This window comes from Rhodamnia argentea, chromosome 7 (genome assembly GCF_020921035.1).
Source record: "Rhodamnia argentea isolate NSW1041297 chromosome 7, ASM2092103v1, whole genome shotgun sequence".
NCBI classification, from domain to species: Eukaryota; Viridiplantae; Streptophyta; class Magnoliopsida; order Myrtales; family Myrtaceae; genus Rhodamnia; species Rhodamnia argentea.
The window spans coordinates 24,711,453-24,782,647 of record NC_063156.1 but is presented as its reverse complement, the minus strand read 5'-3'; the positions used below and the strand labels follow the sequence as shown (position 1 = coordinate 24,782,647).

At 39.8% G+C, this 71,195-nt stretch overlaps 6 protein-coding genes across 7 annotated transcripts; 1 reads left to right on the top strand and 5 right to left on the bottom strand.

Moving 5' to 3' along the window:
- Nucleotides 1-2,992: 2,992 nt before the first annotated feature.
- On the bottom strand, nt 2,993-10,501 carry LOC115728572 (serine/threonine-protein phosphatase 5-like). The gene is made up of 5 exons (XM_048283219.1): nt 10,194-10,501; nt 9,827-9,894; nt 9,642-9,705; nt 7,822-7,921; nt 2,993-3,466 (listed from the first exon to the last, which is right to left on the bottom strand). The coding sequence occupies exons 1-5, from the start codon at nt 10,311-10,313 to the stop codon at nt 3,345-3,347; spliced, it is 474 nt and encodes a 157-aa protein (XP_048139176.1). The 5' UTR covers nt 10,314-10,501; the 3' UTR covers nt 2,993-3,344.
- Nucleotides 10,502-11,329: 828 nt separating this feature from the next.
- LOC115728571 (probable leucine-rich repeat receptor-like protein kinase At1g35710) lies at nt 11,330-15,813 on the bottom strand. Its single transcript, XM_030658891.2, has 3 exons — nt 12,327-15,813; nt 11,488-11,876; nt 11,330-11,365 (listed from the first exon to the last, which is right to left on the bottom strand). The coding sequence occupies exons 1-3, from the start codon at nt 15,811-15,813 to the stop codon at nt 11,360-11,362; spliced, it is 3,882 nt and encodes a 1,293-aa protein (XP_030514751.2). The 3' UTR covers nt 11,330-11,359.
- A 14,475-nt stretch (nt 15,814-30,288) lies between these two features.
- On the bottom strand, nt 30,289-41,259 carry LOC115728569 (MDIS1-interacting receptor like kinase 2-like). 2 transcript variants are annotated; one of them, XM_030658888.2, is made up of 3 exons: nt 39,467-41,259; nt 38,594-38,982; nt 30,289-30,532 (listed from the first exon to the last, which is right to left on the bottom strand). In XM_030658888.2, the coding sequence occupies exons 1-3, from the start codon at nt 40,377-40,379 to the stop codon at nt 30,482-30,484; spliced, it is 1,353 nt and encodes a 450-aa protein (XP_030514748.2). In that variant the 5' UTR covers nt 40,380-41,259; the 3' UTR covers nt 30,289-30,481. The 2 variants fall into 2 exon arrangements, with proteins under 2 accessions (XP_030514748.2, XP_048139165.1); XM_048283208.1 differs by lacking the exon at nt 30,289-30,532 and adding an exon at nt 38,368-38,475.
- Nucleotides 40,496-42,088, bottom strand: LOC115728574 (MDIS1-interacting receptor like kinase 2-like). The gene has a single exon (XM_048282650.1). It carries the CDS (start codon nt 42,086-42,088, stop codon nt 40,496-40,498), a length of 1,593 nt encoding a protein of 530 aa, XP_048138607.1.
- A 4,812-nt stretch (nt 42,089-46,900) lies between these two features.
- LOC115727882 (MDIS1-interacting receptor like kinase 2-like) lies at nt 46,901-50,974 on the bottom strand. Its single transcript, XM_048282648.1, has 2 exons — nt 48,136-50,974; nt 46,901-47,685 (listed from the first exon to the last, which is right to left on the bottom strand). Exons 1-2 carry the CDS (start codon nt 50,972-50,974, stop codon nt 47,261-47,263), a joined length of 3,264 nt encoding a protein of 1,087 aa, XP_048138605.1. The 3' UTR covers nt 46,901-47,260.
- An 18,191-nt stretch (nt 50,975-69,165) lies between these two features.
- On the top strand, nt 69,166-70,018 carry LOC115728745 (auxin-induced in root cultures protein 12-like). The gene has a single exon (XM_030659115.2). It carries the CDS (start codon nt 69,166-69,168, stop codon nt 69,832-69,834), a length of 669 nt encoding a protein of 222 aa, XP_030514975.2. The 3' UTR covers nt 69,835-70,018.
- The last annotated feature ends 1,177 nt before the right edge of the window (nt 70,019-71,195 follow it).

The following is a 71,195-nucleotide window of genomic DNA, read 5'->3' as shown; positions in this document are numbered from 1 at the left end:
GCACTTTTCGGTAGGAACAGAAGAATAAGCCAACTCTACAAGCGAAGAATCAACTGTTTTTTCAATCTCGATCATAAGTTGTATTCAGGTTGACAATATTGCTTCCCATGACAGGACGTGTATTGACTACAAGTACATATTTTTGCTTAATCTACAGTTACAAAACCGATTTGAGTATGGGAGTTTATGCTTTGGCAAAGTTCAAAAACTTTTGCTCGACGCTTCAGATACGAGCATTTTCTAGGTAAAATGAACTTAATATCTTTGAAATATATTTATTATGATGTTTTTCTCATTTGCCAATTCTCACTTACAAGGAAAATCTAAAAGCCTCACATCTATATTAAACTAGACAGCTCTAGATAAGTATAACAAATTTCTATAAGACGATTAAATTATTAACAAATTGCACTAAACAAGTAGAAGTTTATTATAGAAGCATGACATCGAATGCCACAAAAATTGAGCAAAAAATTGCAAAGTATTTGGAGCAATGTACCCGATGGTACCAGCAATAGCCGTCCAATTTGATGAATCTGGTCTCAACAGTCTTGTAGTGCCAAAATCGGAAACATGAGCCTCATAATCACGATCCAATAGAATGTTGCTACCGGTCAAGTCTTGATGGATCAACGGAGGAGAACATCCGTGATGCATATAGGACAATGCATCCGCAACTCCTCGAATCACATTTATCCTCTTATCCCATCCAAATTCTATTGCTATTTTATCATCGCTCAAAGTTTTTCTCAAGCTTCCTCTTTCCATGTACTCATACACCAAAAAACAATGTTGGGCATGAGAGCAGAACCCATAAAATTTCACAATATTGCGATGGCGTATATTTGTCAATGCTTGAATTTCCCTTTGAAATGGTACCAAATCAACGATCTTAGGATCTTCATGGGATGACGAGGTTTGCTTGATAGCAAACGTTTGACCTTCCGATATCTCGGCTTTATAAACAATTCCATATGCCCCTTCACCCACATAGTACTTGGAGTCAAATCCTTCTGTGGCTTCAATGATTCGATCATAGAAAACTTTGCCATCATAACTCAAAATAAAAACACTACCAATATTAACACACTCTATTAAAAATAAATGCATAGTAGGATAATAAATACCAGATAAAGTATTAGTAGCATTATTAAAATTTTTTAAAAAATCTAAATTTTTTTTGCAAACCTCCCAATATTGCGGAAGTAAAGTAATTTCGGGAATATTTTGCGAAATAAACATACATAATAAATCTTTGTAATCAAAAGTTTGACGAAGCAACTCTAGGTAGAATTCCAATGAGTCGGAATATCTTTTAGAAATCTTTTTGCCCTTCTCCCATGTTGTTTACAAAATTTTCCCCATGCTTTCATAAAATGGGGCACAACTCCATAAAAATTTAATTGCACCCTTTATTGGGGCGAGAGAAGTGTCAAGAGTTCGTAAACCATCTTGTACACAAAAATTTAAAACATGGCAAGCACATCTAATGTGAAAAAATTGTCCGCCAAAAGAGGATTTGCAAATATTTTCTAATTCGGGAATGGAAGCGGTATTTGCGGCGGCATTATCAAAACCAATTGAAAATATTTTATTTATCAAATTATATTCTTCTAAAACTTGCCTAATTATTCTATAAATATTATGAGCCGAATGTCTTTCATTAAAAACTCGAAATGCAATAAGTCTTTTTTGAATGGTTCAATCGTCATCTATCCAGTGACACGTGACAACCATATAAGAATAAATTTGCCAAGGATCACTCCAAATATCGCTACCTATATGCATACGTCCATTGAATTCCGCAAAAAATTTTGCTAAATATTTTTTTCCTTTTTTATAAAGATGAAAAAGTTTGCATTTAAGAGTACTTTTTGGAATAATTGGTGCTTGCGGAACCAACACAGTATTTATTAAATATTTCAAATTAAAATTTTCACCAGTAGTAAACGGAGCATGATTAAGGGCAACATATTCAGCTAATGTTTGTTTATAAAATGCATCGATGTAACGGAACAAAGGATGATGATTAGAATTGGTGTACCCGGAAATTTGTTGTTGCGTATTGTCGATCCTTGCTTGGGTTGGATGTTTTTTCGTTAGATGCTGACGGAATGTTCCGTAGCCGTCTTCTTTCGTAAATTTATATGTTTGCGAACAATATTTACAATTTATATTATACTTACCTTCACCTTCATCATGTACCTATTGAAGTGTAGTCACAAGTCGAGTGTACTCTCTCGACCCTTCTGTTTCGCCTCATTTGCCGTTGACGTTTCTTCGACACCGGTGGGAGGATGAAGACTTTCTTGTGTTGGGATGTGCTTGACATTCGGAATCGGGACAATGTTGATATTATCGTCGTTGTCTTCCCAACACGCATACTCACGATGATCATATTCAGGAATAGGATACTCGGAATCTCCCATAGTCATCTTGCCCTTTCCAGCATTTCTGTTTCCACTTGCCATTTTTGAGAGAATTAATTGGAAATCCGATTGAGAGAATTGAGGCGGGATTGAGAGAATTGAGCGAATTGAGAGAATTTGAGAGAATTGAGAGAATTTGAGAGTTTGAGAGAATTGTTGAGAGGATTTATGAGAAAAATGAAAGGGGGAGGATATGTATTTATAAACAAGAATTAAAAATAAATCAATTTTTTTTTTAAACCAACATGCAACGGCTCTTCCGGGCGGCGGGCTCGGGGTGGGGGGGGCAAAGAGCCGTTACCGGGCCTTTTTCCTCTTTTTTTTTTTAATTAAACAGGTCGGAACCGGCGGTTCCGGGCCGGTTCCCACAATTATGGAACCGTGGACCCGGTCAACGGGCCGGTTTCGGGCCCTAGTTCCAATTTGGCCATATCTACTTGCATCCCTCCTCCTCCTCCTCCTCCTTCTTTTTTTTAAATTTGAAGATAATTTTTCACTTTATTTTAAATAAAATTAGCCACTTAATATTAAAAATTTAATTTAAAATGTCACGTATTAATGGTTAAACTTTCCACCTCCCTCTTTATTCAGAAAGGGACATTAAAACCAATTAATCTAAGCCAACGTAATTCCGCATATGTCAAATGTCTTATTTTTACCGCAATGGACCAAATAACAAGAAAGATTATTAATGCACTGCAATAAACACCCGGCCCAAACGATGGAGGCCATTGCTTCCTCAAAAACTTGTACGGCAATACCAAAAGTTAATCAAGGGAATACCCATAGATCCCATGAAATTTGTGAAACAGGATAAATAACAATATACCCCTCCTCTACTGAATTGATTGCCAATTTGACATTTTGAGCTAATCACATGATGCTTGTTTCAAATGTCTCGACAAATAACAGCTCTTAATTATTCGAGGGAAACACAACCAGAGGAGCAATTGAAAAACCACATACTCTTCCAATTCCTTGAACCCTGCGGTGTATTCTTGTTTTTGCAGCAAGGCCAGTCCCAGCATATAGTGAGCTTGCCAGATAGATTTAGTTAGCTCCACAATGTCCGAAAGATCTGATTTTAAATACAAAAGTTCCTAAGTCACACTCCTCGAATTTATTACATGCATCCCACATCTCCAAACAAACTCAATTTGACTCTCGAAATGTTTGAGGACATCCGTAAAATGTGTTCCAAGGAAATAAAGACAATGATTGGGACTCCACTATAATACCAATTTAACTCAGGCTGCCCAATGCACATGACCCTTGCCTCAATTCAATGCCATTTCAATATGTGGCAAGACAAAGCATGTGAAATGTGGCCTCCGGATCGCATTTGTGCCAAGAAGCACACCGGTTGTTCTTCAACCTATTTCCAACACATCCTTCCGCAGATCTCCCCAAGCCAACTATTTGGAATCCAACTCTACACTACCAACGCTTCGCCACAACGTTGAAAACATAACAGTGGAATGAAAATAAAACATCCGTTCTCTTTTATGCAGCGCATATATTAGCAATCGCAAGCATAAATGATTTCTTAAATCGAACGATAAGCCATCACAAGTGCTCTCTCTCTCTCTCTCTCTCTCTCTCTCTCTCTCTCTCTCTCTCTCTCTCTCTCTCTCTCTCTCTCTCTCTCTCTCTCTCACATCATCATCATCATCATCATCATCATTATTACCATCATCCTCGACATTTAACTAATGCAAAATAAGCGGGGAAGTTTGCCCGACCTCTAGAGAAACTCGAACTCTACAAGATATCAACGTGGGCGGTGGAGCCCTTGATTTGCAATTGAAAACTGACATCTTTCGTATCATTACAATCTCAAAGGATCACCATCAATAAAAACAACGGAAGAGACGACAATCCAACTCATATTTGTTACCACAAATGGAAATGACCTTACATAGTCATTCCAATTCTACAATCACACTCCAAAGAGCCCAAACTCCAAATTTTTCCACATGAAACATAATGATACCGCATACCCGATAAAGGATGAAGTTGCCAACTAGGCAACAATAACATTTTTGATAGGTATGAAGCATCGACTATCTAATTATATAATGTCACGCCCCGACTCTCGAGCACGCGGCATCCCTACCAAATCACCTCAGGCTGCAGTGGATAACGTCCCAGGCACGCTATCGACCGAAAATTTTACAACACGCATGCGGAAACGTATGAACTCCCAATCAGACAAAACAACAGAGATAGTAATAAGGAATATCCATAACAATCAAATACCAAAATACAACTGTCAATACCATATCAAAAGTAGATGGTAATTAATTCTACGGAACTACTGTCATATACAACCCCATTCTTTGGGGCGGCCCTCTAAGACCATAAAAAAGGGACTAAAGGTCAAGCGGGATTAACATCACTTATATTCCCAAAAGAAACTACATCACTATGGCCTTCAGCCTCAACTAAAAAAAAAAAAGAACCCTATACTCCATCATTTCGAACCCGAAAAAAAAAAGTTAACCACGACGGGGTGAGATAAATCTCGCTAAGTCAACGCCTAAGCTTGCCTAAGGTGTTGATTCGTCTAGAATCTCCCGTCAATCAACCATATATTGCAAAGCAATCAATCTCAATTACGGACAACTTACTAGCCAAGAGACCATACATAATGCGACATGAACATAGTATAACAATCATATCGAGTCTGACTCAATTATCAAGGCACTCGGTCATTTACGATGTATCATGTCATTATTCGGACATTGGACACCACACGAAGTCCATTTGTTATTGACGATGATCGGCGCAATTAGCGCGTTCAACTTGCACAACCGACGAGGCTCACACTACAGTTAGCAATGTTATCCGGTAGAACCAGGCATCGTCCCATATCCTCTCAACGACGGCAACTACAAGCGGTGACCGTACTAGCCACGACGAGTAGGCATTCCAGTGAGGAGCATCGGTCCGTCACAAGCTGCAACCGGCATCCGACAATCTATGAACCCCGTACCAGTAGAACATGGAGATTCGTGCAACTAACAAGTCGCGTGGCTTCGTGCTCTAAGCACGGTACGAGCTCGTCAGACTTTGCATCATCGTCCCATCATATGACCATTCAATCTATCCAACAACCATTCCATTTTTATCTTCAAGTATAGCCACATGCTCATGTAGTCATGATCAAAGTTCAGCCTTCGGCCATATTTATGCTAAATTATGTGTTCAATGCCAAACATGACCATATGAACACTCAAGCTCATCCACTAGACTTCGCAAGTAATACGAGATAATTAATCCCCAATCAAGCATTCAATCAATCAACAGTCAATCAACTCACTCAATCGGACAATCGATATAGACATTCGACTCAAACGAGTTGACCAATTTAAGCGTGGACATTCGTTTGAGTCATACACATTTAAGCTCAATTCCAAAGTAATCACTAATAGCTAATTCGATTAATCAATCCAATCCAATTATCCATAGAATCCTAGCTAATCAGACTAACTTAACCAATTAGGGCCATTGAACCTAAATCAAGTTTCTAACCTAAACCGGCCCTAATCGAACTACCTAAACACCTAATAATCTAATTAAACTAATCTTAATGTAATTAGCAACTTAACCAAGGATTAGAGGTCAACTCACCGTCAATTGGGCGAGGCGAGTACAACGGTGGTCCTTGAAAATCCTCGGGCACGAACGTCGGACTTGGCTCGGACACTTGGCTCACGGCTAAATTTCTTGGACAAATGGCCTAAATTCTTGGCTCGTGGTCTAGGCTCACAGGCGCAATTTTTCGGCCAACTTGGCCCACGGACCAGGCTCTCGGCCAACTTTACAGGACATGGCCCGGGTCAGATTAGGCCACGGCCCAGCTCGCAGGCTCACAGACAGGCCCAAATAGGGAATGGCCAGGACAGAGCAGGCGGAAAACAGGGAACGTCGGGGCTGAAGCGGCTGTTTTCGTGGCTAAGGGTGTTCAAACAGATGTTGGGGGTGGCTGGACTTCGACCAGGGAGGGCTGTGGTGGTTGGAGGTGGTCTGGACAGCGACGGCAAGGCGGAACAGTCCGGGTTTTCCAAAACCGGGCAGATTGAGCAGTCCGGACGGCGACGTGTACAGTTTCAATTTTGGGGACTGATCTGGGGGTTTTCTTTAACTGGTAACGTCGTAGAGAGGTAGAGGAAGGTGTGTACAGAATTTCGGGTGGTTTCGGGTCCGTTTGCTATGTGAACAAGCTTTGTTTCTCCAAGTCAGACTTTAAAAACTGTGCTGTACAGCAGCAGGGCAGGGGCTGTTTTGGGTTGTTCTGCAAAGTTTCGGGACTTCAGGCGGCTATACGATGGTGCAGGGTGGTCGAGGATAGAATGGAGGATGCTGTGGCGGTCGGAGATGGGCAGAGGAAGACGGCGGAGTGGTGAACAACGGCTGGAAACAGAACCGGGCGAAACAGGGGCTAAAACAGAGCAGACTGGAAGTAGCAGCTGTTTCCACTACTCCGACGGTTCTGTGGCGGGTTCCGGCAGTCGGAGGTGGTGGCTGGAGTTCAGAGGAAGGTTGAGGTGGTTGGAGGACGTGGTGGTGACGGCTGATGATGCGTGAAGGCCGTTGGAACAGCAGCAGACGCAGCAGGATAGAGTAAGGGCTGTTGCGGGACTTCCGGCCTCTCGCGGCTGTTCCGGGCTTGTTGGACGTTGTTCGCTGGCGTGTGGTGGTCGGGATGGTGCAGGGGAGTTGGCAGGAGGTCTGTGAGGTATGGCGGTGGGGCTGGTGCGCTGGTTTTCAGAAAATGAGAGAGAGAGAGTGGGCAGTGGGCGTGTGAAAAAAAGCCTAGAGGGAGGGAATAGAGGGGAGAGAGAGGCGGTTGGCTTGGGGTCAAGGCCTGAGGTGTGGCCGGCCATTTTGACTAGGAAGAGCTTATTTGATAAGTTGGAGCCCACCTCTATTAATTGCATTGTCCCCTTATCCATAACTCTAAGGGCAAAATTGTAATTTCTTAAAATTTTAGAGACATTTTCGTCAATTGCCTTCCTAAGGATGCTCTTGTCATCTGGCCATTCTAAGAAGGGCGATTTCATCCAATCCCATCTTAGTTGGGCTAGAATAAGACTTACATATAGAAATTTCCAATTCTAAAACAAAGCGATCGATCGATCGATCGAATCCTAAACTAATACGATCGACGATTCGGGAAATTAGGAATTTCCATAGCCAGATTTCCATGAATTCAATTTCAAACAATAGATTGGAGTCCACAGACATCCCGTAAATTATATTCTATCACCAAAAAGGGTTCGAATTTTTCAGGGCGTCACATATAATCCCTTAGCAATTTGTACGCACTATTTTGTTGCTACGTAAAACAAGAGTCCAATGGTTCTCATATTTAGTACATTTTCCTCACCTCTTCCTGAGGTCCAAGTTTCGAATTCTTGATCTCTCTCCTTCCCAGGAAGGGAGATGGCACTAAGGCAAAGCCTCATGGCCAATCTCTGTGCTTTATTCCGTGTAAGAAATTGTAGCAAACAGCGCGAATACACAACTTACTGATCCCAAACACTTAAACCATGTCTCTCTCTAGACTAACGATTCCCAGATATAGCGTATCTTTAGCTAACTGAAGCAACTTTCTCCGCCAAATAGAACTACTTGGTGTGGAAACAAAATTCGCACATTGGTAATAACAGCAAAATGGAACATAGAGGCAGTAATGTCACCAACACTGATGTCGCATGATGCTGCAACATCAGTGGCAGGTGATCGCTGTCTTTTTGTTAATATTCACCTATCACGGTGACCAAATAACTTCATCTCTTTTATGGTAGCCAAACCCTTTCTCAAATTAAATTACAAATTCGGTAGAGAGAGAGAGAGAGAGAGAAGAAACTACAGCCGAAGACATTCGAATTGCAGGACTGGAGAAAACTGCTAAGCCCTTTAAGCATGTTTCTCCCTAAATAAGAGAAATACTTCAAAGTTAGACCGGTGTGAACCACTTTGACACGTTGCATTTTTAATTCAACATTTGTCGAGATATATGTATTTTCAACAATAACGTTGATGGGAACGCTTGGCCTAACAGTAGAAGGTGTGCAAGAGCCATGTGTCAAAAGTTCGAGCCATGCCAGAATGGTTGGCTTCTCTACTTATATCAATAGGCCAAGAAACGGTTCGTGGCTTAGTGGGAAATTCTATGCATGGTATGTCTGGGGACTCCACAGACTATGCCCATTGATAACGATTGCTTTTCATAGAAAACCATGTTGAACCTGTTAGAGCTGGCCCCCCACCCCAACCTAAAAACGGAAAAACTGCACTACTAAATGCAGCCTAAAAAAGAAAAATCTGGATTTCACAGACTACACCCACTCATTACGGTTGCCTTTTATACAAAACCATGTCGAACCAGTGAGATCTGGCCCCCCACCCTAGAGGTGGCCAAATGGACCCGTGGGCCCGGAACCGGCCCGTTGACCGGGCCCACAGTTCCGGGCCGGTTCCGACCTGTTTTAAAAAAAAAAAAGAGGAAAGAGGCCGGGTGAAAAGAGCAATTGGGCCTTGGAACCGGTCGTTCCGAACCGGAACCGGCCCGGAACCGGCGGTTCCAAACCCGAAACCAGAACCGGCCCTTCAAGAGCCGGTTCCGGTTCCACCTTTTTTAGGAACCGGAACCGGCCACCTGTACCCCACCCCAACCAAGAGAAATAAAAAAAAAACTGTACTTCTAAATGCCCCAATGTGACTGGTCAAACCCCATCAACCTGATACCACATTTCTCTCAACAATGCATGTGGCAAAGTGGTTTGATAACGAAGAAACCTCAAACAAATTGATGGTCACTCTTCAGAACCAGCGGAAAGGGATCCAACTTTCAGTCTTCCTTAATGGAGGTTTATACTCTAATTCCCATTCCACCAGCAGAAAAGCCATCAATCAAGTCCATGCAAACCACAAATTACTCAGCCAATTAGCTTGCATTATCTTGTAGAAAACACAATACCACGCTTCTTTTCTGCTATGGCCTGGATCAGGAGCAATCCTGGCTTCATTTATAGTCAAGCTGATCGCAAAAATGTTCTTTCCATTCCATATAAAACTGTTGCAAAACGAGAACCAAACCAACAAACAATAACAAGAAACAATGCATGACAGTTTTGCAGATAACACTAGTACATCATTTTCCCCAAAGTAAAATGCACGAAGGGATAACTCCCACTCGCAAACCTTGACAGAATCATGATCGAGCTGAAGAGCTTTTCTGCTATCCTCCTCGACTTTCTGCCAATAACTAAAAAAAAAACACGCAAACGAGTCAAAGCTTGTATCTCGGCCAAAGGCAAGAAAATCAACTGTCAGCGGAATTTAGCAGAGATAAGTGGAAGAGAAAGAGAGTTAGAACTCGTACATACTTCCGCTTGCGATGGCAAAGGGCACGGTTCGTCCAGTACACAGGCACGGTCGGGCATAGCGTTATGGCCTTCGCATTCAGCAAACAGTACCGATAATGAAGAACAGACAAGGAAGGAAAGAACGAGAGAAACTCAGCGATCAACTGGAAGTCTCAATTGGACCAAAAAAAAAAAAAAAAAACTCGAAGTCTCAAACTTTATGCTGCAGAATGAAAATACAAACAGACCATTTTCCTCCCAAATCAAAGATGCAAAGGTCGAACCCATGCGAACCCTAAAACACAGGTTGGCAGGAAAAAAAATAAAAAACGAACAAGAGATCTCATTTCGAAAATGGGAAAAAATTGAATCGCGATGAGTTTGGCACCTTGGTGTAAGTATCAATGGCGGCTCCGAAACGACTCCTCCGGTAACACTCGTTCCCGTCCTTCCTCAACCTCTCCGCTTGCCTCGCCGCCACCGCTAACGTCTCCGCATCAGGCCTCATCTCTCTCTCTGAGTCGAGTACGATTCTACACCTCTGCCGCTCTCGTGTAATTCGGGGTTCCTAGCTCTAGAAGCTTCTCTTTAGGAAACGAACGAAAGCGACGGGATTGAGAAATGGATTTGCTCGTTTTCTTTGTCGCTGTCGAGACGAGAGAGAGACAGAGACGAGGACACCTGAGACGACGGAAAATTCACGAGCAAATTGAGACGAGAAAAAATTCATCTTCTTCTTTTCTTTTTTTGGACCAACGAGTTAATTCAATAATCCATACGGATTAGCTGAGTTCAATTGAAGTGATCATTAAGATCACATGTCGAGGACGTTGGCTTGGTGAAGGTCGGGTTTGATTGGGCCAACTAGGCTTCACCTAAGTTAACGAGCATTTTGATTGGCTGGTGAGGAGATTTTTGAATGTGAAGTTCCATTAATGCCCCTTCATTAAGAGACCCTCCCTTGCTGTTGTCCGTTACTCTTTTGAGTGAAAATACAACCATAGTATTCCACTACTACAAGAAAACAACACAATTCAGATGCACCTGGATTCGGAATAAAAAAAAAAAAACGTGCGATTACATTTTTCTTATTTAACACAATTTTTCAACCGACATAGATTTTATTTCCTAAGAAAAATGGGAAAAATAGAAGAAGCATGCCTGACATGCAGAGATTAAATTAAGGATGTAAAGATCGGTTGGACGGGAAAATTATGGTTACTATAGCATTTGACCATGATGACTATAATCCTTTGTTTTTTTTCAATTCGGTAAGTAGAATCAAGAAGAAAATAAAATGGATTACTTATATTTGTATTTGATTGCAAATTATTTAGAGGACGATCGATGACCACAAACATAAAAACTACAGAATCATATAATACACGCACATTATCTTCTATTAAAATGAAAGGAAAAAGGAAACAGGAAAGAGGGGGAAAAAAAAAGAGCCTTAGCTAGAGTGCCATAAATGAAAATGAAGGAAAGAAAGGAAGAAAAAAGCTACCCCATAATTATTTCTGGTGTCGCGACTTCAAACTATAAACATCGCACCTAGCTCTGCAGTGGAAAAGAAAAAAAAATCACAAGTTAGGATTGGTGAGAACTCAAATATATTCAAAAGCAATCGTCATCGTAATTGAAAATTAGACACAATAACACGTGAAAACTTCAAATCTTACCATCTCCTGAAATGCTCCAAATTTTTTTATATTGGGATCACGAAGTTGCTCTAAGTTGATTGCAGAGAGTGGCATATCCAGGGGTACTTGAGAGCGAAGCTCACGCGAGACTTGTCCCATTGTAGGTCGAAGCTTCGGATTGGCTTGCAAGCACTTGAATGCTAGCTTGGCAATCAAGACCACGTCCTGCGCATCTTGAAGGCCAAGTCTCAAAGGTGAGAGACGTTGATCCAGCACACCCTTCAACATCACCAAATTAGTTTGGGCGGATGATGAACATTCTCGAGAGACATAACCTCTTGGATGCTTTCCCATGATTGTCTCTAATGCGACGACTCCAAAGCTATATACATCACACTTTTCGGTTGGAACTGAAGAATAAGCTAGCTCTGCAAGCGGAAGATCCACTGTTATTTTAATCTCAATCATAAGTTGTATTCAAGTTGACAACATTACTTCCCATGATAGGATGTGCGACGATTAGAAGTACAGGTTTATGCTAAATCTACCCTTACAACAATGATTTGAGAATAGGAGTTTATGCTTTGGCAAAGTTCGAATGTTTTTGCTTGACACTTAAAATAAAAGCATCTTCTACGTAACGCGAACTTAATATCCTTGAAATGGATTGATTATGTTGTTGTCCTCATATGCCAATTCTTACTTATGAAGAAAATCGAAAAGCTTTTCATCAAAAGTGAACTTGAAAGCCCTGAATAAGTATAACAAATTTCTAGTAGACGATTAAATAAATAATGAGCAGAAATAAAATAGTAAAGTTATATTATAGAAGCATGACACCGAATGCCATCAAAATTGAACGAAAAATTGCACAATACCTGGAGCAATATACCCAATGGTACCAGCAATAGCCGTCCAGTTCGATGAATCCGGCTTCAACAATCGTGCAGTACCAAAATCAGAAACATGAGCCTCATAATCACGATCCAATAGAATGTTGCTACTGGTCAAGTCTCGATGAATCAACGGAGGAGAACATTCATGATGCATATAGGACAATGCATCCGCAACTCCTCGGACCACATTTATCCTCTTATCCCATCCAAATTCTATTGCTATTTGATGATCGTTCAAAGTTGTTCTCAAGCTGCCTCTTTCCAAGTACTCATACACCAAAAAGCAGCGTTGGGCATGAGAACAGAAGCCATAAAATTTTACGATATTGCGATGGCGTATGCTTGTCAATGCTTGAATTTCCCTTTCAAATGGTGCCAAATCAACGATCTCAGGATCTTCCTGGGATGACGAGGTTTGCTTGACAGCAAACGTTTGACCTTTTGATATCTCGGCTTTATAAACAATTCCATATGCTCCTTCACCCACATAGTACTTGGAGTCAAATCCTTCTGTGGCCTCAATGATTCGATCATAGAAAACTTTGCCATCATAACCCAAAATACTCATGAAATCCAAATCATTTCCCCGTTTATTGTCCTCTCTCTTCTTAATCCTTCTATGACGATTATTGACAATTACTGGAAAGACCAAGGCGCAAGAGAAAAGGAGAAACCCCAAGAATGAGAGAACTAGGATAAAGGCGAAACTAACTCCAACATGTCGATTGTGCTTCTCGCTCCTGGTGGAATTGCATTTCGGCAAACCAACAACGTTTCCACAGAGCCCTTTGTTATGTTGAATTGCCTCGAATGGAGCCTCATTGAAAGCTTTGACATTTGGGAGAGGACCTTCCAGGTCATTGTAGGATACATCGATAGAAGTCAGGGCCGACATATCACCAAAAGACTGTGGGATGGAACCAGACAGGCTATTGTGGGAGATATTTAGAATTTGCAAGTTTCTCAGTTTTGCAAGCTCTCCTGGTATATTTTCTGACAAAATATTATAACTGAGATCAAGAACCTCGAGGACTTGTGTGTTGCCTATCTCAGGAGGAATGCTTCTCTGAAATTTGTTTATGCTCAAGTTCAAGCTCCACAAGCTTTTGCATGAGCCTAACTGCACTGGTATCGATCCGCTCAAATTGTTTAATGCCAAGTTCAGTTGTGTCAGATGGGATAAAAGTCCAATCTCAGTGGGGACATTTCCCATGATCGAGTTGTTGCTTAAATCGAGTTCTAATAGCATCGACAGGCTTCCCAATTCCCTTGGAATCTCTCCGCTTAAATAATTTGAAGAAAGGTCCAGTAGCTGTAATTGAGCCATCCGTCCAAATATCGCGGGTATCTCACCAGAAATGTCGTTATTTGATATCCTCAAGCTCGTTAGATTACGACAATGCTCCCATTTCCACGAAAGTTCGCCGTTCAAATGATTGCTGCTCAAGTCCATGTACTCTAGACGTGGATATATTCCGAAAGCTTCTGTTATGTTTCCAGTAAGTTGGTTTCTGTCGAGCCTCAATCTGATTAATGTGCTGCAGTTCTCTAGGCTTGTGGGGATGGGACCCGTGAAATGATTATTGAGAACGGAGAAATTTTGCAATGATCTCCCAAGACATACATCTTCTGGTAGTTCCCCCTCTAGTTCATTGTTATACAGCTGCAAATCAGTCAACTCTGTTAACTTATTGAATTCAGGAGGCAAGGAACCAAAGAATTTGTTGTTGCCAAGGTTCAGTATAGTGAGATTGGTCAGGCTTCCAATTTCCGAAGGTATCGGTCCTGAAAGTTCATTTTGATCGAGGTAAAGAAGAGATAAACTTGTCAAGTTTCCGATGGAACGAGGAATTGAGCCGGAGAGTTTGTTTCTTTGTAGACTAAGTTCGACAAGAGAAGTGAGCCTCCCGATTTCTGAAGGTATGGGTCCCGAAAGTTCATTTTTAAAGAGGTAAAGAAGAGATAAACTTGTCAAGTTTCCGATGGAACAAGGAATTGAGCCGGTGAGTTCGCTTTCTGATAGTTCAAGCTCGATGAGAGAAGCCAGCCTCCCAATTTCTGAAGGTATGGATCCCGAAAGTCCATTTGAAAAGAGGTGAAGAGAAGATAAACTTGTCAAGTTTCCGATGGAACAAGGAATTGAGTCGGAGAGCTTGTTTTCTGACATGTCAAGTTTGACAAGAGAAGTGAGCCTCCCGATTTCTGAAGGTATGGGTCCCGAAAGTTCATTTTTAAAGAGGTAAAGAAGAGATAAACTTGTCAAGTTTCCGATGGAACGAGGAATTGAGCCGGTGAGTTCGCTTTCTGATAGTTCAAGCTCGATGAGAGAAGCCAGCCTCCCAATTTCTGAAGGTATGGATCCCGAAAGTCCATTTGAAAAGAGGTGAAGAAAAGATAAACTTGTCAAGTTTCCGATGGAACGAGGAATTGAGTCGGAGAGCTTGTTTTCTGACAGGTCAAGTTTGACAAGAGAAGTGAGCCTCCCGATTTCTGAAGGTATGGGTCCCGAAAGTTCATTTTGATAGAGATAAAGAAGAGATAAACTTGTCAAGTTTCCGATGGAACGAGGAATTGAGCCGGTGAGTTCGCTTTCTGATAGTTCAAGCTCGATGAGAGAAGCCAGCCTCCCAATTTCTGAAGGTATGGATCCCGAAAGTCCATTTTGAAAGAGGTAAAGAAGAGATAAATTTGTCAAGTTTCCGATGGAATGAGGAATTGAGTTGGAGAGTTTGTTTTTTGATAGGTCAAGCTCGATAAGAGAAGTCAGCCTCCCGATTTCCGAAGGTATGGGTCCTGAAAGTTCGTTTTGCCATAAGTAAAGATATTTCAAATTCCTCAAGTCACTAATCTCTCTTGAAATTGGACCGGAAAAGTTATTGCGTGAAAGGCCTAATTCGGTTAAATTGCCTAATTTTCCAAGAGGAGGAGGAATGGGCCCAGAAAGCTGATTTGCACATAGGTACAAAGAATGAAGACTCTCCAGCGTACCTATACTTGGAGGAATGTCCCCGGACAGTTCATTGTTGCAAAGATCTAGATAGTTGAGTTTGGAAAGGTTACCGATACTCGAGGGAATGGAGCCATGGATTGAGTTGTTGCTAAGTTCAATGATGACCACACTGGTTAAGCGCGAAAAGTCGAGGCCGTCTAGAGTTCCTCCCAAACCAAGATCGGAAAGATTTAGATGGGCGATGGCTCCGTGGTCGTCGCAAGTGACACCAGTAAAGCGGCAAGCATTGTTCCCGTGCCATGAAGAGAGGAGAGATTGGCTATGGTTGTCAAGAGAGTATTTCCAATTCAGGAGAGCCTCTGCTTCATCCTTGTTCTCAGTCGCATTGATAGCGAAAACAGGAATGGAGGAAGCAGAAGCGCCTGCACCAGGAAATGAAGTGGTGCCAACCAAGAAGAGCGAGAAGAAGAGGAGGACAGCTAAAGGAGACTGGGCGGACAACAGAAAGGAAGAAGCCATGATTTGGGTTTTGGTTGGGGTGGGTTCAGGTGTACATAATGTTAACAAGATGGATGACTATACTTATATAGAGGGGAAGACCACTCCCGAAGCCTCCTCTATCGAGGGCGATTTGAAATCAGTTTAGCGTGCGCGGTGGGGGATACTGAGTGGAGTGAATAGCGCAGAACCATAAAAGTCTCAGTCAGTCGTTGGTCATGCTCGACTTACTATTCCAAGTCTTCATCGACTTACGATTCCAAGTCTTCATAGGGGAAAATGGTGATCCTGACCTGGGGTGGTTATAATGGCTCAAAATCGGCACTCAGATTTTTTGCAGATGAGTGGGGTGTTTAAAGGGGACAGTAATGGTGTCAAACGGGTGGTTATATGGCTCAAAATTGATGAATGTTCTCATCAATTACATGCATCGATGTCTCTCACAATTTTTTTTTCACTATTTAAGGAAATTCTCCATTCAACTTACCAAACATGTTATTTGCGAAGATGAAGTCTTTTCCCCATGTCAATCAGTTTAGCGTGCGCCGTGGGGGGTTACTGAGTGAACAAAGCAGAAGCATGGAAGTCTCAATCGTTGGTCATGCTTGACTTACTTTTCCAAGTCTTCATTCAAATTGACATGTCAGTCATACTAGTGAAAATGACCATATTGAAATTTCGTGCGAATGTTTAGGGCTAATTGACAAAATTAAAAATTTTAAAATTAAATCGACATCTGCACAATAAGTTTAAGATTGACTGAGTAATATTTCCTCAATTTTCTTTATAGCCATAACTACAGTAAGTGGATATATAGCACTTTAATAAGCTTTTCATAGAAATCAAGAAACAAAATGATGACAAATGAACCAAAGAATAGTAGTACTACAAATCTCTGTGCTAAAAGGTCAAATAATAATAATAATAATAGTAATAATAATAATAATAATAATAATAATAATAATAATAATAATAATAATAAGTATTTGAACTCAGTGCATCAAACTAAGGTAAGCTTTCATGGCAAGATGTTATTTATGATCTGTCGCGACGAAATTCAGAATCAATCTTGAGAGCATGAGGCGATTTATCAGTTAAATTTTACTTCTAAATTGCACATCTCCCAACGTCATGGGGACGGGTCAAGAGACGAAGCGATTCGTGTATCTGGTAAGGCTCCATCGACTTGCGATCTGGTATGAGCTATAAAATGAAAAAGAAAAACAGAAAGAGAAAAAAATGAAGGGGCACAAAAAGCGGATGAGTGAGATTGACTTGGAAGTGTCTACCCTGGTGAAGCAAATGGACAAGCTGCGAGTTATTGTGGGGTTTTGTTCATACAAGGAGGGGTGGCCGTGAGCGACGACGAAGACGGAGGGGGTGGCTTGATCGTGGACAGTCAGGCATGGATGTGGCTCTGGCGACTCCGTCCGCGACTACAGATGGGGGAGCTGGCTGTGGATGAAGGGTGGTCCATAGAGAGTAAAAAAAAAGCGAGAATTGTAATTTTTGTATTTACATAACTATGGCAATTTGTGATTGAATTTAATAAATAATGCATGTCAGGTCAATACATAACAAGATACATTATAACCACTGAATATCTTCTCGAATTTGAGGTACTTGGATCCGTTCTCTCCGGTAATGTACTCATGGCCATCCCTTGCACGAGATTTCGACACTTAAATTCACTCGTCTAATCAAACCTTCACAATCTAAACATCAAATTCTCTCTCTCTCTCTCTCCCTCCCCATTGCCCCACGCCCACCCAGCCCACCTTGTCACCGCCGGCTCTCCATCCCATAGTTGTCGATGCCATTCTTTTCCATCCGGCCGCTGCCGTTCACCCCTCCACACAGTCGACACCACCGCGCCTCATCCCAATGACCTTTCTTGAATTTCTCTCTATGCTTGTCCTCGGTCGTTCTCAGCAAGCTCAACACTCCTTCATGCCGGTGGAGATCTCGACGAACTTGATGGCCTTGGACCAGCCGAGCCTCCGCATCAAAGGGGATATGCATGATACAGACATGGGATCTAGGTTCCGAGACCTCTATATTTTCTCAGAGGTGGTGTTAATTTTCATTTCAAGATAATATTTTGTAGAAATCGACCCAATTTTGGTTGTGCATAGTTTTTCCATTTTCAATTCCGGCGAAATGGTTGTATGATGTGCATATGATAAAGATCCGAGTGATTGGTATGTGAAGAGTGCTTGGATCTCTTTTTCGCTTCCCTATCTTGGAGAGAAAACAAAGCAGCAACAAAAATATGAGTAGGCTATTTCAAGGGAACCTGGGCCTCCTCCAATACTGGAACAAGAGTTTAGTGAACAGCTCAAAGTTCTTGTTACACGTTATTTAGGTTGGTTTGTCAGTTTTCTCATCTTGGTCAAGTCTTTTAGTTGACGCAAATTCATTGGCAGTTATTTATAAATGAATTTCATTTCCAAGTAATTCTAAATATTAACTTGTTTTGAGCAAGAGAATTTGGTTTGCTCGTTTTCTCACTATCGAGACGAGAAAGAGTTGATGAGAATAATTGCAACCACGGCAAAATCATGAGCTTTCGCTGAAGGAAAGAATTTGACGAGAAAATGGAACGAGCTTAGTTATAAAACTTAAGTTTTTTGTTTTTATTTTATTAGCCACGGAGTTAATTCAATTCGATTTGAGTTCACTCAAGTGAGAGGTGGTCAAAGGCTGCGTTTGATCGTCAAGATATGATATGTTTTATTCTATACTCTGTTTGGCGGTTGTTCGGGATAGGATAAAGATGGGATATAGTCAACATAAAAAAATTCCAGGAGAGAGGGTAGGATAGACCAAGATGAGATTTCTCAATAGAGTAGACACTCCCTTTTTTGTGTTATGGGTGAAATTTGACACTTTCCTTCCATATTTATAATTGAAAGTTTTTTTTTTTATCAATTTCCGGAGTTTACATAATAATGAAATCATTGATCTTCTCTAAAACGTAATTCTCTTCCTTAAATATTTTCCTTAAGTCATCCATTGAGTTTTTCGTAAAAAGTACCTTTACGTTGAGGGTTGCATTTTTTTTCCACTTTTCCTTTGGGTTAGACAATCCTTTTTTTTTTTTTTTTTACTATACTTTCCCATGTGTGGCCATCACTTTACAAAGTGGCCCTTTTTTTTTTTTGTTTGGTCAACTCTGGGAGAAAAACACTATGAGTGCCAAAAGTTGTGTATAACACTTACTTTAGTATCAAAAGTTTTGTCCGGATCACTTCGGTACTAGATTTTTTTAAAAACGATAACTTAAGTGTCAACCGTAATACGCTTGGCTGGAAATCCGACGTGGCAATTTTTTTTATTAATATATGAAGCCGACGTGGCTCACCGGAGGTCTAATAAGCAATTCAAAAAGCTGACGTCTACTTTTTTATAAAAAATAAAAATATAAACTTAATTAGTTTAAAAAATAAAAAAAATTGAAAATTAAAAAAAGAAAAATGTCCAATAGAGGTCCTAAAACTTGTAACAAAAGTGAAATTGAGTCCTAAAACTTACAAAAATTATAAAAAATTCTAAAATTTGTCAATTTGATGCAAACGAGTCCTTCTATTAACTTCGGCCATTTGGATTAACGAAAAATGATGACTTTTTTTAGTATTTTCTCTCTACTACGTGGTAGTGACGTTGCTAAGACGACATTGGTTTGGTTCAAATTCTATTTTTGATACAAATTTTATTTAAATTTGATTTAAGAAAGCAAATTAACAAAAAAAATTAAAATACAAATTTTATTTCAAATAAATTGAAAAATGAGCTTAAAAATTTAACAAGAAAAGCTAAAAAAAGAAAAGAAAAAAAACCTGGATGGATAACTAGGCGGCGAGGGCCGTACGAGCCCTCACCGTCTGGCTTTGCATTCCTTCCTCTTTTTTTTTTTTTAATCTTTTAGCTTTTCTTGTTAAAATTTTAAGATAATTTTCACTTTATTTTAAATAAAATTAGCCACTTAATATTAAAAATTTAATTTAAAATGCCACGTATTAATTTTGGCCGAATTATCTTGCCGGAGGCACTGTGATTGTTTTGTCTCCTATTTGATACCTAAGTGATCTGGCAAAAACTTTTGGCACCAAAATGAGTGCCGTACATAACTTTTGAGACTTATATTGTTCTTTTGCCCCACTTTTACTGCTAATAGGCTTGTGGCCCTCCTGGTAAAGAGATTTTGGGGGGGGGACGTTGTATCATAGGTGAAAGGTTCGATTCCCACGCTTTGTAAATAGTTAAATGAGAGCTAGAAATAGAGCAGAAAAATAAAATAAAATAGGGTGTGTTGCCTTACTAACGTATCAGTTAGAGTCAGCATCGAGAAGTTAAGGCTATTGGAATTGAGCGGTCATTGCTACAGCCAAGCAAGTGTCTTAGGCTAAGAAGTAGTTTGTTTATCTTGGTTTTTCTTGGAATTTCGGTTTTGGAACATAGCTTAGATGGAGATGCCGCCCTTCACAAGGTCTCTTATGCTTTAATAAAGGAGAACTACGAAGTTTCTGACCTCTTCAATTTCCTAAATGCAGCAAATCATGGATTTAGAATGGAGTTGATGGAGTAACATTGCATTTGTAAAAAACTCCTGGAGCTTCTTTTTCTTGAGATTTGTATCGACTTGTGTTTGAATCACATGAAGCACATTCATCCTCCGTTTCCATCGTCTTTACAGGAGTTAAAACGGCTTAAAGCGAGCTAATCTCACTTCAAATGGAGCCTCGAAATCTGCAAACCTATTTTTGTTCTTAATATATATATTTTTGTTTTGCCAGAAAATAAGAGTTCTTTCAGAAGAGGGAGAGAGTTAAAAAAAAAAAAGAGAGAGTTCCCTTTCTCTTTCCTCTAGCCATAGAGGCGTCACTGTTAGGGAGGCGTAGAATGGAGAGAATGGACAGAGAGAAGAATTGCAAGAGCCGAGAGCTAAGACGCCAAAAGCTTTAAACAGAAAGAAGAAGAAGGAAACTTGGACCCACAAGATAGAAACAAAATAAAAAGAGTTGACGAAACAAAGAAGGGACCACTTTTGTAGAGTGGCGGGTTAAACAAAGAATAGTACGGTCAAAACATAAAAAAGAGAGTGTCTAAGTCAAAGGAGGATTGGAAAAAGCTCTGCCCAATATTTATACATAAATTGTTGCGGATGATAAAATTATTTTTCATTGTCAAAATATTTCAAGTTACACCAACGATCATTTTTCGAAAAAATATTTTTGAAAATACTTATTTTTTTTGCAAAACAAGCGCAGCTAAAGTCATTTGCACTTTTCATGATCGGAGTGATCGGTATGTGAAGAGAGCTCGGATCTCTGTTTCACAGAGTAACTTTTACACTTCCCTATTTTGGAGAAAAAACAAAGTAGCGACAAGAATATGAGTAGGCTACTTCAAGGGAACTTAGGCCTCCTCCATTACTGTAACAAGAGTTTAGTGAATAGTTCAAAGTTCTATTTACAATTTATTTAGGTCGATTCGTCGTTATTTTATAGGTGCACATACAAAAATTATTATTTGTTATTTTTCCAAAAAACTATTCTTTTACTTTTACTTTTACTTTTACTTTTTTATTTTTATTTTTATTTTTATTATAATTTTCATTTTTTTTCAAAGGCCGGCAAGGGTATTGCTGCCCTCGCTAGTGACTAGTGAGGGTTGCGAAGATGAGGGTCGGCCAGCCCTTAGGGTGCCCCTCGCCAGACTCGTCGGAAAAAAATAAAATAAAATAAAAAAGAAAAAGAAAAAGAAAAAGAAAAAGAAAAAGAAAATTAACAATTAAAAATTAAAAATTAAAAATTAAAAAACCTTTTTATGATTCACTTAAGATAAGAAGGTAACCTATTTATGACTCATTTAAGACCCATTAAATTATTAATTAGCTCATTTATGACCCACTTAAGTTTGTTAAGCAACTCATTTATGACCCATACTCTTAAATATATGTTAATACGTGGGTTCTTTGTCCATTTTACCACTTCTACTGGGTGCAAGGTTCGAATTCTTGATCTCTCTTCTTCCCAAGAAAGGAGGTGGCACTAAGGCAAAAGCCTCATGGCCAATTTGTGCGCTGCTTTATTATGTGTAAGAGATTGTAGCAAACAGTGCGAATACACAACTCATTGACATTGCCAACGTGGACTATTGATTCTCAGATATAGCGTATCTTTAGCTAACTGAAGCAACTTTCTCCGCCAAAGAGAACTACCTGGTACGGAACAGCAATTTTCGGAAAAATTATCCAAAAAATTCTAAATTTATTGCAATTTTGAAGGTTCAATCGTAAACCTTTTGATTTTGCCAATTGAGTCCTTAACTTTTTATATTTTTTCAATTGAGTCCATCCGCTGGTCCCAAACACTTTAAACCGCGTCTCTCTCTATGGACTATTGATTCTCAGATATAGCGTATCTTTAGCTAACTGAAGCAACTTTCTCCGCCAAAGAGAACTACCTGGTACGGAACAGCAATTTTCGGAAAAATTGTCCAAAAAATTCTAAATTTATTGCAATTTTGAAGGTTCAATTGTAAACCTTTTGATTTTGCCAATTGAGTCCTTAACTTTTTATATTTTTTCAATTGAGTCCATCCGCTGATGTGGACGTCGGCAATCGTATGTGGCATGATCGGTGCTCATGTGGACAAAATTTAAAAATATTTTAATATTTTAATACTTTTTTTCTTTTGTTCTGGTTTCCTTTACATTTTCTTCTTCTTCTTCTTTTCTTCCTTTTTTTTTTCCCTTCCCTCCGTCGGCCATTAATGAGCTAGCGAAGGTTGTTGGCATCAGGCGAGGGTCGCCCTCGCCTGAGGCCGGCAACCTCCGCTGATGGGAATGCTTGGCTTAACAGTAGAAGGTGTGCAAGAGTCATGTGTTAATAGTTCGAGCCACGCTGGAATGGTTGGCTTCTCTACTTATCATCAATGGGCTCTTTCAACAACCTACAAATGTTTTTCTCCACTCTATAACACTAGAAAGGGGAAATTCTATTTCACGGTATGTCTGGGGACTTCACAGACTATGCCCAGTCATAACGGTTGCTTTTTATAGAAAACAATGTCGAACCCGTGAGATCTGGCCCCCCATCCCAACCTAAAAGAAGAAGAAGAGAAAACTGTACTTAGAAATGCCCCAATTTGACAGGTTAAACCCCATCAACCCGATAGAGTGGAAGATCACTCCCGAAGCCTCCTCTATCGAGGACAATTTTCAATCAGTTTAGTGTGCGCGGTGGGGGAATACTGAGTGGAGTGAATAGCGCAGAACCACAAAAGTCTCAATCGTTGGTCCCGCTCAACTTACTTTTCCAAGTCTTCATCGACTTACTATTCCCAGTCTTCATTGTGGAAAATGATGATCCTGACCGTGGGTCGTTATAATGGCTCAAAATCGACGCTCAGATTTTTTTTTTCTTTTGTAGATGAGTGGGGGTGTTGAAAGGGGCTTGAATAGATATCAAACGGGTGAATCAAGTTGGGTTAAAAATGGTCCGATTTATATTTATCCATTTAACTCGTTTTTGATCCATTTTAATGCAATACAAATTTAATGACTCATATTACAAACTAACCCATATCCAATTCATGCCCGACCCAATCCGTATTATTTAAATACTTATATATTTAATCAAATCATGGACTACTTATTTCTTATAATTTGTAAAAAAAATAATGTTGTTCAAATACTTTCAATACAAATCTAGTGGAATCAGCTGATCGGATCTGGTTGTGCATTACGCTTGCAAAGGGCACCGTGAGTGGTTAAACAAGAAAGATTTGATCTTGAGTTCGAAACATGAGAATAGACTCTGTACAGCGATCGGCTGTGTTTCCTGCATCAACAGTCTTGGGTGGACATCGTGCATGGGAGAGGAGACCCTTTAACTGTAGCTTTAGCTCTGACGGAAAAGCCATTAGACGCCCCTGAAGAGTTGCCCTCGCGTAGAAACACAATCAAGAAGGTCGGTAGAATAGGATGGTCGTCTCGGAGGCGGCGCCCGCGGCGGAAATTAGGACTATAGATTCGATGAATGTTGTCATCAATTGGATGAATTGAATCCGTCTCACATTTTTTTCACTATTTAAGGAAATTCTCCATTCAACTTAACCAAACACGTCATTTGCGAAGATGAAAGTCTTTCCCCATGTCAATCAGTTCAGCGTGTGCCAAACGTTGGTCCTGCTTTGACTCACTGTTCCAAGTCTTCGTTGAAATTGACATTGTCGGCCATAGTTATGGAAAATGGTGATCCTGACCGTGGCTGGCTATAATGGCTCAAACCTTTTTTCAGAGTAACTTTTGCGCTTCCTAACATTGGAACATTGGAACAAGAGTTTCACGAGCACGTCTAAGTTCTGTTTACAAGTTATTTGAATCGATATGTGAGTTGTCTCATCGTGGTCAGGTTCGACGCAAATTCATTGATATTCTTAAATGGATTTTTATTCCAAGAAATTCTAAATATTTATAAAGGTGCCAATTACGAGTGTCCTATGAAGAGGAGAATGAAGTGGCTACGTGAGAAATAGGACGCAACTTCGGATGAATGTGATGCACAGTTGCGCTAAACTTCTATTTAGTTACTTACCTGTTAACGTAGATAGCTTTATAGCCTGAAGGAACATAAAGTCTGGTACGAAAAACAAATTCATTGCAGAAAGTTTTATGGACGATTGAAATTTGATACTTTCCATTTGTTCCCATTTATATTAATGTACGTAGTTCACGTGATAATGAGAACGTATCTCTTTTCCTTAAATATTTTCCTGCACTCGTCTATCGGTTTTATTTTTCATAAACCATGTCTTTTTGTTAAAGAGCAAATGCCCGAGCAAATGTTTTATGATGCTTTTTTCCTTATGGATAATTATTCATAAATCTCTGTCATTTATTCGGGCGCGACACACAGGTTCATCTCTAGTTATGATTGTAACGATTGATTTTAATAAGAAAATGTAGCTAAAGGATGGACCTAACTAAGCACTGGACAGGTCATTTTATTTTTTCGTGCAAAAGGGAAAGGAAGTATAAACCGTCACAGTCTAAAATGACTTAATTCCTAATAAATCGGACAATAGCGAATGGTTCATTCCTACAGGAGCTCATAGATGACGAGAGGATTGCTTTGATGGGCTCCATCCTTTTGCTAGACAGTCATTTAATTTTCACTGTGCATCCACAAAATTTTTCTTCTTTGATTTTCACATAGATGACGAGAGGATTCGTATTTGATTTTGATTTTATCTGGAGACTACCCTTAATTTGTAAAAATTCATTTGGAAAACGAAAAGAGCAAAAGGAGTGTGCCCAGCAACGCCTTCAAAATTGTGACCATAAATTCGATGAATGTTCTTATTTTGCACATGCATTGATGTCTCTCTCATTTTTCACTATTTAAGGCAATTCTCAATTATAGACTTACCAAATACGTTTTAAACTAAAAAGAGGCGGCATCGCGAAATGTAATTTTGATTATTTAACGTAACTGTTGAAAACAAAACCCACCATCACGTTCATATTGAAGTTTCACGTAAATGTTTACAATATCTAATGAGCTCGCCCCGTTTCATCTTCCCCAGAAATTGCCATTGGGACGAAGAATCGGCTGACGACTAGTGTTCACTCTGTCAAGCTATTCAGTCTGCCACTTTGTTAGCCTCTCTATTACAATCCGTCGTTGAGCCTTCGGTAAAGGAAGCGTCGATATTGATCTTCATCACCCCTTTTTTCAGGTTTCACCAAATCTGATGTGATTCTTGATTTTCCACAGCTTTTCCTTCTCCTGACTTGCTTCCTCTTGCCTCATGATGCATCACCTGAGCTAAGTTCACCAACTGCTGTGGATTTGGTATTTGTCTTCGGAATGTGAGGTTGTTCCTTGATTTCCAATGTGGCTCTAGAGCCCAAGAGCCGTTCTTCAATTCTTGGAAGACCTCGATTGGGAATTTTGATTTGTCGCAACGGATCGGACCGCACTTGTTTTGTACATGGGCAGAGTGGAAAAACATGCTCAGTGTCTCGGGATATAGCTGACATAACTCATACTTCGGTTCGGGTACAATACTCCTCCCGAAAAGATTTGCCTTTGTTGGTAGTGCATTTTGGCATACCGCCGTAGGAAAAATCGAATCTTTGGTAGTGTGTTTGTCTTCCAAATTTTAGTCCATAAAGCTCCAGGGGTCTGATATGAGGAGGAGGCCTGGTTTGGATTTGGTTTCTCCGAGGATTCTCTATTCCTGTTGTAGCCGCTTTTTACTGTATAATCTCCGGATTTGGTATTTAACCAAACTAGTTTGTCTTCGGTGTCATGTGTCCTCAATGGTAATGCAAGGATTTCGCAAACAATTTGCCCCTCAAATAGCTGTAGCATCGGTTCGTTCCACTTGGACTCATTCTGGATAATCAACTCGGCTGCCCTCTGGGGCTCTCCACTATTTGCTGGTAGGGGTGTCAAAACAGCCCGAGCCGGCCCGGCCCGACCCGACTCGGCCCAAAAATTCACCTAATTTTAGGGCCGGGCTTTGGTACTGTCCGCGTAAGGCTCGGGCCAGGCCGGCTCTGGCTTTTTTGATACCCATGTTTTCTTTCTAATTTATTTTCTTTTCATTTTTATTTTTATATTCTTTCATTTGACGAACTTGTCAAGTGATTTTGATTCCAAAAAAATTAAATAAAAAAGAAAAAAAAATCCGGTCCGACCCAATCCCGACCTGGCCCGAAGAGTTGGGGCATATGTAATTCGGGCTTGGGCCGGGCCGATCTAAGTACTGTTTAGTTTCGGGCTGGATCGGGCCGGGCCGAGACCCAGCCCATTGACATCCCTATTTGCTGGACCTCCAAGAACTCCCCTATGTTGCCATTTGTCTTCTCCAATATGGGCAATCTATTAAACTTAAACAAGTGAGGGTTATATTTCAGCAGGGATTGTCCAAGGTTTGCGATGGAATATGATCTACTAACTTAGAGTTCCGGAAATAGAGAAAACTGGGAAGTACTTAGGGATTTCTTCGGATTGGGAAGCATCAAAGAGACATATGTTTGCCTGGATACTTGTCAGGGTAAACATAAAACTTGAAGGCTGGCAAGAAAACTTGATCTCGAAAGCTGGAAAACAAATACTAAGTAAAGCAGTAATGCAAGCATTACCTCACTATGCGATGTCTACTTTTAAAATCCCTATCTCCATTTGTAGGGCAACTGAAAAGAGAATAGCATCCTCATAGTGAGAAACAAGTTGGGCTACATTGGAGGAACTGCGTGGTGTTAAAACGAAGAAAGGATAGCGGAGGATTGGGTTTCAAGGATCTACTGACTTTTAATGGGGCAATGTCGGGGAAACATGCATGGAGAATTACTCAACCTCGCTGTGACTTCTGGCATGCTGAGAAAGGAACACGACCATTGTGGGAGTGGCAGAGCCTTCTGATGGGGAGGGCATGGTTGGTGGGAACGGGGGAAAGACTCTGTCGAGCTTCAACTAGCGACTCTCGTGGCGTCGAAAAGCTCCCACAAGTGCCTCCCACGGTGGAGGCCATGCTATGTCGCTGCGAAAAAATTTGGGACTTTGATTGTGAGAAGTGTACGATTTGCTTCGGATCTTTGAAGAAAGGAGACGAGTGTTGGATGCTCAACAACTAAAAGCATGCGAACTAAAAGAAGTGCGTCAAGAAATGGCTCGGGCAATGTTCGAAATGAGAGCTTTGCCGGGGGACATTCGGGCACAGATTTTGCCAACTAAGACGGGCTCCTACTTTTTTGGTCAGATCAAGGCCTATTTGGTTTATGGGTCCGATGATATTTTCCGTTTTGATATGGTGTTCGGGTAATTCACCTTGATTGGTGCAATCCATGTTAACCCTTATTTCTCATTTTCACTAAACTGATTGAATTGTTTTTAATATTTTTTTATAGGGATAATACCACCAAAAATTTCAAATTGGTACACCCATGATAAATTTACCCCAAACTATTTTTTTGACCATGAGAAATCTCAAATTGGTATGTTTGTGACAAAGCTACCCCAAATCGATACACCCGTGATAAATTTATCATCTGTTATTTTGATAAATCTTACCATCAAATTACTAATTTGGATCATAAGTGATAGTTGACGAGTGTATCAGTTCTATTTGCCATAAGTATATTAGTTTGGAATTTTTTGAGGTGCTAACCCAACTTAACGAAAACTAACAAAGGGTAAATTTATCATATGTGTACCAATTTGAATTTTTGGTGGTAAAAAAATAGTTTGGGGGCAAATTTGTCATAAATGTACTACTTGAGGATTTTCTGTGTAAAAAAAAATAATATGGGGTAAATTTGTCATAGGTGTATCGGTTTGCAGCTTTTTGTCGTAAAAAAAATAGTTTGAGGTAAATTTGTTATAAATATACCAGTTTGAGATTTTTCGTGATATTAACCCTTTTTTTAATCCAACTACGTCAACCTCTAAGATTATACATATGAGTTTTCTTTTAGGATGAACCATTTTGGTAAGCCTGCATTTGTCTTCCTTAACAATATTCAAGAAAGATTTTAAAGAACAGTTAGCTTTGTCAAAATATTATTCTAAATGTTCTTATGAATAGTAAAAATTAAAGGGTTAATACTACGAAAAATCCCAAACCGATAGACTCGTGATAAATATACCCCAAATTATTTTTTGACCACGTATAAAACCCCAAACTGTACTCATGTGACAAATTTGCCCCAAATTATTGTTTTGACCACCAAAAATCCTAAATCGGTACACTTGTAATAAATTTACCCTAAACTGGTACACATGTGTCATATTTACCATCCATTAGTTTCCGTTAGATTGAGTTAACACCACGAAAAATCTCAAATTGATACACATATGACAAACAAAGGATAAAAATCCCAAATGGGTATACCTGTCAACTACCACTTGTTATCTAATTTAGTAATTTGATGGTAAAATTTAACGGAAACTAACGGAGGGTAAATTTATCACAAGTGTACCAATTTTGGATAAATTTATCACGGATATACATGTTTGGAGCTTTTGGTGGTCAAAAAAATAGTTTGGGATAAATTTGTCACAAATGTATCGGTTTGAGGTTTTTCATGATATTAACTCAAAACTAAAAGGCATTGGTAGTTTCTCTACCTTTTCAATTAGCCCATTTTGTTTTTATTCTTTTCTTTGATAAATATAGTCACTTGATTTGTCTTATTTTAGTATTGATCATTTCGTTATGCAAGTAAATGGAAATGCTGATCTAACCGTTAATTTATCGCAATTTGCTAATGTGTCATCCTACATAGTTTTTAACTATTATTTTTTCGAAAAAATTTTCTAATAATTTTACAACACAATAAAATATATTTAAGAATAAAGAATCCTTATTGACCCTTATTTCTCATTTTCACCAAACTAATTGAATCAATTTTATTCTTCATTTTTTTTTTATCCAAATGCATCAGCCTCTCTAACATAAAATATATGAGTTTTCTTTTAGGGTGAACCATTTCCATAAGCCCGCATTTGTCTCCCTTAGCAAAAACTAAAATGAAATGGTAGTTTCTCCACCTTTTTATTTTGCTCACTTTTGTTGGTATTCTTTTTCTTTGATCAATGTAGTCCCTCAACTATATGTACTTTTTCCTGTTTTGGGATCGGTCATTCCATTACACAAGTAAATTGAAATGCTGAAATAACCATTAATTTGACATGTTTTGTTGACGCGTCAGCCTACACAGCTTTTATTTTTTAATTCGTCAGAATATTTTCCTAATAAAATTAAAACATGATAAAAATATTCAAAAATAAAGAGAAGGAAAATAAAAAAGTATTAAAATAAAGAGAATACAAATAGAAGGAGATATATTTTTAACCATGTCGTGAAATGTTGAAGAAGAACTTCCAAGCCAGGACAAAACCACTCACATAATATGAATAATGGGGTTTTATTCTTATTTAGGCTTCCAACCCAAATGGTGTCTAATGGAGAATGGGGGAGGGATTTTTCACTATGCTTCAACTAAACATCAAATTATTTAATTGGTGTACATGCTGTATTTCATTTAAATTAATTTATGAAAGGATGCCATGAGCACATTTAAAAATAGTGAAATTTAGTGAAATTTAATGGAGGATAAATTTATCACAGGTATACCGGGTTGGGGTAAATCTGTCACAAGTGTACCAGTTTGGGTTTTTCCTTAAATAATTTGATGTTTAGGGTAAATTCGTCATAGATATACTAGTTTAGGATTTTTGTTGGTCAAAAAATAGTTTGGGTAAATTTATCACAGCTATACCAATTTTATGGTTTTTTGTGGTAAAAAAAATAATTTTGGGTAAATTTGTCACAGATGTTCCAGTTTAGGATTTTTCATGGTATTAACCCTTAAAAATATTAGGGATTCAATTGGACCAACTGAAGGTTCCGGGATGATAGAGCACCATACGCAAAATTGATTAAATTGAAATTTCAAATTTCACACTGCACAATTAGTAGAAGTTCACGTGTTGCTAGCGCTATTATCTCTTACAACAATAGAAACTAGCTGTTCTTTACACATCGTATCAAAGAAGGCAAGAGAGGTTGATCCAGTGCATTTTGCAAATTCACTTCCTGATCAATCTGCAAAAAGATGGAAATAACTGGGAAATGGGATCTTCCCATAATTATTTATGGTACCAAGACTTCAAACTATAATTATCACACTATTCTTGTGACGTTCATAGAGAAGCAAGTTTTGCAGTAAAAATCAGAAATCACATGGTTGGGATTGGTGAGATCCGCGAATATATTCAAAAGGCGGTCGACATCATAATTGAAAACTTAATACAATACCACATGAACACTTCAAATCTTACAATCTCCTGAATGCTCCGAATTTTTGACATTAAGATTGCGAAAGTTGCTCTAAGCTGACTGCAGAGCGTGGCATACACTACAAAAAAATAAGGATTTAGCCACAAAAAATTAGCGACGAAAATTATTCGTTGCTAATTTGTGACGAAAATAGCGACGAAAACAAAATTCGTCGCTATTTGCGACGAAACTAGAGACAAAAAAATTAGTCACTAATTAGCGATGAAAATAGCGATGAAACTATATTCGTTGCTAATTTTTTCGTTGCTAATTTGTGACGAAATTAGCTACGAACAATTTTTTCGTCACTAAATTAGCGACGAAACAATTATTCGTGGCTAAATTGGCGACGAAAAATTGGGTTCGTCACAAATTTAGCGACGAAACAAATTATTCGTTACTAAATTAGTGACGAAAGAAATATTCGTTGCTAATTGAATATGAATAAAAAAAAAGAAAATATTCAAATTAGCTACGAATTATTTTTTCGTCGCTAAATTAGCGACGAACTTGATTTTTTGTGGCCAATTTAGCCACGAATAATTGTTTCGTCGCTAATTCAGCGACGAACTCTTTGTTTCGTCGCTAATTTAGCGACGAAAAAGTGATTCGTCACTAATATAATATGAAAAAAATAAAAAATAAAACATTCAATTTAGCGACGAAAAGTGATTTGTAGCTAATTTTGCAACGGAAAGTTTATTTGTCGCTAATGGAATATGAATAAAAATAAAAAAAATTCAAATTAGCGACGAATCCGTTTATTTGTCGCTAATTTAGCGACGAAAGAAATTTTTCGTCGCTAAATTAGTGACGTATCCTTTTTTCGTCGCTAATTTAGCGACAAATACACATTTTCGTCACTAAGTTGGCGACGAAAATATGTTTTCGTCGCTAAAGTCCCCAGACAAAAAGCTTTTGCCTTTTCTTTCTTTTCCTTTTCCCCGGTAACTTATGCTACCTTTTGTTTCGCAATCTTAGGTCTCTGTTCTTTTGCCCCCTCCCCTTTCCGTTTGGTTTTCAAGGATACGGGGAATGATCTCGATTACTTGTTCGGGGGTTCGTCGCTTCGATTTACGAGTCGTTGAAGGTTGATTTTTTGGGTAATTTCGCTGAGGTCGGGTCGTTGACGTGCTTTGTAGTCCAGTGGAAATGGCCGGCGCGTTCGAGGAAGAAGCTGAGCAGACCGTCACAATCCAGGAGTACCTCAAGGATGTGGAGGAACAGGAATTGGTGAGTCTCTCTCTCTCTCTCTCGTGCTCGTGCGAAATCATCAGCTGTTGTTTTGATCATGGGGTCATCTGATTTTGCGTCCGTGGTTTCACAATCCACAGTGTATTCATTGGTTGCGACGCAGCCCAAATATCTCTCTCTCTCTCTCTCTACACACACACAAAACCTTCGCCGCCAAAGCCAGCACCGACCGCTGTCGCCTCCACGCCGCCGTCTCCAGTCGACCCTCGTGTTGGGAAATGTGGGGATCCGCTCGTTGGTTTAGTGGATTGCAGCGGGTTGTATTTCGGCTAGGGTTTGAGTGTGGGAACACCGGCCTCTGAAGTTCCAATTCATGGGTGGTTAAATTTACCCGAGGGCGCCTAATGATTGTTGGTCTGGAGAGGGTTTTAGAATGTGTACTTTATTCATGGGTAAAATGCGTCGCCATGTCTTTCTGGAGTTTTCATGACTAGGAATCCTGAATCATCAGATTATTAGATGGACTTAATTGCTGTTATTTAGTTAATCATTACTTAAGGGGAAGTGGGTTAGTGTATTGTTATTAATATGTAGGTCTCTCTGGCTAATGTGTGCACTCAAATAGCTTGTTTCAAGCTAATATGGAGAATTGACAACTGGAGTCTATGCTGGAGCTGTTCTCTAGTTCCCCAGTTTGAGCTACAGTTGAATAAAAAAGGATGGTGCTAGGAGTGTTCATCTTGTATCTTAAGCATGAAATTGAGATTCTGACTTGTGTCAAAGGTGGTGATGTTCATGTAAATTGCCCTACTAAATATTGTTTTTCAGGTAGTGTGGATTGAATTTAGTTCTGTAGATTTAAATATTGGTCAAATTTGGCTGTGAGCATCAATCCTGTCTTTATGTCACTTTTTAAATCACCTATATCGGCTATCATTGGAAAAAAGTGGTGAGCTAGTTGATTTTGAGTCATGTGTATTCTGTCTATGGTTTGCATTTAACTATTTAAAGAATGGGGAGGCCATTCTAAGCAATCAAAACTATCTAAAGCTAATCCTGCAGTTGTATTTCAGTGCAATGTATATGAATTCGTACACGGAGTTTGCTTTTGAAAGAAATAAAAGCATAGTGGCTATTTCTTGGGAGTGACCAAATTATGTCTTGGCTCTTAGCATGAGAAATGTGCAAAGACGAATTAGTATTCTGGATTTATTAAATTTACTTATTTTGTTTCCCTCTCATTGAGAGCTATGTGGGCATTTTCATGGGTGAGGAACTTAATAGATTTATGCTTAATATTTGTGGAATTGTGAGTGCACTTGGTTGTGACACTTAGATTATTGTTGGTGCCATCTTGACTTCTATTCGATTTGTTGTGTAACGTATAAATGGATCAATTTGGATGATTGGTCATTGTTGTGCTTCAATTGAGAATAAGGGTTTTCTTTATATGCTAAAAGAGCACGGTTTGTGCTTGTATGTGATTAGTGGACTTTTGAACTTCATGCCGCTGGTACTCCACGTGATTATGTTATGGTGCTTTGTTGGTTCATGTGAAGCCAAAGTTGGATATTATAGGGATGTTATAGATACCATCCATATGGCATACAAACATGGAAAGTGCACTCTTTTGAATATGTGAAGCCTGAAATGCGGGCTGAAAGGAATAAAAAGTGTCCTTTTACTTTTCTTAGCTGGCCCAGTAAATGATGACAAGATTATTCTCGTTTAGTTGGGTCGGTGGAGCAAAAACACTTGAAGTCTCAAACAGAAATAGAAGGCTTCTTGAGAATAGTCTTTTGTTTTTCTGGTTCCTTACAGATATGTAGATCTCTACCGCAAGATGTTGGTGCATTTTTGCAGCCACACAATCTGCTGCGAATTAACCAAACATCTCTTAACTCAGTCTTATTGTTGTTCTCCTTATTCTTGCTGGATTTTGTGCCAGGCTTTTAATGATCTACGAACCAATGGAGTCAATGTCCAGATGATCTGTTAAGGAGCTTCCAAGGTATCGTTAAAGGCATCTTCATTGTTTTCTCGTGTGCTATTCTGCATGTCTTGAATGGTATTTCTACCCCTACCAATGGTACTTTTCAAGTAGGAGGTGATATACAAAGTATGTCTCTCAAGGAGCTTCTAAGAAAAGTGTGCTGCTTATAATCAATCTCAATGTTGTTCTCACTACAAGTATTTTGCAGTTGCAGGTGTAATTAGAAAGTCAATTGAAGGCAAAACCAAAAACGCCGCCACAAGGTATTTCTTCTCCAGCTGGAAAATGCGCAGCCTCAATTGAAGTGTCTTCAGATGGCGGCTGCAGTAACAATAACACACCTCAAGAGGCTACCCCAACTCGCTGCACTTGTCTGCTAGAGATGGCGTTATTTCAGTACTTAAGAATCTATGTTAAGTGAATGGTAGACGAATGGTATTTTATTTTTTCAAAAAACTCTCTCTTCCGGTGAATGGTGGATGAATGTATTTTGTTTGCATATTATTATAATATTTAGATCTTGCTTTATCAATGTTAAATACAAATTCTAGAAATTAATTTTGTTTTTAATTAGATTTAAAATTGAAAATTAAAAGAAATTATTTTATTATACGATCACAAATTGTAAAAGTTCGTTGCAAAATTCGTCCCATGCCTGGTTGTCGCAAAATTCATGGCTGAACAAATTTCGTTGTCAAATTTATCCCTGAATAATATTCGTGGCAAAAAAAAAAAAAATTCGTTGAATCAAATTTTGCGACAAAAAGTTGATTTCGTCGCTAATTTTGCCACGAAAAATTCAGCAAAATTCGTCGCTAATTTTGCCACGAAAAATTCAGCAAAATTCGTCGCTAATTTTGCCACGAAAAATTCAGCAAAATTAGTCGCTAATTGACTTTTGTGACGAATTTTGCCACGAAAAAAAATTCGTGGCTAATCCGGCGTCGCAAAATTTAGCGACTTTCGTCGCTAAATTTAGTGATGAAAAGTTTAGCGACGAAAAACACTTTTCGTCGCTAAATTTAGCGACGAAAGACACTTTTCGTCGCTAAATTTAGCGACGAAACACACTTTTCGTCACTAAATTTTAGCTATGACTTTAGCGACGAAATATATTTTAATCGCAAAAATTTAGCGACGAAATTTCAAAATTTCGTCGCTAAATTTTGCGACGCCGGATTAGCCACGAATTTTTTTTCGTGGCAAAATTCATCACAAAAGTCAATTAGCGACGAATTTTGCGGAATTTTTCGTGGCAAAATTCGTCGCTAAATCCTCGTTTTTTTGTAGTGATATCCAGGGATACTTGAAAATAAAGGTCATGTGAGACTTGTCCCATTGAGACTTTTGGGCGAGTTTGACGTGACTTGAGTGTGATTGATAGGTGTGAACTTGACAAGAAGGGGCCCACTAAGGATTTGAATTATTTTGTCTTGTAGTGCAAAATGTGAGAGTAAAAAGGGTTATTTGATAATTTAGGACTAATCGGATATTTGACTCCACCGATAGAGAGTATTTTTGGTCTTTGCACAGGTCGTGCTTGGATCAGATTTAGGCTCGAGCGCGAGGGTCTCGATCCTAAAGTGCGATGATTAAACTAACGAAGCCTAATCTATTCTGATCAATGTCTTATAAAATATCTAATCATTGATACTTAAATCCTCAAAATCCAATTTTTATACACAAACTGGAATTCACATTTAACCCATAAATTGAATTCAGTTATCTTACAAACGTAGAATTTTCAGGGCGTCACAAGTCAAAGCTTATATCTCCACACAAAAAAAAAAAAATGTAATAAACTTATGTCTCGGTCAAAGGCAAGAAAATCAATGTCGGCGGAATTTTGCAGAGATAAATGGGAAAATAAAAAGACGCGTGCCTAAGATGCAGAGATTAGAACTTACCATCTCTTGAAAACACTTTTGGCTCGTTTCTTTTAGTGTAAATTAAAATAAGGATGCAGAGATCGGTTAAACGTAAATACAATAGATAGTATAGCATTCGAACATAACTAATCTACTATAACCTACTCCTTTTTTTCATTCAGTAATTAGATTCGAGAAGAAAATAATTTTTTTTACCTATATTTGTATTTGATTGCAACTGTTGAAGAAGACTATCAATTAGCATAAAAATATAAGGCTTAATACCACGAAAAATTTTAAACCGGTACACTTAAGACAAATTTCCCATAAACTTCTTTTTCTTTTATCGCGAAAAATCACAAACTGATATACCCGTGATAAATTTATCCCAAAATTTTTTTTTTGGTACGGACCAAACTATTTTTTTGACCACCAAAAAATCATAAACTGATACATTTGTGACAAATTTACCATGCTTTAGTTGCCGTTGAGTTAATACCACGAAAAACCCCAAATCGATATACTTATGATCAATAAAAAGTAAAAATTCCAAATGGATACACCTGTCAACTACCACGTGTTATCGAACTCGGTATTTTTTACGGTAAAATCTAACGGAAACTAACGGAGACTAAATTTGTCACTAGTATACCAATTTAGGATAAATTATTACAGTTATACCGGTTTAGTAATTTTGGTAATTAAAAAAATAATTTCGGATAAATTTATCACATGTGTACTTATTTGAAGTTTTACATGGTAAAAAAAAATAGTTTGGGATAAATTTATCACAAATGTACCATTTTAGATTTTTCGTGGTATTAACCCAAACTATAAACCACAGAACAAAACACCTGAATTGTCTTATATCAAATTGAAAGGAAAAAGAAAACAGGAAAGAGGGAAATAAAAAACAAAACCAAAAGGGTGATAAAAAGGGCCTCATCTTTGCTTAGAGTACGAAAAAGGAAAATGAGGGAAAAGAGAAGGAAAAGTAATCGAACAAGATTTGTAGAATCAACGCCTAATAAATCGGAAAATAGAGAACGACTCATTCATCTGGCAGATGGTGAAGCAAGGCTACGTTGAAAGTAAAAACCCCACCATCGGTTGTTTACAAAATCCTAAGGAGCGAAAATCGCCCTTGGGATGAAGAAGCGTCCGACGGCGGCTAGTACTAGTATTCTCTCCATCGAGGTTCATCAAGGGACTTTCGCTGTGTCGAATAGCTCCCACGGGTGCCTCGCATGGTGGAGGCTGTGTTGTACCACTGCGACAAAATTAAGGACATCAGTTGCAAGGAGTGCACCATTGCTTCCGATCTTTCCATGTTGAGAAAAGAGACTAGTGTTGGGTGCTCAACAACTGCAACCACACGTACCACGAGAAGTGCATCGAGAAATGGCTCGGCCAATGTGCGAATTGCCTTGCTTTGCCAAGATTTTGCCAACTAAGATTGGCTCCTATGTCCTTGGTCAGTTCAAGGCCTGGTCAGTTTGTGGGTCCGGCTGATATTTTTCGTTTTGATATGGTGTTCGATTAATTCACCATGATCGATGTAATTCATACTAACCGATATTTTTCACTTTTGCTGGCCGATTGATTTTTTTTTTTTTTTTGGTTCATATTTTTTATCCAACCACATCAGCCTCTAACTTAGCATTTATTAGTTTTCTTTTAGGATAAACCATTTCGATAAGCACGCATTTGTCTTCCTTAACAATATCCAGCAAAATTTTTGAAGAGTAGTTAGCTTTATCAAAACCTTATTCTAAATGTTCTAATTCATGAATAGTAAAAAATAATAGGCATCAGTAGTTCCTATGACTTTTCAATTTGCTCACTCATATCCCTATACTTTTTCTTTGATTAATGTAGACCCTTAACTATAAGTATTCTTTTCCCTTTTTTGGGATTGATCATTTCGTTATACAAGCAAACGGAAATATTGATGTAACCGTTAATTTGTTGTGATTTGTTGAGGTGTCATCCCACATAGCTTTTAATTTTTAATTTGTAGGAAAATTTTTCTAATAAATCTAAAACACCATAAACATATTTAAAAATAAAGAAAAGGAAGCTAAAAACTTATTAATAGTAAAAGAAATAAATATAAAATTATTAAAAATAAGACACATAAAATCTGACCATGTCGTGCAGTGCTGAAGAAAAGCTTCCAAGCCAGGACAAAACCGCTCACTTGATATGAATAATGTGGTCTTGTTCTAATTTAAGCTTTCAACCGAGATTGTGTCTAATGGAGACTGAGGGATGCTTTTCCACCATGCTTTAAAAGAAATCAATTAAGTACTAGAGTATTGCGATTTCAAGTCTACATGACGAGCTAGAAATCCACATAGTTTTCTCCATTAAACATCAGCTTTATTTAATTGATGTACATGCTATATCTCATTCAGGTTAATTAATGAAAGGATGACATGAGCATATTAAAATATATTATGGATTTAATTGGACCACATGGAAGTTTGAGGATGATAGCCCACATTACTCAAAATTGATTTCATTGAATCAATTAAATGACACTGCAGATCGATAGAAGTTCACATATTGAGTACTATTATCTTTTACAACAATGGAAACTACATGTTCTTTGCACCTTGTATCAGAAAAGGCAAGAGATGTTGATACAGTGCATCTTTTGAAATTCATTTCTTGATCACTCTGCGAAAAGATGGAAATAATTGTGAAATGAGATCTTGCCAGAAGTCTTCCCAAAATTATTTCGGGTGCCAAACATCGCGCCTAGCTCTGCAGTGAATATCAGAAATCACAGATTGGGATCGGTGGGAACTCAAAAATATTCAAAAGGAGATAGTCATCATAAATAAAAATTAGACACAGTAGCACATGAAACTTCAAATCTTACCATCTCTTGAAATGCTTTGTATTTTTTGACATTAGGTTCGTGAAGTTGCTCTAAGCTGACTGTAGAGATTGGCATATCCAGGGGTACTTGAACGCGAAGCTCATGCGAGACTTGTCTCATGGTCGGTCTAAGCTTCGGATCGGCTTGCAAGCACTCAAACGCTAGCTTGGCGATTAAGACCACGCCCTGCGCATCTTGAAGGCCAACTCCAGAAGGTGAGAGACGTTGATCCAGCACATCCTTCAACATCATCAACTCAGTTTGGGCGGATGATGAACATTCCCGAGAGACATGATCTCCTGGATGCTTTCCCATGATAGTCTCTAATGCAACAACTCCAAAGCTGTACACGTCGCACTTTTCTGTAGCAATCGAAGAATAAGCCAGCTCTGCAAGATGAGAATCCACTATTTTTTTAATCTCGATGATAGGTTGCATGCAAAGTCGACAACATTACTTCCCATGACGGGATGTGTGAAGATTACAAGTATAGATTTCTGCGTAATATACATTACACTTACAACGCTGACTTGAGTATGGGAGCTTATGCTTTGGCAAAGTTCAAAATTTTTTGTTCGACGCTTAAAATACGACCATCTTCTAGGTCACGCGAACTTAATATTCTTGAAATGAATTGACTATGATGTTTTCCCCATTCGCCAATTCTTGCTTATAAGGAAAATTGGAAAGCTTTTCATCAATATTGAAGAAAGCTCTAAATAAGTATAACAAATTCATAGAAGACGATTTTTTTTTGGGTCGGACTCTAGAAGATGATTAAATAACTAATGAACTGCACTAAACTAGTAAAGCTATACTATAGAAGCATGACACCAAATGCCATCGAAATTGAAAAAAAGAATTGCAAAGTACCTGGAGCAATATACCCGATGGTACAGGCAATAGCCGTCCAATTTGATGAATCTGTCCTCAAAAGTCTTGCAGTACCAAAATCGGAAACATGAGCCTCATAATCATGATCCAATAGAATGTTGTTACTGGTCAAGTCTCGATGAATCAACGGAGGAGAACATTCGTGATGCATATAGGACAATGCATCCGCAACTCCTCGGACCAAATTTATCCTCTTGTCCCATCGAAATTCTATTGCTCTTTCATCATCTTGCAATGTTGTTCTCAAGCTTCCTCTTTCCATGTACTCATACACCAAAAAACAACGTTGGGCATGAGAGCAAAAGCCATAAAATTTCACAATGTTGCGATGGCGTATATTTGTCAAGGCTTGAATTTCCTTTTCGAATGGTATCAAATCGACGATCTCAGTATCTTCCTGGGATGACAAGGTTTTCTTGACAGCAAATGTTTGACCTTCTGATATCTCGGCTTTATAAACAATTCCATATGCTCCTTCACCCACATAGTACTTGGAGTCAAATCCTTCCGTGGCCTCGACGATTCGATCATAGAAAACTTTGCCATCATAACTCAAAATATGCTTGAAATCCAAGTCATTTGCTCGTTCATTGTCCTCTCTCTTGATAATCCTTCTTCGATGATTATTAACAATTACTAGAATGATCAAGGTGCAAGAGAGAAGGAGAAACCCCAAGAACGAGAGAATGAGGATAAAGGTGATACTAACTCCAACGCGTCGATTGTGCTTTTCACTCCCGGTGGAATTACATTTCGGTAAACCAGCAGCGTTGCCACATAGCCTTTTGTTATGTTGTATTGCCTCAAATGGAGCCTCATTGAAAGCCTTGACATTAGGGAGAGGACCTTCTAGGTCATTGTAGGATACATCAATTGAAGTCAAGGCCAACATATCATCAAAAGACTGTGGGATGGAACCAGACAGACTATTGTGGGAGATATTTAGAACTTGCAAGTTTCTCAGTATTGCAAGCTCTCCTGGTATATTTTCTGACAAAATATTATAACTCAGATCAAGAACTCGAGGACTTTTGTGTTGCCTATCTCAGGAGGAATACTTCTTTGAAATTTGTTTCTGCTCAAGTTCAAGCTCAACAAGCTTTTGCATGAGCCTAGCTGCACCGGTATCAATCCGCTCACATTGTTTGATGCCAAGTTCAGATGTGTCATATGGGATAAAAGTCCAATCTCAGTCGGGACATTTCCCAAGATTGAGTTGTTGCTTAAATCGAGTTCTAATAGCATCGACAGGCTTCCCAATTCCCTTGGAATCTCTCCACGTAAATTATTTGAAGAAAGGTTTAGTAGCTGTAATTGACGCATCCTTCCAAATATTGCAGGTATCTCACCGGAAATGTTGTTGTTTGATATGATTAAGCTCGTCAAATTACGACAATGCTCCCATTTCCACGAAAGTTCGCCATTCAGATGATTGCTGCTCAAGTCAATAAAATATAGATATGGATATATTCCGAAAGCTTCTGCTATGTTTCCAGTAAGTTGGTTTCTTTGTAGCCTCAATCGGATTAATGTGCTACAATTCTTTAAGCTTGTTGGGATGGGACCCGTGAAATGATTATTGCCAGCCGTGAAATATCGTAATGATCCCCCAAGGCATACGTCTTCTGGCAGTTCCCCCTCTAGTTCATTATTAAATAGATGCAAAATAGTCAACCGCGTTAACATATTGAATTCAGAAGGCAAGGAACCAAAGAATTTATTGTCGGCAAGGCTCAGTTGAGTTAGATTGGCTAGGCTTCCAATTTCTGAAGGTATCGATCCTGAAAGTGCATTTTGTTCGAGAAAAAGAGTAGATAAATTTGTCAAGTTACCAATGGAACGAGGAATTGAGCCAGTGAATTGGTTTCCTGCTGGATTTAATACAACAAGAGAATTGAGGCTCCCAATTTCTGAAGGTATAGGTCCCGAAAATTCATTTTGAAAGAGCTCAAAAAAAGATAAACTTGTCAAGTTTCCTATGGAAGGAGGAATTGAGCCAGTGAGTGTGTTTTCTGATAGGTCAAGTTCGATAAGAGAAGTGAGCCTCCCGATAGCTGAAGGTATGGGTCCAGAAAGCTGATTTTCACATAGGTACAAAGAATGAAGACTCCCCAGCATGCCTATACTTGCAGGAATGTTCCCGAACAGTTTATTTGGACAAAGATCAAGATAGTTGAGTTTGGAAAGGTTACCGATACTGGAGGGAATGGAGCCATGGATCAAGTTGTTGGAAAGGTCAAAGCTAACCACACCGGTTAAGCGCGAGAAGTCCAAACAGTCTAGAGTTCCTCCCAAACTGAGACTGGAAAGATTTACGTGGGCAATGGCTCCATGGTAGTCGCAAGCGACACCGGTAAAGCGGCAAGGGTTGTTGCCTTGCCATGAAGAGAGGAGAGCTTGGCTACGGTTGTCGAGAGTGGATTTCCAATTCAGGAGAGCCTCCACTTCATCCTTATTCTCAGTCGCATTGATAGCGAAAACAGGAATGGAGGAAGCAGAAGCGCCAGCACCATGAATTGAAGTGGTGCCAACCATGAAGAGCGAGAAGAAGAGGAAGACTGCAAAAGGAGACTGGGTGGACAGCAGAAAGGAAGAAGCCATGATTTTGGGAGGAGGGGTGTTCAGGTCTACATAACGTTGACGAGATGGATGACTAAACTTATATAGAGTGGAAGATCACTCCCGAAGCCTCCTCTATCGAGGACAATTCCTATTACAACACGAAGTCTTTTTCCCTTCTCAATCAGTTTGGCGTGGGCTGCCGGGGTGCCGAGGGAATACAGCGTAACCAGAAAAGTCTCAATCGTTGGTATGCTTGACTTACTTTTCCAAGTCTTCATTGAAATCGACATGTCCACCATACATTTATGGCAATTGATTATCCTGACCGTGGGTGGATATATGGCTCAAAATCGGCACTCATCTTTTTCGTAGATGAGTGGGGTGTTGAAAGGGGGTTATACAGTATCTGGGATCACGGTTCTAAGGCCTCTATATTTTCCCAAAGGTGGTTTCCTATTTCAAGATAATATTTCGTAGAAATCGACCAAATTTTGATTGTTCATAATTTTTCCTTTTGACAATTCCGGCAAAATGATTATATGATGTGCATGCGATAAAGATTCTGAGTGATTGGTTTGTGAAGAGAGCTTGAATCTCTTTTCATGAGACAAAAAAAAGAGACTTTCGGATATAATTGTGATATATGCTAAAGTTGATGGTTTTTTTGGTACTAGGCTGGTCGAATTGGGACTAAAGCAAAAGTTTAGAATAGAATTGGGATAAATATAAAAGTTGGAGATTTTTTATGAGACAAAAAAAATTTTGGATAAAATTATCACAAATGCTAAAGTTAGAAATTTTTTTTTGGTATTGAGCCTGTTTGCAAAGATGAAGTCGTTTTTCCCTTTCCAATCGGTTTAGCGTGCGCCGTAGGGTATAAGGAGAGAACAGCGTAGAACCATGAAGGTCTCATTCGTTGGCCATGCTTGACTTACTTTTCCAAGGCTTCGTGGAAATTGACATGCCGACCATAATCGCGGAAAATGGTGGTCCTGACCGTGGGTGGTTATATGTCTCATTTGTTGGTCTGCTTGACTTAACCTTTTTAGTAGATAAGTGGGGTGTTGAGCAGTGGCAATTTTCTATTTCAAGATACTGTTCCGTAGAAATCGACCAAATCTTAATTGTGCATAATTTTTTGGCCGTGAATTCCGGCGAAATGATTCTATGGCTTGCACATGGTAAAGATTCGAGGGATTGATATGTGAAGAGAACTTGGGCCTCTTTTTTGCAAACTAAGTTCTACGCTTCCCTGCCTTCCAGAAGAAACAAAGCAACAACAAGAATGTGAGCAGGTTACTTCGAGGGAACCTAGGCCTCCTCCAATACTGGAATGAGAGTTCAGTGAACATCTCAAAGTTCTGTTTACAAGTTGTTTAGGTCGATTCACGAGTTTTCTTATTTGGGTCAGGTCTTTCGGTTGACGCAAGTTCATTGATATTTCTAACGGTTAATACCATGAAAGACCTCAAACTCATATACTTATAATAAATTTACCTTAAAATATTCTTTTGACCACAAAAATCCCAAACTGGTACGTCCGTGATAAATTTAACTCAAACTATTTTTTTTATAATCAAAAACCCTAAAATGGTGCACCCGTAATAGATTTACCCCAAACCGGTATACCCGTGACAAATTTATCCTCCATCGGTTTCCGTTAAATTTTGCCGTCGAATTGCTAAGTTAGACGACACGTGAAAGTTAATGGGTGTACCATTTGAGATTTTTACTTTTTATTTGTCATAGGTGTATCAATTTAAGATTTTTCGTGATATTAACTCACTTTAACCGAAACTATCGAACGGTAAATTTCTCACAAGTATACCAATTTATGATAAATTTATCACAGATTTACTAGTTTAGGATTTTTTGTGATAAAAAAATGAATTGAAGTAAATTTATTATAGGTGTACCAGTTTGGGGCTTTACGTGATCAAAAAAATTATTTGGGGTAAATTTTTCACAAATATACCAGTTTAAAATTTTTCTTGATCAAAAAAATAGTTTGGGATAAGTTTATTACATGTGTATCAATTTGGGTTCTTTCGTGGTATTAATCCTATTTATAACTGGATTTCTGCTCTAAGTAATTCTACATATTTATAAATGTGCCAATCATGAGTGCTTTATGAATAGAAAAATGAAGTGACTGCATGAGAAATAGGAAGCAACTTCGGATGAATGCGAAATACAATTGCGTTAAACTGCTATTTTTTTTTTTAAGTGGATAACTTTACAGCCTGAAGGGACATAAGGCCTATAAGAAAAACAAATTCATTGCAGAAAGTGTTATAACTGAAATTCCCATTTCTATTCATATATGTAGTTCACATGATAATGAAATTATTCACAAATCTCTTTATCATTTATTACCGCGCGCCACATGGATTCATCTCTAGTTAGGTATCGTTGTAACAGTCGATGCTAACAGGAAAAAATGCATCTAGAGGATGGACCTAATTAAACACGGGACATGTCGCTTTATTTTTTTGTGCAAAAGAAAAAGAAATATTAACCGTTACATGCTATAATGACTTCATTCCTAACAAATGAGAAAATAGCGAATGGTTCATTCCCACAGGAGCACATAGATGACGAGAGGATTCCTTTTATGGGCTCCATTCTTTTGCGAGACAGTCATCCTGCAAAATTAACAGAGGGATTTGTATTCGCTTTTGATTTTCTTTAGAGACTACCTATGATGCCTTGAAAATTGGCGACCGTTAATAGTGAAATCTAGTCTATGAAATGACTATAAATTTTAGTTTGATGCTCAAGATCAGATATTAAGGAATTAGAAATCGGAAATTACAAATTTCCGGAATTATTGTTCGAATCGGATTAAATTTCGATTAAGCGAGTAATCGCGTCCTAAAATTAGAAAATTTCACATTAAGCCTCGTTCGAGCTAAATTGACTAGAGTTTAGATTAAATAACTCTCTGTCGGGTTTCCGGACGCCCGAATTACCCTAGAATGTGATGTTGACACCTAATTTTGGCGATCTCGTTTATATATATATATATATATATATATATATATATATATATATATATATATTAAATAAGAATACCTCTAATTTATTAAATATGCATCTTTTCTTGGGTTTTTGAAAATACAAAAAAAAATTAATTGATGAATTGGTTCGTTATTTTCATTTTAAAAATTAAATAAAAAAAGAAAAAATTTATGATCGGGCCAGTTTAACTCAAGCCCGCGTGTCTTCTCCTTTTCCCTCTCGGGCTCGCTCGGGAGTGGGCCCATTTTCATTTTTCCTCCTGCCTCTATCCCCTCAAGGCCGGCCCACTTTCTTTTCCCCCTCCCTTGCGTGGGCCTGCCTTGCCTTCCTTTATTTTCTTTTTCTCGGCCCAAACTCCCTTCCCTCTAGTTTTCTTCCTCACACGGGCCGGGCGAGCATCCCATCTCCCCTTTTTGATTTCTCCTCAGCCCATCTCTCATCCTCACCCCACTCACGTCACTCTTTCTTGCAGACGCTCACGTCACAGACAATTCCACCACACACTTTCACCAACTCACGTCCCCATCATGCGGGATTCACTCCCGTCCATGTAAGGAAAGCTTGGGGAAGGAGGCATAGGGAACAATATAAGCAGGCGAGGGGTGGCAGGCTGTGGGTTGGTTCGGCGGGGGTAAAAGCGAAAGTAAAAAAAAAGGGAAGAAGCGAGAGGGAACTTGAGAAAGCAAAAAGGAGGAGAGACCGAGAGGTACGCGAGCCTCCTCCCCCCATCGCCATCTCTCCACCCGACCAGCGATTCCAGCCGCCTGCCACCGCGCCTCGGACCAGGTAATGCCAAGTCTCTATATCCGCCTCTGTTTTGACGGAACAATGAACTGAGCCTCACCATCCCGACTTGAATGTGATATAGACTAGGTCGCGTGTTTCCCTTGGCTTGTGGCTTTGTTTCGCTGTTTTCTTTTGCTATTAGCCTTCAACTTAACATATATGAGTTTTTTTTTTTTTAATATTTTTTTTAGGATGAACCATTTCGATAAGCTTGCATTTGTCTTCTTTAACAATATCCAACAAAGATTTGAAGAGCAGTTAACTTTATTGAAATCTTATTCTAAATGCGAATTCTTGAACACTAAAATATAAAAGGCAGTGGTAGTTTACCTTTTCAATTTGCTCACTATTGTTCCTATACTTTGTCTTTGATCAATATAGGCCGTCAACCATATGTACTTTTTCATGTTTTGGGATTGATTATTCCGTTATACAAGAAAACGGAAATAATGACATAACCATTAATTAGCTATGATTCACTGACTTGTCATCCTACATAGCTTTTAATTTATCTGAAATTTTTTCTAATAAATTCAAAATACAAAAATATATTTTGGAAATAAGGAAAAGGAAGATAAAAACTTATAAAAAATAAGAAAATAAAAACAAAAATTACTAAAAATAAGACACATAAAATCTAACCATGTCGTGCAGTGTCGAAGAAAAGCTTCCAAGCCAAGACAAAACCACTCACTTAATATGGTTAATGTGTTTGACCGGAAAAAAAAAATATGAGTGATGTGGTCTTGTTCTTATTTAAGTTTTCAACCGAAATGGGGTCTAATGGAGAATGAGGGAGGATTTTCCGCCATCCTTTAAAAGAAATCAACTAAGTATTATAGTTTTGCAATTTTAAGTCATCAACATGGCACGCTAGAAATCCACATAGTTTTCTCCATTAAACATCAACTTTATTTAATTGGTGTACCTGCTATATTTCATTCAGGTTAATTAATGAAAGGACGACATGAACATATTAAAATATATTAGGGATTTCATTAGACCACTTGAAAGTTTCGGGATGATAGCGTACATTACTCAAAATTGATTTAGTGGAATAAATCCAAAATTCAAGTATGACATAACACATCGATAAAAGTTCACATATTGCTAGTACTATTATCTCTTACAGCAAAGGAAACTACATGTTCTTTACATCTCGTATCAGAGATGGCAAAAGATGTTGACCATTTTTACAAATTCACTTCCTGATCACTTTGCAAAAAGATGGAAATAATTGTGAAATGGGATCTTGCCAGAAATCTTCCCACAATTTTTTCTGGTGTCACGACTTCAAACTATAAACATCGCACCTAGCTCTGCAATGAAAATAAAAAAAATTACAAGTTGGGATTGGTGAGAACTCAAAAATATTCGGAAGGCGGTTGTCATCATAAGTGAAAATCAGACACAATAACACATGAAAACTTCAAATCTTACCATCACCTGAAATGCTCCAAATTTTTTTAAATTGGGATTGCGAAGTTGTTCTAAGCTGACTGCGGAGAGTGTTATATCCACGGGTACTTGAAAGCGAAGCTCACGTGAGACTTGTCCCATGGTAGGTCGAAGCCTCGGATTGGCTTGCAAGCACTCGAACGCTAGCTTGGCAATCAAGACCACGTCTTGCGCATCTCGAAGGCCAAGTCTAGAAGGTGAGAGACGTTGATCCAGCACATCCTTCAACATCATCAAATTAGTTTGGACGGATGATGAACACTCTTGAGAGACATGATCTCCCGGATGCTTTCCCATGATTATCTCCAATGCGATGACTCCAAAGCTATACACATCGCACTTTTCGGTAGGAACTGAAGAATAAGCCAGCTCCGCAAGCGGAGAATCCACTATTTTTTCAATCTCGATCATAAGTTGTATGCAAGTTGACAGCATTACTTCCCTCGACAGGTCGTGTGACGATTGCTAAGTACAAATTTTTGCTTAATCTACAGTTACTACACCGATTTGAGTATGGGAGTTTATGCTTTGGCAAACTTCAAAAACTTTTGTTTGATACTTAAATACGAGCACCTTCTAGGTAAAACGAGTTTAATATCCTTGAAATGGATTGATTATGTTGTTTTCCTCATTTGCCAATTCTTACGTACGAGGAAAATCTAAAGGCTTCACATCAATATTGAACTTGAAAGCTCTAGATAAGTATAACAAATCTTCATATGACGACTAAATTACTAATGAACTACACTAAACTAGTAAAAGTCTATGATAGAAGCATGACACCGAATGCCATAAAAATTGAACAAAAAATTGCAAAGTACCTGGAGCAATATACCCGATGGTACTAGCAATGGCTGTCGAGTTTGATGAATCCGGTCTCAATAGTCTTGCGGTGCCAAAATCGGAAACAATAGCCTCATAATCACGATCCAATAGAATGTTGTTACTGGTCAAGTCTCGATGAATCAACGGAGGACAACATTCGTGATGCATATAGGACAATGCATCCGCAACTCCTCGGACCACATTTATCCTCTTGTCCCATCCAAATTCTATTGATCTTTGATCATCGTTCAAAGTTGTTCTCAAGCTTCCTCTTTCCAAGTACTCATAGACCAAAAAACAACGTTGGGCATGAGAGCAGAAGCCATAAAATTTCACGATGTTGCGATGGCTTATATTTGACAAGGCTTGAATTTCCCTTTCAAATGGCACCAAATCAGCGATCTCAGTATCTTCACGGGATGACCAGGTTTGCTTGACAGCAAACGTTTGACCTTCTGAAATCTCCGCTTTATAAACTATTCCATATGCCCCTTCACCCACATAGTACTTGGAGTCAAATCCTTCCGTGGCCTCAACGATTCGATCATAGAAAACTTTGCCATCATAACCCAAAATACGCTCGAAGTCCACATCCGTTGCCCCTTCATTGTCCTCTCTCTTGATAATCCTTCTTCGACGATTATAGACGATTATTAGAACGATAAAGGTGCAAGAGAGAAGGAGAAACCCCAAGAATGAGAGAATAAGGATAATTGTGATTTTTGCTCCAACATGTCGATTGTGCTTCTTGCTCCTAGTGGAATTGCATTTCGGCAAACCAACAACGTTTCCACAGAGCCCTTTGTTATGTTGAATTGCCTCGAATGGAGCCTCATTGAAAGCTTTGACATTTGGGAGAGGACCTTCCAGGTCATTGTAGGATACATCGATAGAAGTCAGGGCCGACATATCACCAAAAGACTGTGGGATGGAACTAGACAGGCTATTGTGGGAGATATTTAAAACTTGCAAGTTTCTCAGTTTTGCAAGCTCTCCTGGTATATTTTCTGACAAAATATTATAACTGAGATCAAGAACCTCGAGGACTTGTGTGTTGCCTATCTCAGGAGGAATGCTTCTCTGAAATTTGTTTATGCTCAAGTTCAAGCTCCACAAGTTTTTGCAAGAGCTTAACTGCACTGGTATCGATCCGCTCAAATTGTTTAATGCCAAGTTCAGTTGTGTCAGATGGGATAAAAGTCCAATCTCAGTGGGGACATTTCCCATGATCGAGTTGTTGCTTAAATCGAGTTCTAATAGCATCGACAGGCTTCCCAATTCCCTTGGAATCTCTCCGCTTAAATAATTTGAAGAAAGGTCCAGTAGCTGTAATTGAGCCATCCGTCCAAATATCGCAGGTATCTCACCAGAAATGTCGTTATTTGATATCCTCAAGCTCGTTAGATTACGACAATGCTCCCATTTCCATGAAAGTTCGCCGTTCAAATGATTGCTGCTCAAGTCAATAAAATCTAAATGTGGATATATTCCGAAAGCTTCTGTTATGTTTCCAGTAAGTTGGTTTCTCTCGAGCCTCAATCTGATTAATGTGCTACAGTTCTCTAGGCTTGTGGGGATGGGGCCCGTGAAATGATTATTGGTAGCGCTGAAATTTTGCAATGATCTCCCAAGACATACATCTTTTGGCAGTTCCCCCTCTAGTTTATTGTTATATAGCTGCAAACTAGTCAACCGCGTTAACTTATTGAATTCGAAAGGCAAGGAACCAAAGAATTTGTTGTCGGCAAGGTTCAATATAGTTAGATTGGCCAAGCTTCCAATTTCTGAAGGTATCGATCCTGAAAGTCCATTTTGTTCGAGGTGAAGAATAGATAAACTCATGAGCCTCCCGATTTCCGAAGGTATCGGTCCCGAAAGTCCATTTTCAAAGAGTTGAAGAAGAGATAAACTTGTCAAGTTTCCGATGTAACGAGGAATTGAGCTGATGAGTCTGTTTTTCGATAGATCAAGCTCGATAAGAGAAGCGAGCCTCCCGATTTCCGAAGGTATCGGTCCCGAAAGTCCATTTTCAAAGAGGTGGAGAAGAGATAAACTTGTCAAGTTTCTAATGGAATGAGGAATTGAGCCCGTGAATTTGTTTTCTGATAGATCAAGTTCGATAAGAGAAGTGAGCCTCCCGATTTCTAAAGGTATGTGTCCCGAAAGTTCATTTTGATAGAGGTAAAGAAGAGATAAACTTGTCAAGTTTCCGATGGAACGAGGAATTGAGCCGGTGAGCTTTGTTGTTGATAGCTCAAGTTCGATAAGAGAAGTGAGCCTCCCGATAGTTGAAGGTATGGGTCCAGAAAGCTGATTTTCACATAGGAACAAAGAATGAAGACTCCCCAGCATGCCTATACTTGCAGGAATGTTCCCGGACAGTTTATTTGGACAAAGATCAAGATAGTTGAGTTTGGAAAGGTTACCGATACTGGAGGGAATGGAGCCATGGATTGAGTTGTTGGAAAGGTCAAAGCTGACCACACCAGTTAAGCGCAAGAAGTCGAGGCCGTCTAGAGTTCCTCCCAAACCGAGACTGGAAAGATTTACATGGGCAATGGCTCCATGGTAGTCACAAGCGACACCGGTAAAGCGGCAAGGGTTGTTGCCTTGCCATGAAGAGAGGAGAGCTTGGCTACGGTTGTCGAGAGTGGATTTCCAATTCAGGAGAGCCTCCGCTTCATCCTTATTCTCAGTCGCATTGATAGCGAAAACAGGAATGGAGGAAGCAGAAGCGCCTGCACCATGAATTGAAGTGGTGCCAACCATGAAGAGCGAGAAGAAGAGGAAGACTGCAAAAGGAGACTGGGTGGACAGCAGAAAGGAAGAAGCCATGATTTTGGGAGGAGGGGTGTTCAGGTCTACATAACGTTGACGAGATGGATGACTAAACTTATATAGAGTGGAAGATCACTCCCGAAGCCTCCTCTATCGAGGACAATTCCTATTACAACATGAAGTCTTTTTCCCTTCTCAATCAGTTTGGCATGCGCTGCCGGGGTGCCGAGGGAATACAGCATTACAGCGTAACCAGAAAAGTCTCAATCGGTTAACCATACATTTATGGCAATTGATTAACCGGACCGTGGGTGGATATATGGCTCAAAATCGGCACTCAGCTTTTTCGTAGATGAGTGGGGTGTTGAAAGGGGGGTATACAGTATGTGGGGTCACGGTTCTAAGGCCTCTATATTTTCCCAGAGGTGGTTTCCTATTTCAAGATAATATTTCATAGAAATCGACCAAATTTGATTGTTCATAATTTTTCCTTTTGACAATTCCGGCAAAATGATTATATGATGTACATGCGATAAAGATTCTGAGTGATTGGTCTGTGAAGAGCGCCTGGATCTCTTTTTACGAGACAAAAAAAAGGGAATATTTTGGATATAATTGTGATATATGCTAAAATTGATTTTTTTTTTTTTTTACTAGGCTGGTAGAATTGGGACTAAAGCAAAAGTTTGGGATAGAATTGTGATAAATATAAAATTTGGAGATTTTTTATGAGACAAAAAAATTTTTGGATAAAATTATCACAAATGCTAAAGTTAGAGATTTTTTTTGGTATTGAGCCTGTTTGCAAAGATGAAGTCGTTTTCCCCTTTCCAATCAGTATAGCGTGCACCGTAGGGGATAAGGAGAGAACAGCGCAGAACCATGAAAGTATCATTCGTTGGTCATGCTTGACTTACTTTTCCAAGTCTTCATTCAAATTGACATGCCGACCGTATTCGCGGAAAATGGTGGTCCTGACCGTGGGTGGTCATATGTCTCATTTGTTGGTCTGCTTGACTTAACCTTTTTCGTAGATGAATGGGGTGTTGAGCGGTGGCAATTTTCTATTTCAACATACTGTTTCGTAGAAATCGACCAAATCTTAATTGTGCATAATTTTTTCGCTGTGAATTCCGGCGGAAATGGTTCTATGACTTGCACATGGTAAAGATTCGAGGGATTGATATGTGAAGAGAACTTGGGCCTCCTTTTTGCAAACTAAGTTCTACGCTTCCCTGCCTTCCAGAAGAAACAAAGCAACAACAAGAAAATGAGCAGGTTACTTTGAGGGAACCTAGGCCTCCTCCAATACCAGAATGAGAGTTCAGTGAACAGCTCAAAGTTCTGTTTACAAGTTATTTAGGTCGATCCATGAGTTTTCTTATTCTGGTAAGGTCTTTTGGTTGACGCAAGTTCATTGATATTTCTAACGGTTAATACCACGAAAAACCTCAAACTCATATACTTATAATAAATTTACCTTAAAATATTCCTTTCGATCACAAAAATCCCATAACTAATATGTCTGTGATAAATTTACCTCAAACTATTTTTTTTACCATAAAAAACTTTAAAATGATACACCCGTAATAGATTTACCCTAAACCGGTATACATATAACAAATTTACACTCTGTCGGTTTTCGTTAAATTTTACCATCAAATTACTAAGTTAGATGACACATGAAAGTTGATGGGTATACCATTTGGGATTTTTACCCTTTATTTTTCATAAGTGTATCAATTTAAAATTTTTCGTGATATTAATTCACTTTAAGCGAAACTAATAGACGGTAAATTTCTCACAAGTATATCAATTTAGGATAAATTTATCACGGATGTACTAATTTAGGATTTTTGGTGATAAAAAAAATAGTTTGGAGTAAATTTATTACGGGTATACCAGTTTTGGGCTTTAAGTGATCAAAAAAATTATTTGGGCTAAATCTTTCACAGATATACCAATTTAAAATTTTTCTTGATCAAAAAAATAGTTTGGGATAAGTTTATTACATGTGTATCAATTTGGGTTCTTTCATGGTATTAATCCTATTTATAAATGTATTTCTGCTCTAAGTAATTCTACATATTTATAAATGTGCCAATCATGAGTGCTTTATGAATAGAAAAATGAAATGACCGCATGAGAAAAAGGAAGCAACTCTGGATGAATGTGAAATACAATTGCGTTAAACTGCTATTTTTTTTTTTTTTAAGTAGATAACTTTACAGCCTGAAGGGACATAAGGCCTATAAGAAAAACAAATTCATTGCAGAAAGTGTTATAACTGAAATTCCCATTTATATTCATATATGTAGTTCACATGATAATGAAATCATTCACAAATCTCTTTATCATTTATTACCGCGCGACGCATGGATTCATCTCTAGCTAGTTATCGTCGTAACGGTTGATGCTGACAGGAAAAAATGTATCTAGAGGATGGACCTAGTTAAACACGGGACATGTCGCTTTATTTTTTTGTGCAAAAGAAAAAGAAATATTAACCGTTACATGCTATAATGACTTAATTCCTAATAAATGGGAAAATAGCGAATGGTTCATTCCTACAGGAGCACATAGATGACGAGAGAATTCCTTTTATGGGCTCCATTCTTTTGCTAGACAGTCATCTTGCAAAAATAACAGAGGGATTTGTATTCGCTTTTGATTTTCTTTAGAGACTACCCGTGACGCCCTGAAAATTGGTGATCGTTAATAGTGAAATCTAGTCTATGAAATGACTATGAATTTTAGTTTGATGCTCAAGATCGGATATTAAAGAATTAGAAATCGGAAATTGGAAATTTCCAAAATCGTTGTTCGAATCGGATTAAATTTCGATTAAGCGAGTAATCGCGTCCTAAAATTAAAAAAATTCACATTAAGCCTCATTTGGGCTAAATTGACTCGAGTTCAAATTAAATAACCCTCCGTCGGGTTTCCGAACGACCGAATTACCCTAAAATGTGATGTTGACACCTAATTTTGGCGATCTTGTAATATATATTAAATAAGAATACCTCTAATTTATTAAATATGCATCTTTTCTTGGGTTATTGAAAATACAAAAAAAAATTAATTGACGAATTGGTTTTGTTATTTTCATTTTAAAAATTAAATTAAAAAAAAAGAACAAAAATTATGATCAGGCCAGTTTAACTCAAGCCCGCGAGTCTTCTCCTTCCTTTATTTTTCTTTTTCTCGGCCCAAACTCCCTTCCCTCTATTTTTCTTCCTCACACGGGGCGGGCGAGCATCCCATCACCCCTTTTTATTTTCCTCAGCCCATCTTCCCTTTCTGATTTCTCCTCAGCCCATCTCTCATCCTCACCCCACTCACGTCACTCTTTCTTGCACACACTCACGTCACAGACTATTCCACCACGAGAAAATATTCAGTGGTCATCAAACTCCACGTCATCAGCCTATGGGGAGCGCGAGATCCAGTCAAAATTCAACACGTGTCCTCTGACCTGGAATTTAAAAAAAGAATAGAATGAGAGACATTTTTTTATCTCTCTCCTCTGGCAAACTGGCAGGCTAGGCATAGTCCGAGGACAAGCAACATTAAATGACATTTATTGCCCGCTCTCCCTCTCTCCTCTTTCCCGTTTGAAAGATGAGGTCCTCTCGAACTCTCTCTTCTCCTGCTTATATCCTCGGGTCCTTTTGCCCTCCCCTTCTCCTCCTCCTTCGTCTTCTTTCTCCTCGCCGTCATCGTCTTTCCGGCTCCGGCTCGGGAAACCGCCGATTGGCCTCTCGAACTCTTCTTGGTCTTCTACTCTTACGGGTCCCGATTTCGGGCTCGGGTAGGTCGCCAAAGATTTAGAAACGGAGCACGGATACTGTGTTTATTGCAAGAGATTGAGGAGAGAAAGCAACGGGTGCTCTGTTTTTATCCTTTGCATTTTCCATTTATTTCTAATTTCTAGGCTACGTGGATGATCTTGCTTGAGATGTAATTTTGTTGAAATAGTTCTATTTAATTGATTAGAAAAGGAGATGATGGTCTGCCGCCATTTATCAAGTCCTCTTTTTTGTGCGGTGTATATCGTCGTCTTCACTGAAACACTTAAAACTTTTTGCAAGTGGCTTGAAGAAAAGTTTCACATGCTGCAACTCAACTGTCGCAAACACCAACATAAGAATGAACGAATGAACAAAAGACGCAGACCACGGCATTAGGACATAAATCATGTATGTTGAAACGACTTTGACAGCCACGACAATGGAAAAGAATAATTTTTCAAGTGAAATTGGCGTGTAGAACCACTCCTTACGCATAAGGTTAAAGATAATATAAATGCTGACACAGCAGCTTGATCCTTAATCTAGCTTTCATGAAATGGATAGAAATCTCACAAGCTTCTAACACAAGCAGAGTTTGCTAACTCAAGCGGTTCCAGAATGAAAGTGGATAAGGCGAAAGAACTTAATTTCATATAAAGCTGCTACAAACAGTATCTTTTCACATGTCAAAAAATGAATAGAATGTTGAGAGAGCCTCAATGTGTTCCTTTTCATCTTCCCAACAAGGCCTATGATCAGATGTGAGAGCCTCTGCGGTGCCAGCTCTACAAAGAACAGCTCAAACAATCTCCAGCATTAGACACCGATTGGTTGTCCCTTTTAATCTACACAGTTACACATCATGAGCCGCCTCGTGATTCCTCATTCAAAAAATCCAAATCAGTTTTCAAATAACCATGCTTCACAGCCGTCTCTATTTCATTCTTATCTCTTCTCACCACTTCATCTATGATATTCTTATTCAAGTTTTCCGCGGCAAACTCAGCAGCCATTGAAATATAGCTTCCCTCATCAGTCTTCTCTTCTCACCACCCTCGTGAACGCGAGCCCTAACTGAAAAACGGAACAATTTACTCGCTTGCTATCTCCATGGATACCGACTGAAGTAGAAGGTCAATCCTCCATAGCTTCCCTCCTCCCTCTCTCGCAATAAACAGAGTACTCATTTTCCTCGGCCGTCGCCGGAGCCCCAAACCTCAGCGCCACCACCGGTATATCCAGCCTTGCAAGTTTTGTCCGCTTCAAAATCGTTGACTACCTACCCGAGCCCGTAATCGGGACCGGTAGGAGTAAAAGACAAAGAAGAGTTCGAGAGGCCAATCGGCGGTTTCCAGAGCCGGAGCCGGAAAGGCGATGACGGCGAGGAGAACGAAGACGAAGGAGGAGGAGAAGGGGAGGGCAAAAGGACCCGAGGATATAAGCAGGAGAAGAGAGAGTTCGAGAGGACCTCATCTTTCAAACGGGAAAGAGGAGAGAGGGAGAGCAGGCAATAAATGTCATTTAATGTTGCTTGTCCTCGGACTATGCCTAGCCTGCCAGTATGCCAGAGGAGAGAGATAAAAAATGGCTCTCGTTCTATTCTTTTTTTTAATTCCAGGTCAGAGGACACGTGTTGAATTTTGACTGGATCTCGTGCTCCACGTAGGCTGATGACGTGGAGTTTGATGACCACTGAATATTTTCTCATTCCACCACACACTTTCACCAACTCACGTCCACATCATGCGGGATTCACTCCCGTCCATGTAAGGAAAGCTTGGGGAAGGAGGCATAGGGAACAATATAAGCAGCTGAGGGTGGCAGGCTGTGGGTTGGTTCGGCGGGGGCAAAAGCGAAAGAAAAAAACAAAGGGAAGAAGCGAGAGGGAACTTGAGAAAGCAAAAGGGAGGAGAGACCAAGAGGTACGCGAGCCTCCTCCGCCCGTCGCCATCTCTCCACCCGACCAGCGACTCCAGCCGCCTGCCACCAGCGCGCCTCGCACCAGGTAATGCCAAGTCTCTATGTCCGCCTCTGTTTTGATGGAACAATGAACTGAGCCTCACCATCCCGACTTGAATGTGATATAGACTAGGTCGCGTGTTTCCCTTGGCTTGTGGCTTTGTTTTGTTGTTTTCTTTTGCTGTTAGACAAGTCAGTAGTTCTCTTTCTTTTACTTCTCGTCTGTCCTTGACTGTCTCGGCTGGATCGTTGGCCGTTGCATTAGTTGGTAAGAGGAAGGCCATTGGCTCGTGGGGAAGACGAAAAAGGTGAGTTGGGTCAGTCCAGCTCAGTCGACGACACTGGGACGTGAGTGCAGACGGCGTGTGAGCTCAAACCCGGCATGAGGTGACCTGAACCAGTGGCTATGCGCAGGGTAGGCCAGACCAGAAACATCGGTGCAGCAGGCTTATCCCAGCATCGATGGTTCAGTATTGAGCGATCCGAACCAGACTTTCAGGCGTATAGATCCAAGCGGGCAGGTCTCGGTAATGGTTGTTGGCACCCTGATGTGACTGGCGGTGGTCGGCGACGTCGATAGGTGGTGGCGTGGCGGTCGGATCTCGGCGTAGTAGTCTCGGTACTGGATGAGCAGGCCCGGTGTTGTGGCAAGGAGCTCCACGGGAGCGTGACCTAACGGCAGCGACGAGCGAGTCCCGGCGACGCGACGGCGAGGCGAGCGAAGACCAGGAGCGGTGCTGGGTTTTGGTCACGGCCGTGGGCGAAGTCGGCGTTGGAAAGAGACGGACGATGCACGAAGAAGACGATGAACAGGAGCAATAGGGCTGTCGCACCTTTTTTCTTTTTTTTGACTGCTTTGGGCTGTAGTGTGGGCTGAATCGGACGGGCTGGTGAAGGGAAAAAGAGAAGCTGCTGGGCTTGGGTTGATTTGTTATAAGGGAGTGAACGGTCTGGGCTTTGGGAGTTTGGGCTGGCGTGTAAAGTAAAAGGGAAGCTGGGCTTGGCTTCTTTTGTTTGAGATGCTGGTGGGCTGGCCCGAAAAGACTAAAGAGAGGAGATTGTGTTCATAGCGGGCTGAGAAAAAGGGAGAAGACTAAGCTGGGCCTGTTTTATTTCTTAGCTAGAGTTGGGCCTGTTTTAAAACTGGAGAGGGTTTTGGGCGTGGGAGAGATGGGCCAGAAGGAGGGCTGGAGCCCAGTTCGTTTAAAATTAAAAGCAAAAATGGGCCTGAACTTTTTGTGTCAATCAGGCCCGGCTCGGGTCCTATATCCTGGGTCGGATCAGGCCGTAGACCTGGTCCAAGCCCGGACCCGAGAACCCGACCTGGACCCGACTCTCTTTAATTAAATATTAAATAAATAAAAATAAATAAAAATTCGAAAAATAAATTCAAAAAAAAATTCAAAAATTCAGAAAATTAGAAGAATGATTTTCATGACCTTTTTACCCCTAATGTGAATTTTTAAGCTCTAAATTGGCATTGATTGAAGATCGATATCCAATCCAATATGATATTGTTGTAATTTGACCTTCGAGTTGAAATTGTTTGTTTAAATATCGTCATCATAGACTTGGTATGCATATGCTTATTCTAGTCTGTTATTTGGCATATTTACCTAATTGAGTGTTTATTATAACATTATCTCTTAAAAAATTACATGTTAATCGCTTTCCCTATATTGTTAGAGGTTAAGGATAAATAGGTAATTGCATGAAATGACATAAAAGCATTATGCATAATCATTTAGTACTTTGCTAGATACCTGATGAGTTTAAAATAATATGTAGAATGTATGGTCATATTAGGGAATATTGATTTGTTGGGTATCGAAAGGGCGCTAATTATCTAACTAGCGTAAACAAGTCCTCGAACCTAGAAGCTCTGGTTGGGTAGGAATCAAGATAATCCTCCCATGTCTCGATTAGTTTATAGCCGACCCTAATAGGCTAGTGGCAACTTTTAGTAGCATTTTAGTTTGCTAATCAAGAAAAGAAATTCAACGTTACGCGAGATAGGACTTGGAAGAGTCCAAACCATTGGCCGATGGCAATACCTCTAAACCCACCGAACCCTCGGGAGAGGCCGAAGGCTTGTTACGACATGTGAAATTATCAAAATACCCCCAGCCAATTTTTGGAAATTACGATTTTGCCCCTAGGATTTTTTTTATGTGCATAAGACAAAGAAAATTATTAATGGGACCCACCTTGTCTCTTCAGTCCAAGAATTAGCCGAATAACCCTATCTCTTTCTTCTCTCTCTTTCTTTTTTTCTTTTTTTCTTTCTTTCCCTTTCTCCCTCTCACGCCCACCGCCTCTCCTATTCCCATGTTATGCCACCGCTCTCTTCCTCTTCTTCCTTCTTTTCATGCGAACCAACCCCCAGCTCGAGCCACCACAACCACCGCCACCTCATAGCCCCACCTCGACACTAGCAGCCACCGTACGTCATCGCGCGACCACCATCAATGACCTAAAATTTGGCGTGCTCTTCTGCAGCTACTGCATGCTTTGCTTCTGGGTGGCTTCGGCCGCTGCTGCCGCAACCTCGATCCTACATCGCCGCCGCCTCGACGACCTCTCTACGCCTCCAGTTACCATCGCCGATCGCCTTAAGCCGGTTGAGCAACCTCGGAGTTGTGAAACGGCTTTGCAGGCCCGATGCCCCTGTCTCGGCGTCCCTGGGCTGCAGCTTTTGTTCCGACCTTTCCAAGCCACCTTCGTCGTTCGCCAACCACCTGCAGCGACCTCCTCAAGCCTCCATCGTTGGCCAAGCTCGCGGGTAACCGACCATTACACGTTTGGACCCTAGAATAGCCCCGGCCAGCTTGCTCTACACCAAGTCCTCTATTTTTGGCCTACTGCAACTTCTATTTGTTGATGTCCGAGCTCCCTTCGGCCACCGTGAACCACCTCCGACCACCCACACGTCCCTCGACGTCCCCTCAAACCTCCACCATCGACCTCGGAGCCTCCCACCGCCCATAAGCCATCAAAACAACCACCGTATCCCCGGATTTTGCTCTACCGTGCTTGCCTTGTTTCGTGCCCTATTTGCGGGCCAGCGAGCCAGGTCGTGGCCAAGATTATGGGCCAAGTGGGTTAGCCAAGTGGGCCGAGTGCCCGAGCCTTAAGCTAGGCTCATGGGCCAAGTTGGCCAAAAGTTTTGGCCCATGTGACCGAGGATTTGGGCCGAGCGACCAAGTTCGTGGGCCAAAAGTCCGAACCACTCTCGACGCTCTTGCCGAGGAATTCCCATGGATCGTCGCTGGTCTCGCCTCGAGTGATTGATGGTAAGTCAACCTCTAATCTTTGGTTAGATTATTAATTATGTTCAAATTAATTTATTTAGATTATTAGGTGTTTAGGTAGCTCAATTAGGGCCGATGTATGGTAGAAACTTGATTTAAGATCAATGGCCCTAATTGGTTAAGTTAGTCTAATTAACTAGGATTCTATGGCTAATTGGATGAGATTGATAGATTGAAGGATCATTATTGATTAATCGGGAGTGAGCGATGGATTAGAGAAGAGCATACGATCGATTGACTAATCGAATCGGCTAATCTTAAATTGTCTCTTGAATTGAGCTCAAATGTGCATAATTGAATCAAATATTCATGACTAAATTGATTGACCTGCGTGAATCGATTGCCCGTATCGATTGTCTAATTAAATACTTTGATTGGCCATTAACGAATTAGATGTTCGATTTGAGGGAAAATTACCCCGTGATGCATGTAAAATTCAGTACATGATTTCATGCATTTGTATAACCACATTTGACATCAATTGTACGTATTGGTGCAAAAACGGCCTTGGATCGAGTCACGAGCATGTCGTGTGAACATATGGCTAAAAATGGGATTATGAACTAATAGATTGCCAAGTGTCTCGAATAGTCATATATAATGGATCTTCCTTGACAATGTCGTGCCATGTGGATCGAAATCCCACGACTTATTGGATGCATGCCTTTCCGTGTCGTCGGATTGAGTGGATGACGGTCGCAACTTGTGATGGACCAAAGTCCTTTCGTGAATTTCTGGTAGTTCCGTGCCGTGTCGATCGGAATCACACGGGCTATCAGACGCCATCACCAGAAGTAAGGGACAATACATGATCCCGCCGGAAGAGCACCAACTATCTAGTGTGATATGCATCAACTATCCAGTGTGCAAGGCCAAATGGCCGTTAGTAATGAAACTATATGCAATTGTGACTTGTTCATAGGAAAGTGTGTGTGTATCTTGACTATAAAATTTGGTATGGGACGGATTGAGTAGAACGACAAAGGCACATATTCGCATATGTATGAGTTATCATTGCATTTTGTGTAGTATTCTCGTGGATGAGTTGCATATGAATGAGATATCTGCATTGAGGTATGCGATTGATTGATAAGACGTTCGGATTGAGTTGATGTGATGCTTGGCTCGTGAGTTGATTAATATGATTGTCACGTTATGTTTTACATTATATTATATGTGGCTTTTGTCAGGTAAGCTTGCATGTGATTGAAAGATTTACACCATGATTTTGTGACTATTTAGTAGGGGTTCTGAGCGATTCAACGCCCCGCCTTGGCTTAGGTGTTGACTCACCGAGATTTATATCTAACCCCGTCGTGGTTACCATTTTCAAGTTCTAAGTGATGGAGCTAGTAATTTTTTTGAAAAGCCGATAAGGACGAGAGCGACGTAGCCCTATTTGGAGTAGATACGAAATTGATCCTACCTCGTCCCGAAGTATGGGGCTGATTAACAAGTCATCTCGGTTGGCCTATGATGTGATTGTAAATAAAATCATATTTTTGAATTAATGTGTTTTCCTACTTGTCTATCCCTATCTTATATTTTTGTCCGAGAATATTGTACGTTTTCGCATGCGTAGTTAATCTCACGGGTTGGTAGCGTGCCCGGGACGCTACCCTTTTAATCCGAGGGATGAGATGGTAGGAATGTCGCGCGCTCGAGGATCGCGGCGTAACACTACCCTTAATTTGTGAAAATTCATTTGACAAATGAAAACAGCACAATGAGGCGGTAATGCAAATTTGATAATTCACTTTCCAGCGGACCCTTACTTTCCAAACCTACTCTCTTTCGAAAATCCCTAGTACAAATGCAAGTTCAGTGCACTCACTGGGTAGATAGTGAAGCCTGTGTTGAATCCAAAGCCCACCATCGGCTGTTTAAAATGCCTAAGGGCGACCATGCTTTGGCAATTTCATCATCTCCAAAAATTGCCATTGGCCGTCAAAACATTCCTAGAGTATTGCATCTTCTGCTTCATCTATGTTAGCATCCGTTTTGGTTTGGTTTCCGAGTAATTCACTCCATTGATGTACTAGATAATGATCCTTATTTTTCATTTGGGCCAAACCGATGGAAATGTCTTTTTTCCTTATAGCGAGTTGATACGAAGATGTAAGAGACAAAGAAAAGAGAAAATGACAAAGGTTTTATGTGGTTTGATCAATCGAGGAAAAATCCCTTGGAAGGTTACTTCCACAGGAGAAATCCCCATTCAATTTAGTTTGTTGGGGGAGATTTATTTTTCCTTTAGTAAAGAAGAATACAACACATTGGCTAAACATAGCCTATGACTATTATGGTAACACAGCTATTAGTTATTACAACTTAAATATTGATCCTCAATCTTATCCTTTTTTTTTTGTCGAAAAGAAAATTTTCATTTCATTCTAAAGAGAACTACATAATTTGGCAAATCAAACAAAACAAAACAACTTGATATAGCCTAAATAGACTCGTTCATTCCACAAAGACGCATCAAAGCACAATCAGCGACCGATCACCAAATCTCGAAATAATGTCAATGATGGGCACACATCAAGATTTCTCTCTCCGGTAACTAAGGATTTGCCAAAAAAGCGGTGCACACCTAGATTTAGCATCCCTAGTATCATCATCGTATAGAGAAGATGACAACAACATCAATAGGTTGAAAAAACATAGATAACGCTTTGCAAATTTCAGATCTATTTCTAGATCGGAATAGAGGAGCACCTAAATCTAAATCTAACTCTAGATTCGGAGAGAAGACCTACATAACAGGCACCAATTGAACACAAAATAACTTTTAGATAAGCCGATTGCAGAAGAAGTAGAAGAGCCATGCTCGACTATAGAGAGCAATTCTTGGAGCCGAGTGAGCTAGCGGATCTGGAATATCATATTCTTCCGAGATGCTCATGCTTTGAACTTCTGAACTTACCGGACAAGACTCTTCATGTGGAGAAGTCAACGTGATCGCCCACGAAAGTAACAAAAAAAAACTATAAAAAGATGAGGACAAAAAGAAATATGGGAACAAAGAAGGAGAATGGGAGGGGGAGGGGAGAGAGCTCAGAAAAGACCATGAAGAAACCTTAGTTGACCCGGTCGATCAGTAGTTTATGTGGTACCATGCTCAATTTTATCACGACTTGACAAGTTTATCTCGCCAACACTTCATTTAACATATGTGTATTTTCTTTTAGGAGAAACCATTTATATGCTATTACCGTATATGATTATATACAATATTCGAAGGCGTTAATCTAGAATCTTGTATTCACACAATGAATATTATTATGTCATAGTTTGAAAAGAAGCCTACATTTGTCTTCTTTTAAATAGTAGTTAGCTTTCGACCAAAAAAAAAAAAAAATAGTAGTTAGATTACCAAAATCTTTTTCTAAATGTTCTGATGCGTGAACTAAAGAGGATAAAGGCACCAATGGTTTCCATTCCTTCTCAATTTGTTCAATATTGTTAAATTTGTGTGTGTATATATATAACCAATGTACTCCCTCAACTCATGTGGGTTTTCTCTTTTGAAACAAGTCATTGGAAATGTTGACGGGCCGTTAATTTGTCATTATTTGATAACATGTCGTCCTACATGGCTTTTAAAAAGATACAATAAATACATATAAAGATAAACTAAAAGGAAAATGGAAAATCTTTAAAAAGTAAAACAAAGATAAATTTTGGAGAGCCTATATAAAAGGAATTAATGATCTGGTTTTTAATCTCAAACGGCGAAACATGATGAGTGCCAGATGGTCGACAGCTATGCTTAAAGGCCCGGCCTAGAGTGATGATCAAGTCAGGTAGATCTCGTACGTGCCTAAGTGGTGGACCGGTGGACTGGTGAAGCCCATTCTTAGGTGCAGTGTATATCCGTCCTCGTCGTTGAACACTGAATAGCAACAAATAGAGATTAAAACCTTAAGCTGCATCTCAAACTATAAACAAGAAAGAGATCATGAATACCAAAATCAGTTCATTATAGCATTCCATGTGATCTTAAACTCTTTATTTAAGAGGCTTCCGAGCAAATCAGGGCACACATGCCCCTCCTTATGTACCTTCGGCCTTTTAGACCCAACACGAGTGCGTGCGGTCAGCATTGCATTCGAGAGAAAAGAGAATTTTTGTCTTAACTGTGCCCATCCATGATTATCCAATCAAATCGTCTAATCCATAACGAGTGGATATAACATTTTCGAGCAAATAAGGCAATAAGATTTCACAAGTTTGTGCATCTTCTTTGGTCGGGTCCACAGGCAGTGCGGTCCTTCCTATACCACCTAAAAATCTATACAACTCGAGTATTGTCAAAACGTCAACATAAATATGAGGATGCTTTTGTTTTGTTCTAAACGTAATTGGTTTCGCCTATGAAACGATTGATTTTGCTCACTGGTCAAGACTCGAGATCCAAAGGTAGGATGGTTCAATGTACCGAAAACCGGACCAACTCCGATTCCCACGCTCTCTTTCAAGTTTCGTCCACTTGAATCAACCGTGTAATGTTTTATGTGAACGAGGGAAGTTTCGCTTTGTTTTTCTTGGATTTACCCGACCAAACGTAGTCTTAGGGCATTCAAGTTCCATCCCAACCAGAATAAACAAAGGAAGAAAGATTAAAAAATGCGACTTTGCCGTATGATCCGCTCCTTTAGAAAATTGAAATCTCCCCATTACTATTTATCCCTCTGCCGTTGCCGTGACGATGAAATTGGACTTAAATTGCAATCGACAGGAACTTTTTCCAATTGGCCTTTGTGAACAGGACAAACACTCCCACCAAGAATGCTGCTAAACAAATTAGAATTCTCTTGTCCAAGTTCAACCATTTAGACTAGGATGGCCCCCACGTGTATATGTGAACCCTCCAGCACCGACGAGGGAATCGGAGATGTGGGTTTTGGAAATGAACGAGGTCAAGTATAATTAGGAGACACAAAATCTTGAAAAAGTAAACTAAACGAGGGAAATCCTTTTGGCAGCTAAAGTCAGCACTTTGTCTTGGGTGAAGTCGGCATGTTTTGAATTGTTCGTTTAGTCCAAAACTTATTATACAAATATCAATTTAATCAAAAACTTTTCAATTTTACGAATTTGTACGTAAACTTCTGTATGAAACTCCAATGTAGTTCTTTCGACCAAATTTTACTGAAAATCGTGAACGTGAAGGTATGCCACCTAGGACGGTCAGTAATGATTGTACCGTACATAAGTAATTTCCGACGAAAATTGACTTAAATGATTATGTTAATATTTCGTGCAAAGATGTAGGATAAAGTTGAAAGCTTTATTGCTGAATTGAAATTTATACAATAGATTTTGAGTTGAATGGGTAATTTTACCTGCCCTTCTTTCCGTCCTCCACGAGACAAGCCCTTACTTTTTTCGGGTTACACCTTTCATTGGTCCATTTGGAGGATGTGGGATAGGGTATCGGATCCTCTTTTTGCCTTTTTCTTTTCTTTTTGGTCATCGCTGCAATTAGGGTTTTGTGTTTGGAATTGGTTTCCTTTGTGGTGAAACCCCTTTGATGAAACGTTCTTAAATGGCGGTCAAGTTTGCTTCGTACTTTGTCATCAAGAAGCTTTCCAAAAGACATCCATAAAATGTAATTGGATCGAGCCGCCCCCACTTCCACCTCCACCTCCATGAGAAAAAAAGAAAACAACGAGGGTCGTTCGACATCGTAAGCGATTCATCAGCATGACATAAGGGTAGTTGCGAAGCTTCTCATTTGAAAGAACAAAATTAGAAACGGAATTTTGCGCGACCAAAAGGTTAAGCGCTAAGGAAGTATGAGAATTCAATAGGATCCATTCGGTATAATTCCTTGAACGTACGTTAGTTTCTTGATTTAAATATCCCATGTTGCTTGTTTGTGGAACTTACGTGCTCTTTATATATAAGTCATCTCCTTATACCTCTTAGCTTAAACTTGTGGGCATGACTTTTCTAACATTGTACCAAAATAAGGTTGTGCACTAGCTTATTTTGCATGTGCATCCACCCCGATCGTCAAATTTCATGTGTCATTCATAATCCGATTGGCATGTGAAATTTATATGCTCTAACTTTTGGGTTGGAGCTTTTAATAGTTTTAATGCTAATATAGAATCAAAGCCGCTCCTTTTGATGAGGAAAACTGAGAATTCAATAGGATCCATGTTGTATAATTTATTGAACGTGCATTTATTTTCTTTGTTGAAATAACTCACAATGCTTGATTGTGGCATATAAGTTGTTTATATACATGTATTCTCCTTCACCTCTCAACTTATACTTTTGTGTGAGACTTTTCTAACATTGTATCCAAACCAGGTTCTGGACTAGCTTATTTCACATGTGGGTCCCCTCGTTCGTCACATTTTATTTGTCATTCCTAATCCGATTGGCACGTTGCATTTTTATATGCTTGGATTTTTGGGTTAGATTTTCTTTTCTTTTCTTTTTTTTTGTTGCTAATATATAAACGAAGCATCTCCCTTCTTCTTCTTCTTCTTCTTCTCCTTTTTAATGGGAAACTGGATATTGTTTCTCGCCAGCATCATGGGTGTTTTTGGAGTGCATGTTTGGCATTTTTAAAGTGAACTTTTGAGAAAGAGTTAGAAGCAAAACCCTAAAATTTCATAAATCCATGTGCCATTAGTTCATCTTCTTTTTGATACAAGCAATGGCACTGGGGACCATGCGTGTGTGCACCAACCAATTCGAGCTAAGAAACGTGCGACCCGCTGGGGTGGCACGCTTTTTTGAAAAGTTCCTTTTGTCTTTGGGACTTCGGATGCGCTCCCATTTCTTGTGGTTTCCTTAGATGGCTGACGTGATAAATAGAGTATATGGATATTATTGCAAAGCACACGTTAACAATAACCTCCATATTTGTGAGCTCAAAGTATACATTTACAAAAGTATCGAACCAAATGTTCCTCGGGAAAATTCATGAGAAGACGAGACACATGGGTCGACTGAGATGCTAATAGCTCTTGGAAGCGACCGTTCTTAGGATGGATTCGAGAGCCTTCGATCCGAGCGATGAAGACGCGACTTTGTAATTAACCCCCTTTAAAAGAAAACGTGTGTGACGATGTTCTCCTTTTCTTTTGGCCGACAGCTACATGAGTTGACACTGAAAAGAGTTCGCACGTGGATACACAATCGTGTTCTTCACTTGAGAGAAACAAAGAAAGGGATCCAAAGATGAACATTCATGGCGGGCACGTGGGGCTTCGTTAAGTTATTTGGTTACAGTCAAGGTGAACAACAATGGCGGTAGACAGCGGGGGATGGGCTTGCATCTGGAAACTAAAAACGTCATTAATGGGGACGTAGATAAGGAAACTATCGTCAATGCCACTCCATGTTCGAAAATTGGAATCATCGGGCCGCTCGGAAGCTGCATCAATACCTATGTGACTCACTCTTAACGGGGGAGACCCGGGACCATTGATTAAGTTCTCCAAGGTGAAATATATGTAATGAGGATCCTCGGAAAAGGCGACATGTATATCTTCATGAATTGATTTAGGTGCTTTCGGAAAAAAAGGTCCAATTAGCCAAAGAAATATAAAAAATGAAAAAGTAATGGTTCGAGATGATTGAACCTCTAAACCACCAAAAACATTATCCAATTCTAGCTCAGCGTGAAATACTTGGAAGGCCCGCACATGCGCTGAAACTTCTTTACAATTATGCAATATTACGAAATTCTATCTACAAAGACATCTTGTTAACAAGTGCTTTCGGACATTGTTAAGCATACTTAATAAAATAAAATATGTTGATTTTTAATGCACTGGTTTCACAGGACAATACTTCCAGAACAGCAACGTTTCTTTATTTGGGTGTTCGACCGCGTGGTATTCGAGAAATAACTATGTAAATGTTTTTGCAAACTTGCCCATTTCTTTGTGTATTAATGAGCATTTTTTTTTAAGATTATAGTAAATGATGCATAAGTTTACCTAGAAATTGGACGTGGAATATTCCACGTCCAGTTTCTAAGTTTATTTAAAAAAAAATAAAAAGAAAAAAAAATAGTAAGGACAATATAATACCTGAGACGACCATAGTCTTGACTAATGACTCGTGCTAAACACGGTCTAGTAGCAGCATTAGTAGTTTCCAACTTTGTAGTATACTTTCCTCCACGAGCATTCGGAGAAAGTGCTGTCACGTGCACCATGTAATAATTACTAATTAATAATAATAATAAAGAAATTTAGAAACAAAGTTATAAATCATCGACGACTTCCAGGAAGTTAGGTGACCTTTACTCGAAGTCGCAAAATTTCCACAAAGTTGACCGTGAGTTTCATCGCTCCGCGATCGGAGGACACCTGTCCTGGTAGCACGCAACGCCCCACCTGCAACCCTCGGTCACCGTATCCACACCCCCGCCCCCTCCTCCGTTCATATTCTCGTGCGTGGCTCCCGAGCTCTTTCTAGTCAATTACGGAAACACCGGGCCCAGAGCCCGAGATGCCTAGTTCCCGAGCCTCGCTACCGTTACCCCACCAATCCACGAGCAACACGTCACTGCTCGCCCGATTCTTTCATGACGTGGCGTCTCGTGATTCGCCCTTCTTTTCAATTCGAACCGAACGTTCATTCGCCGGCGTGAAACTCACGCGCTGAATCACTGGTCACCCATTCTCGCCCTTTTTCAGATAATTTATGCTCTTCTAATACGCCATTATTCTATTGAGATTAAATCTCTCTTTCCAGTAGTAATCATTCTTTTTAATGTGATTCCTAACACATCATATATGGTGTTGTGTCCTTATTGATCTCACGCACGTGTCACATGATGTGTCGTTCGTTGCAGCATTACGTATGCACATATTCCTTTTTCTTATCAACAGGTCCGTTGATATGACGGTCCAAAAGCCCAATTGATGCAAAAAAACAAGCTGTCCAGATAATTACAGTTTGGGTAAATAAATTCGGGCATTAGTAATCAAGATCACATCCCAAACCAGGTACAGAGAGATATTATTTCCTAAATTACGAGATTACATTACCAATCTAAATCAGAAAAATCTCCGGCCGATACTTCGCTCCACCGTCCACTCTGGCACGTGGCACACACTCTCTTTATAAAAATCTTCCGCATCTGAAGGCACCGAGTACCCTTCTCTGTTTCTCTGTTTCTCTGTCTCTGAGCTTGCTCTCTGCAACAACAATGGCGTCTCTCCCTCTCCTCCTCTCCCTCTCGCTCCTCTCCCTCCTCCCTCCGGCCCTCTCCCTCACCTGCACCTCCCAGAAGTTCACCAACAAGCTCTACGCCAACTGCTCCGACCTCCCCCAGCTCGGCGCCTACCTCCACTACACCTACAACGCCTCCAACTCCTCCCTCTCCGTCGCCTACGTCGCCTCCCCGGCGCCCGGCGGCGCCTGGGTCGCCTGGGCCATCAACCCCGTGGCCACCGGCATGGTCGGGTCGCAGGCCCTGATGGCGCTCAGGATCAGCGGCTCCGTCGTCGCCAAGACCTACAACATCTCCGGCTACCACTCGATCGTCGAGTCCAAGCTGTCGTTCAACGTGTGGGACCTGAGCGCCGACGAGGCCAACGGGACGATGCGGATCTTCGCGGCGGTGAAGGTGCCGGAGAAGGCGGCGAGCGTGAACCAAGTCTGGCAGGTCGGCGGCGCCGTCAACGGGACCCACCCGAGCATCCACCCGCTGGACGTGGCGAACAAGGCGTCGAAGGGGACGCTCGAGCTGCAGTCCACGGGGGGAAGCCCCTCCCCCGCTCCGGGGCCGAGCAAGGGCGGAGCTCCGGCGCGTCGGGGCAATGTGGGTCTGTTGGCGAGTGCGGTTTTGTTGATGGGGAGCCTCACGGTACTCTAGTCGAGTGATCCACGATTTGGATTTGGATCCGGATCCGATGTTATTGTCTCTGTTCAAATTTGCAGCTATGCTGGAGATTTCGATTTCAGTATGATCTTCTCCTAATCTTCTTCGTTTCCTTTATATAGTAGTTGTTCTAGACTACGATGAACACTCACTGAGCCAAGAAATTACTGTCGAATCATTACCCCAGTACTTAGGGTGAATTTCACCTTGAAAATTGTCTTAAGGGACTCTCTTTAACCCAACCCTTTTCACTTAATTTTTTTTAATCTTAAGAGTACTTTTTTTCCCGATTATAGAACTTTCGAGAGTAGAATAATAATATATATTTTTCAAAGTGTAAAGCGTTAATAAAAGGGGAAAAAAAATGTTTGAATTGTGGGGCACGATAGCGCGTTGATGGGACTGAGTTCTCTTTTTCTCTTACAGTGAAGATCCCACTGGCCTTCGACCAAAAAAAAAAAAAAAGATCCCACTGGCCAATTCTCATATCTTTTACTTGATCCTCGGGCAACTTATTAACCATCGCTGACGTGAAAGATGCGTTAAAAAGTGTAGTTAAAACTAAATTACTGACCACGGTAAAACGTGTTGCTTTCGTTTCAACACGTATGAGTTATGACCTAGCGTCATGGAGTTGCTGTAATCACTTTAATGCTCATAACTTGCTTCTTGTTTTTTTTTTCCTTTTCTTTTCACTTGACCAAAAGTACTGACCTCAATGAGGATTTGGCTCTATATAATTTACTTTCTTACTTTTCCATGCCGAGCGGTACTTATTCATGGGCAATTGCGAAAAGAAATGTCGTCAGTTATTGCGACTGTGCGTTATGAAAATTATTTTAAGCTCTGTCTGTCTCCCGAAGTTTGAATTTTGCCGGCAAGTGTGCTCAATCTGAGTTATTCCTAGATAAAAAGGGGTTTGGTGAGGCAGGCGCTTTAAGTCTCTATGGGTGGTGAGGTAATCTAGCAGATTGAGTAAAGTGAAGATAAGCAACACGTAATGCAATCGACGCACTTTTCAAAGTTGTATCTCTTACAGAAGTCAGAGTTTACGACTTGCGAGTGAGAACACCCCCAAGAACTTTATCACACGTCGACTGACAGCAAAGAATTGTGAGCCAGCCAATCTATTTTTTGAAAGGCATAAGGCTCCACCACAACTTTCGAGCCCCGTGGAAAAAAAGGAAAAATACTTCCGAGCCCGATGCTTGATGCGTTTCAAATTTGAAATTCAGTTTATCAAATTGCATAAAATAGTAAATATCAGTTGCGTTCGGTTTTCAATAGACCGTCAAACTAGTGGATTGAGTCGGGTTATAAGTAGTGCGATCCAAATATACTCGTTTATTGCAATA

Bases quoted from the DNA above. Each gene is read 5' to 3' on its own strand.
- LOC115728572 (XM_048283219.1), bottom strand. From the start codon at position 10,313: ATGAGGCCTGATGCGGAGACGTTAGCGGTGGCGGCGAGGCAAGCGGAG. The intron at 7,922-9,641 runs GTTTGCGAGTGG...TTTCTTACACGG, and splicing joins TCGATCATGATTCTGTCAAG to AATAAAGCACAGAGATTGGC. The intron at 3,467-7,821 runs GTGAGGAAAATG...TCTATCTGGCAA, and splicing joins AACTTGGACCTCAGGAAGAG to GCTCACTATATGCTGGGACT.
- LOC115728571 (XM_030658891.2), bottom strand. From the start codon at position 15,813: ATGGCTTCTTCCTTTCTGTTGTCCGCCCAGTCTCCTTTAGCTGTCCTC. The intron at 11,877-12,326 runs GTATTGTGCAAT...TTCCGCTTGCAG, and splicing joins CATTGGGTATATTGCTCCAG to AGCTAGCTTATTCTTCAGTT.
- LOC115728569 (XM_030658888.2), bottom strand. From the start codon at position 40,379: ATGTTGGCCTTGACTTCAATTGATGTATCCTACAATGACCTAGAAGGT. The intron at 38,983-39,466 runs GTACTTTGCAAT...CTCATCTTGCAG, and splicing joins CATCGGGTATATTGCTCCAG to AGCTGGCTTATTCTTCGATT. The intron at 30,533-38,593 runs GTAAGATTTGAA...TTTTTACTGCAA, and splicing joins ACAAAGCATTTCAAGAGATG to AACTTGCTTCTCTATGAACG.
- LOC115728574 (XM_048282650.1), bottom strand. From the start codon at position 42,088: ATGGCTTCTTCCTTTCTGCTGTCCACCCAGTCTCCTTTTGCAGTCTTC.
- LOC115727882 (XM_048282648.1), bottom strand. From the start codon at position 50,974: ATGGCTTCTTCCTTTCTGCTGTCCACCCAGTCTCCTTTTGCAGTCTTC. The intron at 47,686-48,135 runs GTACTTTGCAAT...CTCCGCTTGCGG, and splicing joins CATCGGGTATATTGCTCCAG to AGCTGGCTTATTCTTCAGTT.
- LOC115728745 (XM_030659115.2), top strand. From the start codon at position 69,166: ATGGCGTCTCTCCCTCTCCTCCTCTCCCTCTCGCTCCTCTCCCTCCTC.